The sequence below is a fragment of a genome, unplaced genomic scaffold, assembly GCF_019419815.1.
Source record: "Pyrus x bretschneideri cultivar Hongxiangsu unplaced genomic scaffold, Pyrus_bretschneideri_v1 Contig5, whole genome shotgun sequence".
NCBI lineage: Eukaryota > Viridiplantae > Streptophyta > Magnoliopsida > Rosales > Rosaceae > Pyrus > Pyrus x bretschneideri.
In genome coordinates this window covers 6898284-6969328 of record NW_025999787.1, presented here as the reverse complement: position 1 = coordinate 6969328, position 71045 = coordinate 6898284, and the positions used below count along the sequence as shown (strand labels likewise).

The following is a 71045-nucleotide window of genomic DNA, read 5'->3' as shown; positions in this document are numbered from 1 at the left end:
TAAACAACTATAAGATAAAACAGTTAAGTGTTTGGTAATTTTTTTTGTAAAAGTGTTTTTAACAAAAAAAATCAATGTTCAAGTGTTTGGTAAACTTTTATATAAAACTGCTGTGACCATGTTAAATGACTAAAAATGATATGGTATTAAATATAATATAATAATTTATTTTAATTTTAGTTATAATTTTTTTTTTTTTTTTTATAATCTCCCTCTTTAGGGTTTTTATTTCTCTCTTTCAATATTCAGCCACCCTATATTCATCTTCATACCAAACAACTACCGTCTTCTCCTGTAAAACCCATATCCCCTCGCTTTTCAATCCCATTTTCTTTTTCCTCAAAGCTTTTCATGGAGAAGGAGAAGTAAAGAAGTGGATCTGCAATCTAATGTGCTTTTCAATGAGTGAATCTGCAGTTTGAAGAGGGGTTCTGGCAGACTAGTTCGGCAAGAAGAAGACGACAAGAATCAGATGAGTCACCTGGGCTTTCCTAAATATGTAGACGAAGAAGCAAAGCATTTTACGAGGACCCATATGGCCTAAGCTTCGAACTTGCAGCGGAATCGGATGTGTGACTCTCTGATTCAAGCCCTGCGATCTTCAACCCAGCGAAGGAGATGTGAATTTCAACCCAGACAACGAAGAAACTGGGAGGTTATTTTTGAGATGGCTTCACACCTGAAGTATTTTTCTGAAACAGAATATTATCCAGAAGGGGAGTGAGAGTGAGAGAGAAAAAGTCTCGAAATTTGGATTTTTTGGATCCAACTGATTGAAGGGTGGGTTCTGAGAAAAATGGGGAAGACATCGTGAGAAAGGAGAGGGTAGGATTGGAAAATTGAAAAGTTCATTAACTTGTTACTGTTCATCCATGTTTTGCTGAAATAAGCTAATTTTTGGAAGCTGCTCTTTCCATCTTTGGACTTTTAGGGGGCGTTTGTTTGCCCTCACTAAGTTGGACTGGACTGGACTGGACTGGACTAGCTATTAGTCCAATACTGTGTTTGTTCCATGCTGGGACTAACATTAATGAGACTAAAGGGGACTAGCATGGACAAAACCCTTCACTAAGAGGTCTTAGCGAGACCCCCCAATAACCATGGGATTAGCTAAGACTATTCTCTCTTTCTCATCCTCATCATGCTCAAGACCACTCCCGACAGACTCCTCGTCATCTCCGGTCACCGAGATCAATCATTAACTTTCCGACTCTCTTTTAGATCCATTTCACAACCAACTTTCATATAAAATATACCAAATTGAAGCTGGGAGTGACAAGATTACGATTTTACCTGAATCAAGGCCAAAATATGGTCGGAAAATGGCCTGGAAGTCTCGGCCTGTTTGGGCTTCTTCAAATCCATGACAGATTCGAGCATTCAAAGCTAAGATCTCGGTCCAGGGATGGTGATGAATTTTTTGGCGATGCTAACTTCATCCAATTTAACTAGGGTTGGCCGGAAAACACATCGGGAAACCTGCAACTCGTCGAGAAAATTGGAGCCGTGAGGTTCCATTCGAACAACGCATAGCTAGAGAGGGAGGGAGGACAGAGAAATAAAGACTAGAATCAATAAGGAGTTTGACCAGGAATGAAAAAGAGACATGAATTGAGAGGTCTAAGAGGAAAAAAAGAGGGAGAGGTTGGGACAATGAGAGAAGAGGAAAAGAGTGGGACGGAAATGGTAGGAAAAGATGAAGAAAATGATAAGATCATAATAAAATATTAATAATTTATATATTAAATAATATAATATTAGAATTTGTTATTATCCAGCTTCTTAGTCCAATACTGCACCAAACGCTTCACTAAGTTAGTCCAGTTTAGTCTAGTCTAAGCCAGTCCAGTTTAGTCCTTGAAGCTAATCCAGTCCGAGATAGTCCGGTGCAACAAACGCCCCCTTAGTTTTTTTTCATTCATAACTTTGAAAAGAAGCTGATTTGAAACGTTTACCAAATATGTAAAATGTCCCAACTTTTTTTCATGCCCATTTTTTTAAAAAGTTAAGCTAAGGCAAACTGGGGCTGGCCGCCTTAAACGGTTGCCGTCAAGACGACTTCCATAACTTGCGATGCAAATTAGTAGTGAAAAAGCATTTTAAGCTTACAAAAGTATTTTGGCCATGAATTATTAATTTATGTATCCATTTGTTGATTAATGAAACAAATTATCAGACAATAATTACTTGATTTAATTAGCAGGGTGGATTCGTTTTTTTGGTTTTAATTACAGTCTAGTGATATTCTTCTTCATTCGTAAATGAGATGTTTTAAATTCGAATTTCGTAGATGGTGAATTCGATACCAAATTAACTTGCTCATTATGTTATGTGACTTAGCCGAACTCTCATTCTATTTAGTGTAAGATATCATTGCACTTAAAAAAAAAAAAAAATCTGTAAACACTCTTGGTGATTTTAATTTGTTTTTTAACACGTTCCTTTAACATTTCATTTGGCTTATTTTTCTTTTTTTTTAACACATTCGCTGAATATAAGAAAAATATTCAGAAAACGGATAAGACCCCGTTGCGACGTTTTCTTCTTCCCTACGGCTCAAATATTTCATTTTCTTTGGTTTAAAATAAGTTTTAATTAAGAAATCGTTGCTACATAACTAATGTTATATTTTAAAAGAAAAAAATGTCTTTTCACATGTGTAGGAACGAGATTAACATTTTATAATATTAGTTAGTAATAAAGTATGATTTACCATATAAATAAATAAAATTGATTGTCCCACCGCATGGATAGCATTTTTACCAAATGAGATATACTGTAGGTTTGCATTTGATTAAATTACAAAACAGACCGTGGTTACGCTAACAAATATGATTAAATTTTGAAACTTAATTAACACCATTTGCTTACAAATCACTGTTTCTGAACATCTTCTACACTACTTAATACTTGCTCCAATTTGAGCCAGATCGGACTATAGGGTGTCATAAATTACCGATTAGGTCTTCACTTTTGTAGATGAAGAGAATGGCGACAACATCAAACACATCTGAATGACAAGATATGCAAGGATTTACAAGATTTATAATCGATGAAAACCCTGAATAGTTCAAATGACAATGTTTTTAGATCATAGATCCTTGCATATCTTGTTATTCAGATGTGTTTGATGTTGTCACCATTCTCTTCATCTACAAAATAGAAGACCTAATCGGTAATTTATGATACACTATAGTACGCACGATTTGAAAAAACAAGGGCCTTACTCCTGTGGTTTGTGGTATGAGTAAGATCATTAACCACTCTTGGCTCCTCCCGTATCTGTAGATAATAATTTTATTAGTTATGGCTTGACTCTAAATGATCGCAAAATATTGAAATACTTAGGGTTGCCAATAGTTACATACCTCTGGTAAATCAACAATTTGATAAGTTATGGCTTCAACGAATAAGTTATGCGCTCCAGTAGTAGAATCATCTTCTCCTTCATCTTGGTATTCAGAAGCCTTTGGTAAATTCACCATACTCTTTCTTCATCGAATCCAAGGCCTAACCAGTAATTAGAAAGATGGTGGCACGTTTGTGCACATACCAACTCTTGGGTATTTGTGTGGTTTTTGTAACGAAGTCGAGGGTTCTGTATATATAGGTTTGGTTTGGAAGGCCATTAAAAACATACCATAAATATATATGGTAAGCATACTATATCAAAATCCCCTATATTATTCCATATTTGCCTTTTTTTTTTCTTTTTTTTAATGTCATACCATGTATATCGGATTTAGTTATCGTTTTGTGTTTATCAAAGTAATAAAAATTTCAAATATGGTAAGCAAAATCTCATATAATTTAAGATTTTTATCACAAATGGTTCCTGACATTGACCAAACTCATCATTTTGGTCTCTCACTTTCAAAATCAATTAATGTCGTCCCTGACATTCACTACCACACATCAATTTGGTCTTTCCGTTTAGATTTTGTCAATTATTCAGTTAGTTTGTACGTGGGATCCATAAATCCAATAAAATGGTGACATGTGGATTATACAAAATAAGGGTTTTTATCACAAATGGTCCTTGACATTGATCAAACTCCTCATTCTGGTCCCTGAGTTTCAAAAATCAATAAATTTAGTCATTGACTTTCACCATCGCACATCAATAAATCCTTCCATTAAAATTTTGTCAATATTTTTTGTTAGTGTGCTGATGTGGTCCCATTAGTCTAATCATATGGCGTCAAGTGGATTAACTATAAGAAACTAATTTTTTTTAGAGTAAACCAACTAGCGAGTATTTCACGTTGACATTTCTCTCGCATCCCACAATCCCGATTGGAAAATAAGATTCAATCTAAATTCGATAAAATCAAATCAAAATTCAATTCAAATTTGATAGGATTATAACCAACTAGAGAGAATGAGAAGTGAGTTCACGGAGGACAAGAGTTTTAGTGGTATCATGGTGCGTTCCTTTTCTTTTTTAGCATACCTAGATGAAGATGGTGATGTCTATTTTTTTTTCTTTTAGTTTTTCTTTTTAATTTCTTATAGTATTTTAGTTTTAAATCTTATATTTTTATTTTTATTTTTATTTTTATTTTCTTATAATTAATCTATGTGGCTCCATATGATTGGACTAGTGGGACCATATTATCACACTAACAAAAATATATTGATGAAATTTTAACGGAATGACTAAATTGATATGTAGTAGTGAAAGTTAGGGACCAAATTTATTGATTTTTGAAAATCAGGGACCAAAATGAGGAGTTCGATCAATATCAGTGACCATTTGTGATAAAAAATTATTCTTTTGTGTAATCCACGTATTATCATTTTATTGGATTTGTGGGCCCCACATGCAAACTAACAAAAATAGTTGATGAAATCTAAACGGAAGGACCAAATTGATGTGCGGTGGTAAATGTCAGGGACGACATTGATTGATTTTGAAAGTGAGGGACCAAAATGATGAGTTTGGTTAATCTCAGGAACCACTGATGATAAAAACCCTACAATTTATTATATGTGCTCAAACTTTCTTCCATACCTATGCAAAAAATATTCCTTCTATGCCAGATATTTTTTTTTCTTAAATTTGTATTTATGCCATATACTTTACCAAATTAATAAAAAGTTCCATGTTTATTTATGCCATGGATTTTTTCATTATTTAAAACATATGATAAGCATAGAAACTTTTTGTAGTTTTGGTAGAAGTATATATGAAATATATATAAATTCAAGAAGAAAATCTGGTATTGAAGGAATTAGAACTAGACATAATATTATGGACCGTTATGTGTATGATATTACGAGGCTACATGCAATGTGCAAAGTATAACGACATTCATAGACAAATAATGTAATATATGCACACAAACAGATAAATTATGTCACATCCTAGATCGGCTCTGCCGTAGCATAATATTGTCCGCATTGAGCTTACCATTCCTTCATGGTTTTGTTGCTCGGAACTCACGAGCAACTTTCCAGTGAGTCACCCATCATAGGATTGCTCTCACCCAAACTCGCTTAACTTCAGAGTTCCGATCCGATGGAATCCGAAGCTAGTGAGTTCCCAAAAGGCCTCGTGCTATATGGAGAGAGCATGTACATATAAGGCACATCACCCCATCTCCGTTAGTCGATATGAGATCTTACAATCCACCCCACTTAAGGGGAACCCGGCGTCCTCGTCGGCACATCTGCACCAAACGGTAGAGTGGCTCTGATACCATTCTGTCACATCCTATACCCGACTCCGCCGTAGCACGATATTATCCACTTTGGGCTTACCATTCCCTCACAGATTTGTTTTTGGAAACTCAGACGAGAACTTCTCAGTGGGTCACCCATCCTAGGATTGCTTTCGCCCAAACTCGCTTAACTTCGGAGTTTCGATAGAATCCGAAGCTAGTGAATTCCCAAAAGGCCTCGTGCTATAAGGAGTGGAGCATGTACATATAAGTCACATCACCCACTCTCCGTTGGTCGATGTGAGATGTTACAATCTACCCCCCTTAGGGGGCTCGACGTCATCGTCGGCACACTCGCACCACACGACAAAGTGGCTCTGATACCATTATGTCACATCCCAGACCGGCTCCGCCGATATTGTCCGTTTTGGGCTTACCATTCCCTCACTGTTTTATTTTTGGGAACTCATGAGCAACTTCCCAGTGGGTCGCCCAACCTGGGATTGCTCTCGTCCGAACTTACTTAACTTCAGAGTTCCGATGGAATCCAAAGCTAGTGAGTTCCCAAAAGGCCTCGTGCTATAGGGAGGGGAGCATGTACATATAAGGCACATCACCCCCTCTTCGTTGGTCGATATGGGATCTTACAATACTCTGAAGTTAAGCGAGTTCCCAAAAGGCCTCGTGCTATAGGGAGGGGGGTATGTATATATAAGGCACATCACCCCCTCTCCGTTGGTCGATGTGGGATGTTACAAATTAGGTCCATTAAAAACACCACTAAGAGTTACAAAATGATGACAATAATATTGTGGCATTTCGTGTTTTAAATGAAAATAAGTGAGAGGTCAATATTTGAATTACATTATTGCTAGTCTATTGTGAGGTTAAGTCCACTCCTTCTCCTTTAATGTAGATATATAAATCGTTTGTTAAAAAAAAATTTCAAACCTCAAGATAATTATAGATATTGTAGAATTTAATTTAATAAAATTGCATTATCAACCGATAAAAACTAATAAACAAAACCCAACTTAAACAAAATTCAAGTAAAACTCAATATTTTTCTTTTCCTTTTTAATCAAAATTCAAGGAAAAATCAATATTTTTCTTTTCTTTTTGCAAAAATTGAAGGCAAAAAAAATGGTTACAACAAATAAAATCTAGGGTTATGATAACTATACCTACGGTAGATACTTTCACTTCTTGGCCTTCAGATAATGCTAAAGTTTACATACCCTTTGATGTTACCCTTTTTCTTACGAGGAGAGAGATAAGGAGTAAAAAGGTGCACATCAAGGGGTATGCAAATTTTCCATCATTCTCCCCCGATCTCTGGCAGTCAATACATGCACAGTAATTAAAGAGACCATATTCAAAGATCCGCCGCCTGTAGATATGTTTGGTGGTTTTCTTCACCAATGACGGTTTGCATGCACAATGCAACAAAGTTTTTATGATTTATAAATTTATAGATGAAGTCGATAAATCTAGAAAGACGGTTTTGAAATGATAGGGGGCTCCACTTTATATCCGATTTTAGGTTTTTTGGTAATTAAATTTAACGGTGGTTTTCACCACTAAGATCCAATCTAGACGTTACTTACCACTTTAGCTTCGTCCTTATCAACATGTGATTATGATGGCGATAAACACGGTCCTATTTGACTGTTTGTGCTTAACCCGATTTAAATCAGGACAAATTTTTAGTTATGATGGAAACACCGATGGTACATAACTTGTTTTTATGCAAGTGGTGAAATTTTTTAATTTTTAAGTTATTAACGTTTTAACACACATAACCCACCATTTATATAAAGAAACGTGGTATAACATCTCGTTTGACAGTCACATTGAAAAATCTCTCCTAAATCGAAGCGTTTTGACTACTATTATAATTACATGTTGACAAGGATGGGAATTAAAGTGGTAAGTAACGTCCAAATTGAATCTTGGTGGAAACCACCGCTATGCAAATTAACCAAAAAATGGACAACCGGAGTCCGATTTGATTTGGTACAAGCATGCACTGTTAACCAAAAACGACTATGCTGGTAATGGTTTTCTCAAACAACAACAACCAAATAAGATATATCTGGTTGGTTGGTTTCGTTTCGTATTCCTCTTCAAATTTATTACTGTTTTCATTTCCCAAATTAGTAAGCCGAACAATTCGTCGTGGATGTAGATATAACTCTAACACATTGTATCTTAGCACGAGATGCTGCCGATGGTGGTGTACCCATACCACAAAGTTCTTTTCCTATATTGACGTATCATATAGGGGGACAAGAAATTAGAAAACAAGTAGAAAAACAAGCAAAAGAGATTAATCTTAGCTTAGTGATTGCCTTCTTTTGCTTACATCTGGAAACTAGGTCAGTGATTAGCCAACATAAGAAAAAGGTTATCGGATCTACTAAACTATAGCTACCAAGTGGAACAAACACCTTAAACTGCATGTGAGTTTAGTCATTGGCACTTTCTTGAACTGAAGAGTACAAACAATATTAGGAGATTGTTAGCACCAATCGTGCGTAAGTGCATGATGCAGTTCGAACTATTGATCATCCTCGTCAGCATGCAATTGATACTAGCACAACTCGTAGTACATATACATGAGTTGCATTGTTTCCACCTAGTAATCACACGATAGCGTAAGAGTATTATGAGTGGAAGGGGGATGAGTTCACTCTATGTTATTTAACAACTAAGCAAAATCAATACTGACTATAGGACCCCCGACGCACAAGGCCTGCGATAGTCATGGTTGAAACAAATCTTTTAGGACCGCACCAAACGGTGCACCATAGGTCGCTCTTATTTACGCATGAATGATTGGAATGACTACAAGTCAACCTATATAATAACTACATAAATTATTGACACCACTATATAGCATACAGCGATCAAATATATGATCACATGTACCAAAATAAAGGACGGTCGAATGTGCTCTTGATAATTGATGATCCAATAAACAAAAATTCAATGGCCAAGAATCTCAATGCATCATATATATGTAAAAAAGAGAAAGAAATAAGGAATTAGATGGAGAAATTTTTTGATGGATCTTTTTCTTTTAAAGAAAAACTAATAAAAAAAACTTGAAAACTTTCAGTTTTAACGATAAGAACAAAATAAAGAGTAAAGTGAATAGTATCAGGATTGACTTTTTAGTGTAAAAATATAGTTTTTCGTTAAACTGAATAGTACCGAGAGCTTTTTGTTAAAGTTTCCTTCTTTTTAAGCACATGATGAGAGAAACACATATAATTGTATGTAACCAATGGTGGGTAGTATTTCTCGTCTCTGGCATGGATTATGTTGTGTAATATGTTGCCATACCTCAGCTGTAGTAGCCCCTGCCCCATATAGTGGCCAACAATGCTGATGAGGTTTGAAAACAATGGCTTCTACATTCTTTCAGAACACACTCATTAAGCGAGCAAATATATGTATATGTATATATATTTTGTTATTATTAAGGGGAGGAGGTGTTCAAAACTTTATAATAATTTAGAGAAAAGAAAAGTTTATGAGATACATGAGTGTAAACTCAACATCTTATTTACTAGGATATTGAGCTTACAATTTAATAAAGAAATATTTATAGAAAATAAGAAAGATGAAAGGGTTGAAGATTTGAAGAGAAAGGAGAGGAAAAAGGAGAAACAAGAAAGAAATTGGATTAAATTTTATATCAGATATAAATTTCTTTAATTAGACTTCAAAGAAAGAACCAATCGCATATCAGTTCAGGAAAAAAAAAATAAAAATAAAAGGCTTATTTTAAACTACAGTCATTCTGTAACTCTATTTTGATTTCACTTTATCCTTATAACTTAAAAGTTGTCATTTTATTCTCTGAAACTCAAAATTAGTTATACTTTGACTTATAGACTTTCTCTTCCTTGAAACTTATAGGTTGCATCTTGAAACATACGTGAGACCCAACACCCAATAAGACTATGTCACGTGTGCAATAAATTTGATTATAAAACTCCATTATGCGTTAATCAACAATTATAGAATATTAAGTTTAAAAGAAATTGAAGAGATGAAAATAGCGATATGCAAATTTGTGGAAATATCGATCGATATATCAATATTGATCGCTTTTGATGGAAATGATGAAAATTTAAAATGAAACCTTAGGAATGTCAAACACTGATCTAGACGAACTATAAGAGTTTCTCTGAGATTTAACGGATATGTCGAAAATATCGACGGAATTTGTAGATTTTAGCCCAAATTTAAGAGTTTCTCCGATATGTAGTGAACTTTAGACTTCACCCCTCTTTCATATCTTCTTCTGATTTTTCAGATATTTCAGATATCGAAGAAATTTCAAACACTATCTAAAAACATAAAATTCTATTGGGCCGATAAGCCTCGGCTGAAACTTGACATGAAGCCCAGCCCAACATTCAACATGCAGGCCTTGAGGCCCGCTGTTCATTTTTGGTCCAATTATGCTAAAAATTTAGGTACAATTAAAGGTGGCAATCAACCCATTAAGATCTATTTGGTTTGATTTCACTTTACGTGCTATTACTACTACCAACCGCACCTATATAATATAGTGACATCAAATTAAACGGGTCTTAACGAATATCTATTAACAGTTCAATAGGTTGATTGATCATCTCTATGTATTATGGTAATATCAAATTAAACGGGTCTTAACGAATATTTATTAACACTTCAATAGGTTTGATTTCACCTTACATACTATCACTACTACCAACCGCACCTGACCCGGCCCAGCCCAACACCACCTACCCCTGTCTTATAAAACATATACAAACAGTCAAACCGGTCCTATTCATTTCTCAGCCCAGCACACAGACACATACCGCCCGATGTCAGTCCCCGAAGCATCGTGTCGGAATATGAACGCGGATCGACGCCCAAGCTTTTCCGACCACCGCGCCGGAACCCTACACTCCGATTCACCCCATGATCCTCTCCTCCGGCCGGGCTCCTTCATCGACGCCACCACCACCGCAACAACCTCCAATGGCCGAACCCCAATCCAAACCAAAAATCCCCATAAAGCGCCGCAGCAATCGAACCGTTCGGAGCCCGGAGCCGGCGCGGAGAGCACGGAGGGAGGGGCGGGGCGTGCCAAGCGAAAAGGGGTATCGGAGCCGCTGGAGAACTGGTTGCCACCGGGTTGGTCCGTGCAGGAGAAAGTTCGGAGCTCTGGTTTAACGGCTGGATCTACAGATAGGGTAAGTTTCTTTCTTTCAAAAATTCTTTTTCTTTATTCAATGAGCTCAAGCAATGGAAACTTTTAATTTTGATATTTTATTTGAATTCAATTATGCGTTGGTTTGTTGTTGATTAATGCTGGTTGGAAAATGACTCTGTGAAAGAAAATGGAGAAAGAGAAGGGATATTTAGATTCGATTAGATTCTCTGTATATTATTTCGAATGGAAATTAGATTCTGTGTTTTAAACCCATTAAAAAAAAATCAAGAATTTAATACTTGGTGTTGGGCAAAGAATTTAAACAAGTAAAAGGGCTTCAGTTTCGGTGTAAGATTGGTAATTATGGTTGAGATATTGTGTTTATAGGAGTTGGGATTTAAGGTTTGTATTAGATAATTAATTAGTTTTGAGTTCATGCTGTCTTGCTACCCCAGATGTTATAAAGGTATTCTTAAAAGCGTCTGTTTGTCGAATCCGCTTCAGTGTACACACGGCGTATTTTGAATCTTTAATTGGCGTTGGGAAGGAAATTATTTGTAGCGGTTTTCTTCGCTGTCATTCTCTAAGTGGAGGTTGTATTATCCTTTATTCGAAGTCGTTATGTGATGTTTGCACTTTGCACTTCCAAGAATGTTTCTTCCATGTTTCCGATTGTTTGGTGGTTTGCTTTCCAGAAATGTGAATGTATTGGATAGATTCTTTGCTTTGAAATTCAACCAGGTTGTATAATAGCCGTTATGGCTTAGACGTCTGTTATTAAGTTGGTTAGAGGTAGAATAGTTAGAACTTATTGATTCAAGCTATTGCTTACCGTTTGTAGCACAATCAGAGCTTTCAAAACATGATTTCTGGGCTATTCACGTGGTCTTTGGTAATCAGTCCCCGTGGCTTTGTATGGTAACGTAATAAAAGAAAAGAAAAATTTATACAATGATGTATAGTAGGGTGCATACATTCTATTTAACACATTATTCTACTAGTTAATTACTCTTTCTATGGAATTTGGTTTGAATTTTTTTGTGTATCATTAGGATCACGTCTTAGTCATAATTAGCGGACATTATCAATTGATTAGTGGTTTTTCCCCAACGTGTTCTGTTGCCGTTTGAATCACTGATAGGTATATCCATTAACCACTACCCTGAAACAAATATATATTAGTAAAACGAGGGAAGATCATTTGACGCTAGTGTAACAGAAAGAGAACACCACTTATTAACTGTTTTAGGATTTTGTTTCCCGATCCAACCACTAGATTTTTAATGTTCTTATCATGCACAAAATGTTTACTTAATTTCTTGTCGGTTCAAGTTGGGGAACTGTCCCATTAAGAAGATATAAATATGCATAAGAAAAATGCATAATATGATAGTGTAGATGTAATAGTTGAAGATATTCCATTCACTGGAAATCACTTTTTGGATACATGGGAGAGTTTACTTGAAATTTGACTACATGGTGGCCACTCAACGGTTGGATCAGGAAACTAAAGTCTAACAAAATTTGTTACTTGGCGGGGAACTAACTAGTGTTAAAAAATTGTAACTGGCTGGTCCTGCTCCTAAGTTTTTGTCCCTGCAGTTCAAATTTTTCTAAGTTGGCTCATGAACATAAACGAGCATCCAACTGTCGCTTGTACAGTTTTTTTTTTTCCCAAGAAAAGCATCAATATCTAAGTGAGCTACATGATAGATTTACCAGGAAACACAAAACAGATGGAAACCAAAAAGGAAGAGGACTTGTGGCCCGTAGGTTAATACCTCATAGTAAAGTTTATTCCAAGGCCTAAATGGAAAGAAATTGTTTACTTGCAGATGACATAAGTGGATTGTCCTTGTTGTTGCTTGTGTTCTTTAATTCCTTTGACGGTTCCATATTAGATAAATTAAATGCTACATAAATATAAAAATATCAAAGATTGCTTTCCGGAAATCAAGTCTGAGCAAGGTGTAAATCATCTGTTGCAGTATTACTTTGATCCAGTCTCAGGTCGCCGGTTTCGGTCAAAGATAGAAGTTCTCCGCTTTCTTGAAACGGGAACAGCTAAAAAGGCAAAGACAGAGAATGCTAGTGCTGACAAAACAGTGAGTCAGAATTGATTTTGCTGAAGGTGGTAACTTTTCCATTTTATTCTTCTTAATCCTAATTTCCATTTTCCGGCTACCTTATTTCTGGCAGTCTGTCGAGGGTTCTGGAAGCCAAAAACAAAAGAAGTCTAGCACGAAGCCAAAGAATTCTGCGTTGAACTTTGATTATACTGATGTGCCCGAGAAGGTGGAATGGGCTCTTACAGACTCTTCCGGACAGTCCTGGACACCCTTTATTGATAACAAAAAGGTCCCTGAATCTACATCAAAAGAATGGGCTGCTGCATTTGCATTAGTCCCATACAAAAAATAGTGTCCACCCTCATTGGAAACATTTTGAACCCTCCTGCTGTATCACTAAGTTTGCGCTGCAGAAAACCGTCATTCTTTTTGCCAACAGACGTACACTGACCAATACTAGATCCTGTATCTCCATATTCCATCCCTACTGATCTTTTTTGGTATCTTTTGGATCCAAAGAATTCATATCGTGGACAGCGAAGCTCATCGACATTGTTTTTTGGCATTTGGCCTATTTTGGGTATAGGTATATTCAAAAACTCTTATATTTACCGTTGTAGTTTTTTGTTTCTCTCCAAGTGATGTTAGACTAACTGTAATGTTGTTGCTCGTTTTCGGGTTTATGGAGTTGTAAGCGTATTTTGGATACATATACAGTTGTCTCTTAAATATACATGTAAGTCGTGTCTGGTTTTATCTGTTTCCTTCTGGAGTTTGTGTCAGGACGGTTTATTTAGGAACACTACTTCGCTGCCGAAAGAATAGCAGTAGGTACTGCTGAACCCTAAATCACAGATGGACGTGATTGGAGTTCAGCAGCTGTTGCTATTGGATATGTGAATTTTTTGTTTTGAAGAAAAACAAAAGAACGATTTTCCAACAATCTGATTGACGATAACTGTTGATATAATCCAACGGTTATTGTTTATTGTTCATAACGCAATTGATTTTATTCATGAATATTTGTTTCCACTAAACTTTTGAAGTTATTTATGGCTAGTGAAAATTTTAAGCGTTTTGTAATATCTTTCGCATATTGTTTGCGATCTCATTCTATCCGCTGAGTTTTCTATTCAAAACAAGCCATGTGCAAGACACATGACTTATTTGTAAGGCTATTTGAGATATTTTAACTCTTTTTCTTAATCAACATGATTGATCACATTGAATTCAATAAACTTGTAATTTGCTTAAACTTCATGTTAATAAGCTTGATATACTTCTTTTAGTAGTTCACCATAAGTTTATAAAATGAATGTGGCCCTTTTTTTTCATGCCAAAAAATAAGCAGAGAACTTGCAAAATAATGAAGTTGAAAACCATATCAGCCACCACTAGCTTACATTTATCTTTGTATAAAAATATTAAGTAAATAAATGAATAAACTTGTGAAAAATGAGGTTAAAATAACCTTCTTTTGGATGGTAAATTTTACAGAGTTAAAGTGAAATAACAAATTAATGAGTTCATATTAATTTTATATGAAATATTACTTAAAAAATAGAGAACTTTAATGAAAAGCTTCCGGTACTATTCATTTTAACGAAAAACCACATTTTTACACTAAAAAGTCAATTATGGTACTATTCACTTTACCTTTTATTTTGTCCTTATCATTAAAACTCAAAATTTTTAAAACCTTTTCATTAGTTTTCCTTAAAAACTATGCATAAGTTCATGTGAAATTTTAAGAACTTTCCTTCCCTTTATTAATTTGTTTCCAAGCCGCTTTCAAATCATAAAAGGAAATCAAAGAAATAGTTTGAACTGATTTCTGACACACCCCGATCAGAATCGAACCCGAAGGTGACTAACCAAAAGTGTGAGTGATGTAAAATTGTGAATAAATTAAAATCGAAACTAAAAGTTATTTAACTAATAAAGTTAGTGCGCAGTAGTGGGTAGAATCTATAGAATACAAATATTCAGAGCATAGGTAACAAAAAAGTGCAATCAGAACTAATTATAGTGCTTAATACACAACCGGAAAAAGACCCAACATTTATTTAGATATATCAGAATCCGTCGGAGTTTCCTTGTATGCCATAGAGAATTTAGCTATCTAAGACTTGGAGGGGCGAAAAACGAAAGGGTGAGTGGGCACAAAAACAAAGGTTTATAAAACACTTTTATTTTCCGAACATACTAATCCCTCGCTATAAAACATGTTTAGTTTCCATAAAATCATACTACGTATAAGTATGAAAACAACTGTAAATAACAATAATGCTAGAAATACGCCAAACTACAATATCTCATCAATAGCATAATGAAAACAGGTTGCTCACCAATCTACGCTAGCACACGAGTTCGTGCAAATAGTTTCTGACATGAACATGACTGTGGTGTAATGTATAAGTACGCTCTAGTGCTACAATCATGTGAAGACTATTAATAATCGTGGTCACCTATGAGTTGGAGTTGCCTAATGTAACATGTATGACAGGACTGGCACCTACTTGGATCCAAGGTGAGTGTGCGGTGCAGAGGTGAACATACACGTGAAATACTAGCCATGGCCCTAAGCGAGCACTAGCACTGGGGTGCATTAATGATGAGTAGACTACATGCATAAATATAAACATGCCATAACCATTCACTGATTCTAACCAACATAATAACGTACCTATGCATCCCGTAAGAATATTTCAACATTTCACAGCAATATAACATTTCTTATAACACGTTTAATCATGGCATAATATCAATCTAAAAACAATAGTGGCATGATATGCATAAATCAATTCAAAAGCATTTGTGGAAACTATGAGGTTTACACACACACACACACACACACACACACACACACACACACATGAAAACAATATGCCCACTCACATGGTCGGATCATAGCCTCCTAGCCTTGCTTGACCTCGTACGTCCTCAGGATAATTTTCACCTATATGTGAAATAACTAAACTAATAAATTAAATAGGACATTTTCAAAAGGGCTAGGTAAATCTCCCATACTTTGCTCAAACGGAAGATTTGAATATACAAAAATGATCTACACGAACTCACGGACCCGTATGTGTCAAGCACTCGCTGCCTAGCCCACGGCCACACGCGCCCCTACGTGTAGGTCAGTGACTAACAAACGTCAGGAATATTCCGTTAAACAATTAACAGAGCTTAACGGTGTTAGTTGACGCCGTTAGAATATTCCTTTAACTTTGACGGAATATTCTTCGTCTTCCTAGATGAGCCTCACCGTCTGCCGCTGTCCACCGCTGTTTGGTTCGTCGGTTTTTGGGAAAATTTCAAAATCATATATCTTCTTCATTTCTCAACCATTTTCGATGCACTTTATATGGAAATGAAGCTTATGAAGAGTAGAACAAGATTCTACCTTTAAAAGTCCAAAAATGGATAGGAAATGGCCTGAAAATGACTTGAAAATCTCAGCCTTAAACTCGACTTCTCGAACTCGCTTGTTTCGACGTCAACTCGACTCCAAACTTAGTCTAAGGACCCTAGGGAGTTGTGTAGAAGCTTCTCCACGTCCTAAAACCTTATAACTCGGCCTGAAACTCGTCGGAGGAAAACTCACCGAGTCTGACCTTCCGAGTTAATGATTTAAACTCGATCATTTCACCATCGGCTGGTACGGCTGGGTTCATGGGTTCAAGAAGAGTACAATGGTTATGTTTTTGGGTTTGATCTGCGAGTGTTGATGAAGGTCCTTGTTGTTGTAGAGAGGAGAGAGTTACGAAATGGAGAGAGAAGAAGAAGAAGATGAGAGAGAGATGGATAGCTTTTTATGATTGACTGAAAAGAAAAGAGAAAGGGATGTTGTCTGATTGAATGAGAGATTTGAGGATGAGATTTGATTGGTGGGTGAGTGAAATGAGGGAAAAGGATTGGTTGTGAGGGTTTTAGGGCACACGGGACATATTTTTAAAGAGGAAAAAGAGCTAGGGTTGTACAATGGAAATCCACAAAATCTTACGTACCCTATCAAAAACAGTAGTTTTCCAGTACTGAAAATTAACACACACATGTAACACTTTACCCATTGGTAACGTACTTTAGTTGTGCGTAACTTTTTCGTTACGGCTCCTATTCGGGTCTAATTCGCGCTCACGAGATCGTAACGACGGGTACTATTTAATTACGTTACTAGGAAAAATAAAATAAACACTGAATACTACATCCACGTCACATTGCCAACCAAGGCAGAAATGTCAATTTACACACTCGTGAAGAAATTACATAGAAAATTAGGGACGGGTTGTCACATTTCCTTACCCAATAAGGACATTGTATATTTTCACTGAAACCCTGGCCTGTTTTGGAAACGTGTTGCCCAAGGAATCCTTCGAATTTGGATTCGAATTTGGAAATAGAAGTTATAAATTTTTATAAATAGGTTGCACAGTAGTACTATAGCCTCTCCAAATTAAAACTTTTAACCTAGCTGACAAGCTCTTCCACTCTCTCTCTCCCGTTCTCTTCCTCATCCAAGTGAATTTTAGGCGAATTGATTCAAAATTTTAGGGAGATAGACATAGTTTGCTAAAGCCGATTATTATTTTTTTTTTTTTTTTTGCGCTTGTTGAAATCATTTAAAAATAAGTCTTGATTAAATGCACTTCGAGTTTTAAGTTTTATAGATTTCTTTATAATCTTAATTGAATACATCCAAAATTTTTTTATCTCATAAACTTTTTAAAATTTTTTTACTGGATGCCCCTGAAAAATTCTCATACATCAATCGTAATTGAGTACCTAAAAAGAAGAATGTGGTGGCGGTGGCTGAGGTTTGATCTCAAAGCAGAGAGAAATCGACAGAGTTCAGATGTCCCTCCCTTAAGTTGATTACTATTTGCTCCGCTTCCAGAAGTTCCTGGAGCGCGGCCTGTAGAAATATTTGTGGCGCAACAGGCTCTAGAAAAACTGGGGCCGCCGCCGCATTCTCAATTGTATTCACGTGTGTTAGCGATTCAGCTAGTTAGCTTGAGTAGTGTATCTTCGGTATAAGTTCGAATTCTCAGCTGCCTGCTTTGTGCATTACTTTATAATTGCCTTTTGGTTTTGGGGAGTATGTTTGTGGCTCAGCATATATTCATATGTCCAAATACTATAAGCTATATCAATGTCCAAATACTATAAGCCATAACTGGTAGGATCAAGCTATTAGGTAGGAGACGTTTTCGTCCAGGATAAACCCTCGAAGACTAACCGTGTGTGTTTATATATATATATATATATATATATTGGACGAATCTCAACGGTATAAGGAAATTATTCATATCAAATCAAAAAGCAATTTTATATGGATAAATTTTTAAAAGAATTTTTCTATATGCAACAGTAGTGGAGGATGAATACTCCAATATTCAAAAGAGAGGCAAAGGTGTAGTGGCGCATAGGCTTGCTGGTTATGGCTTGACGCGCAGGACACAGTGTCACAAGACTTTCAGGTATGGTTTAGGGTTGAGGTGATTTTAATACAAAGCTAGTATAAAAAAAAAGCTGGAGGCATTTTTGTGTTTGGTAAACTTCAAACTTCAGTTTTTTTTTCACAGTTTTGGGTGAAAAAAACCAACAAACAGAAGCAGCAAAAGGCAGCTTTAAAAAACTGGCTTTCCAGCTTCTGCGCAAACCTATAAAACACTGGTGAACAGTGACCCTTTAATGAAAGTTTCTGGCAATCCTACGCTCCCTTCATCTCTATCATCCCCTTTCTGCTCCTGTCAGCTTCATCTCTACCAAAGATCACCCCCACTATGAATCTACCTCGTCCCTCCTCGTGAAGATCCGAATCGTCACCACTAGAGACCCACAAGGGTCACCAGGAGGAGAGCCCTAGACCACTATCATCACAAATTAACCAAAGTTGTTATACTCAAATGTGCTTGAAACTAAATCAGAATTAGCAGAGGAAGATTGCGTGTTCTGAGAAACCACGAATTCCCAGAGGAAGATCGCGGTGAAGAATCAAAGACGTGCATCATCCTCCACAACAAGATTGTGGCGGGGAGGTCTTTGTGCTTGGAGCAAAGTGAGGGAGGAGTGGAATTGGGTTTCTGGGTTTTCTTCTTCCTGATCTTCTTTGGGGTCCCATGGATAAGCTTGGTTTGGGGGAACGAAGAAAAGGAAATATGACAAAGAAGCAGCAGAGGAAATGAAGCTTCGTTTCACACCATCACAGTTGTTTTGCATAAAAGTTTACCAAACACTATCATGCTTTTTTTTTTTTTTTTTTTTTCCCAAAAGTACTTTTACAAAAAAGTTTATCAAATACTCTGCTGCTTTATTTCACAGCTGTTTATTCTCATAGCACAACAGAAGCAGCTTTTTTCAAAGCATATCAATACCAAACCAGCCCTTACATTGGTTCGATGAACCTTCCGACTTGATTGTTGATCTCCTTATACAGGATAGCCATTTTGTGCAAGATTCTTTTTTCCTCTTGCCCGGCTGAAATCTTTATGGCAAAGTTGTTACTGAGACCCATACGTGAAGGAACCCTATCCTCTATTTGTATTTATTCTTCCGTAATATACTAAATTACTAACGCTGATTATCCATCTATAAATAAAATGAACGAGTATGTAGGCTATCTGGCCGGAGATATTTTCGTTCTCGATCAACTCTCGAAGACTGAACTAGTGTGTATCCAATGGTAGGAAGGATTACAAATGCTAGTCTTTTCTATTCAATTCTCCTCTCTCTCTCTCTCTCTCTCTCTCTCTCCCCCTCTTTTCAGAAAATCATGAATTTTTCTTCTGCAAGTCCTCCTTCAATGATAAGTATTCATCCTTCATCGCCACCACGATCATCACCTCCTAGTTGTGTCTATCAAAACAATCTTTTCTTTGATCTATCCCCATACTTATTTCTAATATTCCCCGCCACAGTAGTCGTGTACCATATAATGTGCAAAATATTTGGATACCCGACGACCAAGCCCCTTGATCTCGAAGCACAAAGAAATCAACAGCGGTCACGTATTGATCGTCGACCTCCTGCTAATAGTTTCAATCATCCTGCTAGAAATAATAATGAAAATTCCAATCACCATGGTAGAAATATTGATAATGTTCTTCGTCTTGGTCTTCCTGCTGGTCTTATTGAGCTTCCTGCACTACCGGCTGCAAAAAGGCCACCACCACCGCAGTCTTCAACCATCTTTAGGTGTACTACTACTAGTGCTAGCGATGCTACTGATGAGTGTGCAATTTGCTTCGATGATTTTGTGGACGGGCAAGTGTGCCGGTTGCTTGGTAACTGTCAACATTCGTTTCACAAGCTATGCATTGATCAATGGCTAGCCACTGGGGAAACCTATTGTCCCGTTTGTCGTGCTCCTGTTTAACTTTAGTACATCTTAGTCAACTTCTCCTAGTTTCGATATATCTTCGCTAAGTTTCTTGATTATGTGGGTTTCTGCTGTATAATTTTTTGGTTGATACACTAAATGTGGCAATTTCTTAGGAAAATATTGGCTTTTAGCTTTGGGAAGTATGTTTCTGATGATTTAATTTATGTTCATTTATGTAAATATACTAGCTATTTGAATGTGAAAAATTAGTTTATGTATTCTGAATTGTCTAAATGCATTTCCCTAGCCATGGTTTCTAACTGTGTCAAGTTTTCAAGTACGTAAATACATATGTACATATATATGATGTAACTGTAGTGAGTTAGATTATGCAGTATTCGAGTGAGGATCATATGAACACAGTCAGAATTCTTCAATACTTCAAGTCGGCTCCAGGAAATTAAGGGAATTAAGTATTCAAAGAACGACAATTTGAAGATAGATGGATACAATTTATGCATATTGTCAAGCAATATCACTAACAGATGATCAACCTCTGATTAATTTACCTTTCTTGGAGGAAATTTGGGTACATGGTGAAGTAATAAGCAAAAGCGGTTGTTGCATAAGCTGACTGTACAGAAATGGCTAAGGGACATTGTGAACTTTCTGGATAAGGAGGTTGCTGAGAGAACCTAGGTTTTATCTTGAGTTTTTGATGAATTTATATTGTGAAAATAAGGTTGTGATTGACATTGATTATAATCCAATTCAACATACATGTTGAGATGGATAGACATCTCATCAAGGAGAAGTTGGAAGGACAGATTTTCAAGTTTTCATTTGTGAAATTAGATTAGTGGGCAGATATCTTGACAAAGGTTGTTGAGCATGGGCGATGTCTGTGCACCGTAATTGTATACAAAAATCACACAAAAGTGTGTACCAAATATCAATAAGTGTACACAAAAATCATAAACACCACAATAGTATGTCCTAAAGACAGAATTTCGTCCATTGTGCTTATAGTTCGTTAGTCGTCGGATTTTCAGAGTTAGACAATCTATAATTCAAAGTAAGGTTCTAAAAATATTAGGCACTAGTTAGGCGGCGAGCTGAGGCCTAGCCCCTAGATTGATAGGGCCTGGGCAGACTAGACTGATTTATGTAAATTTATTGTGTAGTGTATAAATAAGTGCATATTTATACTTATAAAACATATAAGTGTATTGGCATACATAAATTGCAAAATAAAATGGCATATAAATTATAAAGTATTAGAACATATGAAAACATGGGGAATAATCATATAATGAGTGTCTTGGATTCAACAAGTTTCTTACATTTTATTGAGAAAATAAAATGCAAAAAGAAAATTATTGATTTTCTGTCTAACCTAGGCTGACTAGGCAAACTAGGCAGACACCCAAGCGAGTCTAGAGACACTTTCTTAATTTTCCAATGCTTAGGGAATAATCGGGGCAGTGACTAGCTGTCTAGCACCTAGGAGGATCCTAGGCGGTGCTAGGTGAAATTTTTATAACAGTGTTTCGAAGTCGAAGCACTACAATCTTCGGATTCTGACAAACTTTATATATTTCGTACTCTCAAGACATGACTCAAAATTTGACTAACAAATAATAAAAAGATAATAGAAAAAACTCTTCTATTAATCCCTTTATACGGGTGGGATGCTTGAGTTTATATAGAACTCAAGCCACCTCTTTTGAAACATTGTATAGTTGCCTAAAGTTCCAACAAACATATACAACTCATGCGATTGAATTGGAATTAAAACACTACTATTATTTGTTCATTCACATGTAAAGTAAATATTATAAAATTATAAATTAATATTATAAACATATAATTTCCAATATGAAATTGGAGAATAGAGAATCCTACTCCGAAGAAAATACTATCTAGTCAAATACTTTGTTTAACGATCATGAATTCGTGATCCTTATTTCTAGGTGCAATGCTCTAATCCTTCGTCATTTTTCAGTTTTATTTGCTTCTGTTTTCTTCTTCTTCTTCACGTCCTCCTTCCATGCCAACTCGTCCTTCATCATCATCACCTACTAATTATGACGACGAAACGGCTTTCCGTGTAGTTGGATGGGTTATATTCGTATTATTCTTCTCATGTGTCGTATCTATTTCATGTCGATGTAAGTGTAGCGCCTGCGCCTTTATGCCGAAGCACAACTTCACCGCAGCCACATATCGATCATCAACCTCCTGCTAATTCCAGTAACCCTGCAAGAAATAACAATGTTCTTCATCTTAACCAGCCTCCTGCTCCCAATTTGCATGGTCTTATTGATCTTCCTCCACGACCGCCCACAAACCGTACACCGCCACAGCAGGCCTCGATTGTCTTCACTGTTAAAGTCCCACATCGGTGGGCGCAAGAAAACCAAAACAGTTTAAATATGTTTACCCCACTTTAACTAATACCGAAGCTTTTGTAATAAAATCTCACACTTGACGGATTGGGTAGGTGGTAAAGTTGTGGACAATATCGGTGTCATTAGAGTGGGTTGGGGTTCGGGTCCGTGCCCTACGGACGATTTGAACTCTTAACATAGAGATGACTGCTGAGTTCGATTGAAAACAAGTGGGCCCAACGGAAGCCGACCTTTGAGTTTCAAGGTTAAGGTATCTAACGGGATGGGCCCGGCGATCCAGCGATCCAGAAATCCAACATTCATGCGTAGTACTACTGGGACTATTACTAACGCTGCTACTGCTACTGATGAGTGTGTAATTTGCTTGGATGATTTTGTGGACGGACAAGTGTGCCGGTTGCTTAGTAACTGGCAGCATTCTTTTCCCAAGCTATGCATCGATCAATGACTAGCCACCGGGAAACCCTACTGTCCCGTTTGTTGTGCTTCTATTAAACTTAGTACCATATCTTACTCAAATGGTTCTGTAGTTTAGTTATTTTCCTACTTTTATGTTGTAGAGTTTCTTAATTAAATGGTTTTCTGTAATTTAGTTCTGTCCCATTTGTAGCTAATTTTGATGTTGAAAGGCGAGTCTTGGCGCAAAAGGACGGTTGCTCTTTGTGGCTGATTGATCACGTGGTCTAGTCATGTAAATAGTCTCTTTGCAAAAAAAAAAAAAAAAAAAAAAAACCCAACAAGAGTACCGTGTCTTTTGAACGAGACATATGAACCTTTCTTATGGACAGTTCTGGAAATTGGGATTGCATTCAAACGTTCATAACTTCACCAATGTCTTATTAAATTTCACTCGAGATATTAAATTATACAAGGAAACTGGTGGTTTTAAACCTGACTCTGTCATGTCCTTGAGCAGCATTTCAGCCTCCTCCCACTTCCCATCATTACAGAGAACTCCAATGGTCGAACTGTAGCTGGCCACATTCGGAATCATTCCGTTCCTTCTCATCTCTTTGAGCAGCCTCAGTGCCCTGTAAGAGCTACCTTCTCTGTAGTAACCATGAATCATCATATTGAATATGACATCATTTGGATTCAAATGCTTGTCACTCATTGATTTGAACAGCTTCGATGCTTCCTTCATATCACCTTTTGTGCATGACCCATGAATCAAGACACCGTAGGTGTAAACATCGGGCACCACTCCGGCCTTCTCCATGGAAGAGAATATCTGAAATGCTCTTTCTGTGTCACCAGATCGAACCAAGCCATCGATCAAGATTGTGTATGTCACTTTTGAAGGAGAAACGCCTCTGTCGCTCATCTCTCTCACCAAATTGGAAACTCTTGCAGAATTTTGTGCTCTAGCAAAGCCTTGAATCAAAACATTGTAAGTCACCAAAGTTGGAGACTGTCCACTTGACTTCAACTGATTAAATAAACTCGAAGCCCTGCCCAACTCTCCGACGTTGCAAAACCCCTCAATCAGCGCATTGTACGTAACTACATTCGGACTAATACCCTCCCTCTTCATCCGATTCACAAAGTTATCAGCTTCCCAAATCCTCATTTCCTTGCACAACCCACCGATCACGGTGTTGTACGCTACCACATTGCGAGCCACCCCTCTTTCACGCATTTCATCGAACAGTTTCAGGGCTCTCTTCACTTCCCCATTACTGCAACACTCATTGATCAAACAAGTATAAGTACACACATTCGGAACAACCCCATTACTTTTCATCTTCTCGTAGAGCTCGAACCCATCTTTTTTATACCCTTTCTTGAAAAACCCATGAATCAAAACAGTGTAAGTATACTGGTTAGCAACCAAACCAACCTCCTCTATTTTACAAAACATCTTCTTGGCACGCTCCAAATAGCCATTTTTGCAGCATCCATCGATCAATGTAGTGTACAAAACAACATTCGGCGCCCAACCCAATCCCTCTAATTCAATCAAAAGCTCAAATCCCCTATCCAAATTGCCGGCCTCGCAGCAACTTTTCATCACTATCCCAAAACTATACACATCCAATTCAACTTTGCCCTTAAACTCATCGAAAACCCGCCACGCTTTTCCGTGATCTTTCGCCTTCACGAGAAACCCCAACAGATTATTGAAAGTGTTCGATCTCGGAACGAGGCCCTGCTCAACCATCTGCTTCAAAAAGTAAAGGGCTTGCTCCGGAGACTGAGATTGAACATGGGCATTGACTATTGCTTCGTATAGATGGCCGCAGACGGAGGTTGGATTCAGATTGGGCTGAGTTAAGTGCCCGAGGAGGGAGCAGGGAGTGAAGAACGGTGAGGAAAGGCGGCCGGAGAGGACTTGGAGGAAGAGGGACTGGGCGTGGGAGATCAAGTTGGAGGCGAGGAGCTGGTGGAGAATGAAGGAAATGGATTGATGGGTGTGATGGAAGCCGCGGAGGATGGAGGAGTTGAAGATTGAGAAGGCTTTTAGTGGCGGGCTTTTAACCATTTTTTGAATCAGGAGCTGAGCTTCCCTCGTTAGCGACATTTTCCGGCAACGTCGTTATTTGATCTGCCTTCTTCCGATCAGGAACTTGGATTTGGTAGTTATTGCATGGCCATCGCAAAGTGAGCCGCGTCAAACCCGCTTACAAAACGGCTTATGGTGACTATAGCCCAACGATTCGGGTAAGAGAAATGCTCTGGAGAATATTTTGATAGTGGGACTCCCAGTGAATTTTTTGATATCTTCTAATTTTGATATAGTGTTTTTATAATATTATCAAGAAAATTAATGTTACATTATGCATAAAAAAAAATCTTAAACTTTAATATAATACTCATATTTTATGATAAATATTTATTTGTAATCATTCATGTATTTTTTTATTACAATAAAAAAAATCGCCCATGTTTTATAATAAATACTTATTATAACCATTATATGCTAAAGTTTTTGTCATGTTTTGCTTTCAATAAATTGTAGTACTTTATAATATATGCATTCTTCTATTTTGTATTTTAATATTCTCAAATTTTCAATACAAGTATTGTTCTTTTAAAAGGTAAATAGACACTTAGTTATATGATATATAATAAATTTATTAAATCCGTCTAATCCTCCTAGACCCACCTTCTTGGTGTTAAGTTCTAGCCTGCCGCCCGATTAGCCCTTTAGCAAAAACATGGACCACATATTTTTTTCACGTCATCATTTAACAATCGTACTGGAAAGCCTCTCAAGTTTTGTCAGTACTGCATATTAGACAACAGTATTTAGTTTAAAATTTTAAGTTGTTATAGAGGCAAACCGTATGTATATGTATACCTTGTCTTCCTTTTTCTTCGTGATCAAACGAATGAAATTCTGACTTAAACAATGCAAATCAAGCTAATATATTTACACACACACACACTAACCACACATAATTTTATTTTTCACGTATAAATTCTACTTTTTTGGTAACAAAATAAGATGTACTTTCTCCTCAATAATAAAGAAGGCGTTGTGGACGAAGAACTAACACAATTAAACAAAATTCTCGAGCAATTAATTTTGGAACTACAAAATATCAACAAAGAACAGAATTACAACAAATCGGACATTTGCTGGCCGTAGCAAGCCACTTCTCGATGCATTCTTGGTGAAACGTATGCTTACACTTAAGAACCCGGCACTTGTCTCCTTCGTCGAACTCCTCCATGCAAATTACACATTCATCGCCGCAAATTCCTATTTTTTTGTCCAGTCGGTAAAAGAAAGGTATACCGAAACACATTTGCCGCAACGGCTTAATTCGGACTCGTCTTCTTCCTCCTGGGTTTAGTACTTGGGTTAATGTTCCGGATTCGATGTCGTGCGTTTGATTAGCTCGTTGGTCGACATTGGTCTTGACGATCAAAAATATAAGTATGGCTACTAATGGGATGAGTATGGCGAGTAGGAGCAGTGGCTGAACTTGTGCTGCTGGTGGCAGTAAAGGTGGTGGAGAAGGAGGAAGCGTCGGAGCAGCCGACACCATGGCGAGGTTATGTGAGTGAAAACGTATGCCACTGTAGTTGATCTGTATACCTTTCAAGTTAGGAGTCGTTGCTGTTTTGCGTACAAGGATCAAGGATTGCTACAAATTATATAGTACTTCAGGAAATTGTATTGGTAAGTCCTAAAGGAATAAGGAAAAGAAAAGAAGAAAGGGAAAGTTTCTAATCTAGGGTTTTGAAGCTACAGGGTACACCGTTGGAGGGGTGCGTGTGTGGGTAAGTTAACATATTAGCAATCCGAATAACGTAAGGATAATACCTATATGTGATGGGATGTGATTTATGTATACACTCATGCCTCTTCTGCACCCTTTACAGATAGAAATAAAAACACAATGTACATTTCATGAACTCCATTATTTTTTAATTATTTCGAGAAGAGACAAAAATACAGAACCAAACAAACTTAGCCCAAAAGCAATCAAACTAAAATTTTAGAATTTGAGCCGTGGCCACAATAGGATTGTTAACTAAGCCAAAACTATAAACCGACACAATCGATAAAACTTCGAAGTAATTTTAGATTCGTAAAAGTTAATTTTAGTACTTTTATAAAATCAGTTTCACAATTCAGGCACTTCTATGCTAGATAAGTTACAAAATTTTATGCACTTTTATATGATCAATTTTACACTCTATGCACTTTTACATGATCAATTTCACAATCTATGCACCTTTGCAAAATTAGTTTCAAAATCCCAACAATCCTGCAAGATCATATTCAAAATTCCAGCAATTATGCAAAATCAGTTTCAAAATTTGAGCACCTCTACAAAATTAGTTTTAAAATTCTAGCATTTTTGCAAGATCAGTTTCAAAATTCTAGCAGTTCTGCAAGATTTGTTTCAAAATTCAAACACTTTTGTAAGATGTGTTTGAAAATTAGCACTTATGCATATCAATTTTGAAATCCCACCATTTGTGAAAAATTAGTTTAAAAAATCTCGTACTTTTGCAAGAGTAATTTCAAACTGCAAACTCAGTTTCAAAATTTTCAGCACTTCTGCAAGATCAACTTTAAAATTCCAATATTTTACAAGACCAGTTTCAAAATTCCAGCACTTCTGCAATATCAATTTCAAAATCTAAGCACTTCTCCAAGATTAGTTTCAAAATTTTCATCATTAATTCAAGATCAGTTTCAAAGTTCCAGCATTTCTGCAAAACCATTATCACAGCACCAGCACCACACCATCGTTATCTTGTTTCCACCTCCAATCTCCCTTGGAACTTCCTTTAGTAGCAAAACGCGTCAATCAACCAACCCAAAATCCCAGAATCCAATTCCATTTTCTCAATCTTGTCCATAAGCTATGTACCTCTAGATTTTGTACTACTGCAACAAGTCACTTGCACTTGTAGCAACCATCAAGCAATGAAGGTCGGGGTAATTAAAAAGAAAAACAAATTAAAAAGTTAATTAAAACTGTGATGACGCTCGTAATCTCCACAACCATTCAAATTCAATGGAAATTGAAATTTAAGCCCCAAACGAGAAGTGACTTGCCCCAGGGGAGAGGAGCACTCCTCTTGCCCTTCCTTCACTAACACAACTTTGTTGTGCTCCTCCTGATCCTTTGTGCTTTAGGCCGTGGTGGTCGGTGTAGAAGCCGAGAAGAGAGAGATGAAACGGAACATAGAAATGGAGACGAAGAGAGACGATGGGGGAGAAATGGGGTAGGGGTTTAAAAGTCTTTTTCTAAAATTATAAACATGTTATTAATACTTTTGAGATTTTTATTAAAATATGGATAGGAAAATAGGACAATGGGGTGAGATTATCAGGACTCTTTAACAAATTGTTTATGAAGATAAAACCAACGATAACTAAACTGATCACCAACTAACAGGTTTTGGTCACTTATGCTATTAGTTTGAGGCTTAGATGTTGTATCATTGTTGGTTCAGTGTATAGTTTGGGACCAAACTGCACCGTGCTGACTCCTAGCTCCCCTTTGCATGAAATGTATACCACGCAAACTAGACAATCCTTTTTTCTAAAAAAACAAATTATTATTGTTATTGAGGGGATGAGAGGGTTCTAGACAATTACAATAATTTTTGTTAAGTCTTGCCTGCAGTGCAGAACCAACACCAACAGCAGGACCCATGGCCCTCCTTCTTGCCTCAGATCTCTCAACAGCAACATCAGACCTTGTGTTGATCAACCTTCTGATCTGCTTACTAAAGCTCTTCATCAGCCTTGTCATGGTGTTCTTTGCTCCAAACTCATCCAATCAGGCTTGTTTGGTTTGTGGCAGGGAGTGTGTGAAAATAAATTTAATTAATTCAGAATCTTTTCTTTAACTATAAGAATGTAATTTCATATTGTAATTATATCGTAAACATTATATGAGGTTAATACAAGGAGTCATAATTCTATAGTTTTTAGCTCTTTAGATGCCAAAAGATCCTTAAAAATCATTACAAGATGCACCAATTGTGCATTTTTATTTCAAAAGCCTCAATGAACCCTCCACAACTTGCCAATTATTGTGGTACTTCTTGTATGTGAGATATATTATGCTTACCAACATGTCCATGTCCATGACTTGCATTGAACCGTGCAATGACCCTTCACTGTATTAGTGGAAACAATTATATGAGTATGCACCCTAATGTGGATTTGATCCCTACGATCCTCTTCTCTTAACAACAAACAATTTAATCTACTAATATTATCGCTTGTGAAAAAAATTTATTTGCATCGAACCAAAGTTACCAAACAACCTCATCAACAGCAACAAAAATTTATCTCAATCATCATTGGACTTACCAAAACAAAAATATAATATTAATGTAATTACCACAATATAGAAACTCAATTAAGACTAATGATATTGCGCAAAACCCTTGAAGAAACTACAGAACTAATACCATACTTGGTTGGTGCGTCTTTGATTCTTTGGATATTGACTAGCCACAATTCCGAGTACACGCACCGCAAACAGAAGCACGACAAAGGGGACAGTGCCTATTCCTTGGCAGCCATTCGTCGATGCATTTCTGGTGATACATGTGGTTACACGTGGTCAGCCGGCATACGTCCCCATCCTTAAACTCCTCGAAGCAAATTGAACAATACTCCTGATCTTGATCACTACAAGTACAGCCTTCACTTCTTCGGCAACTATTCCTTGTATATGTGAAAACCGTCGAGGCTTGTTCTGGTGTTTGTGCTTCAAGATCTTGGGTTTGTTCATCAGTTGGGCTATTTTGCCTTTTACAGTACAGTAGAAAGACATAGATGATGCTTAAGGGCAAGGTTACTCGCAATATTATGTGTACTAATTCTGATGCTATTGATGATGGAGGAGGAGGAGGAGGAGGAGGAAGAGGAGGAGGAAGCGGAGGAGGAGCCGCGGATAACATGGGTGGATACTCGTTTACAAGAGGATTTCAAGTTATGAAGCTGTCAATTGGGAGACTAAAGTAAAAGGCGAGAAAAATATAAGAAAAGTAAAGCTTTTTTTTTTTAAAAAAAAAAAAAACAAGAAAAGGGGCCAGAAAAATATTAGAAAGGTAAAGCTTTTTTATTTTATTTTATTTTATTTTTTATTTTTTATTTTTTATATGAAAAACAAAAGGAAAAAAAAACAAGAAAAAAGGTAAAGCTTTAAAGTTGGGGTTGGTAGCCACCATATAGTGGACGTTTGACCAAACTAAGTAAGCTTGCAAGAATCTATCACTACGTGGATTATTTGGTTTACCCTTGCAAAAATGTAATGAACAAACTTTCATAAGCTAGGATTCTAATTCGGAGTTTACTACATATCACACTCTACGGTTAGGTTAGTGGCTTAAATTCAGAAATTAAACTAATTGTAAGAGATGATTTATATAGTAATACAAAAAACATACATTTGAACGGTTTGTAAAAATGTGCTAGTGTGCATTTTCTAGAACAACCAAATTTGAAAGAAAATGTTTCGGCGTAATGAATGAAAAATTGACATTTTCAAGAATAGAAGTGGAAATTAAAGAATAAAAATAAAGAAAACATTGTCGTTTGATAAAACTTTACTACCAAACACGTTTCCATATTATTTTTAATATATTTTCTTTCTTAGACAATCATTCTTGAATTAGACTGACAAATTCATTCTCAAATCATAAAAATTAAAATATCTATTTGTTGTTATTGTTTTCCACAATAGTTATGGAAAAAAATTGTAAAGGGTTACCAGATGGCGATAGTGTTTTAAAGCTTAACAGAATAAAATCAAAATCTCATATTTACAATGGGAATTATTATTGGCATTCTAAAATTCTCATTTTTCTCTCCAAACTTTATATATTTATAAATAAAAATACACTTATGAGGAGTGCAAAATGAGATTTTTAAAGTGCAAGTAACAATTCTTTTTACTATAAGCCTTAAATAAGATTAATGGACAATTTTAATATTTAAAACATACATTAAGAGAAATATTACAAGTACAATAATATAGACCATATAAATCTCCCAGTCTAGATGATGATCTGTAATAGTAAGGACACCTGGACACTTACCTGGCGATCGAGCCATATATCAATGCATTGTTTCCTGAACCTGCTCGTTCCTTGTTTTGGTTAGAATTCGGATCATCTTGATCTTCATAAGCTAGTGACGATCCTAGACCAGGGAGAATGAGAGGTAGCTAGGATCCAGAGCCAAGAGAGAACATGCACAGCGGTATACGCAGAAGAAGATTAACAACGATGAAATTGATGTATAACGGCGAAGAGGCACGGACATAGTGTGTGAGAAAGAGAATTTATTTGAGAATAGGGTCTCACGTAGGAAAGTTTTTGAAAGTTTTTAGTTATATGGAATGGTTCCACTCCTAATTGTATCAAGATCTTTTGTGAGGAAACCCAGCACGTGGCTAGATATGCAAATGATTAAGTTGGGACAACTTCATGGTTAATTAGTAGTGAATCATTTAGTCATTGACCGAACTCTCGATAAGAATTTGATTTGGTTTGTGTTCTTTTAATTGAATTTTAATGTATGCGCTTTCCATTCCTTTTAATAGTAAATTAGAAAGAACACCCTAACAACCATAAATTTTATAAAAGAGCACGTCAATAGCTCAAAAATAATAAAATAATAAATAATAAAAACTCCTCAATTATCCAGTTGTCATGTTCTAATTGATTATTTGTTGTTGTGTGCTATTCTTCCAATTGCAAAGCAAGAAGGTTACTTTCCTAAACAAATTTACAAATGAATTTGAAGAATATAAAGATTGTAAATGGAAAGCGTACATGTGACACGCATTTTGGAGCATAATAATTCTATTCCTAACAAATGATACTTTATGCTGTTTAATACAATATTCTAATAATATTTCTCTTTACCAGTAAATAATTTTATGTTTGAATCTCGTAACAAGTTTGAGATCAAATTATTCCGTCCACCTTTTAATGTAAATATATTGTTTTATAAAAAAAAAAAAAAAAGACAAATAATACTTTATGTATAGAATTAAGTTACACCATAAAGTTTCCGTTTTAACGAAGGGGAGTCATCTATAAAGTTTCCATTTTAACGAAAGGGAGTCATCCTCAAGGGAATTATTTTAAATTAAGAACTATATTTATTTGTTAAAAACATAGTTTTAAGGTAATCAACTACTCAAATGTCTAAATTCAGAGGGGCAAAGATCTTAAACTTTTATTAGAAAAATTATTAACAAAAATACTGTATTTGATTAACTTCTTTTATCTACTTTCGTAATACATATAGTTTTTGTCATCAAAATATTCAATGTTTGATTTTTCAGAGTCAGTCAAACATATATTATTTCATTTTGAATAACAAACGTGTAAATGAATTTCTGTAAAACCTTTTGTATTAATTTTGGGACATTAATGTATAACTTAGTTTGCGTTTTGTATTCATTGAACGTGAACCTTAATTATTTGACATATTTGGGAAAATGCATCTCAAAAGATAAGCAGCTCATGGTACATATTCACTTTTGTATACAAATAATTACATAAAAGGTTATAAATCTATGAATTACTTAAATGGATTAGTTGTCCAATTATGGCCTATCCCAAAAGGATGTCTTTGTGCAATGTTCAAAAACGAAATTATAATTTGAAGGATTTCTTTATTGTTTCAGCTGAGGATCGGTACATTGTTGTGTGACACTCTTTTTCCCTTCGACTGAGTTGAAATTCCCGGCAAGATTTTTATCGAGACTCATTATGCACTCTATCCTTAGGTTGTACGTATTCTTCGTTATTTAATGAATATCGTACCGTTTCTCAAAAAAAAAAAAAAATTGAATATAAAGATAGCAAAATTGGGTTTTTCCTATATCAGTACACCAAAGACAAAGTGAATCATACAACAAACCCAACTTCAATTTTCTTTTGTCTTCGATCGATCACAAGCTTCAGAATGTTTTACGTGAATTTCTTTGCAGCAGTTTTTGTTTTCACCTTTATGTGTCATGGTAGTAGGCACGCGAGTGGTACTAGAGATGTGCCCTTTCAACTAACTACAAAGTTTCATATAGCCCAGATCATACACAGCTTCTTAACCAAAACGATGAAATTGTGCTTTCGATAGACGAACATTCAGATTCTTCTTCCTAACTGTCTTAGAATACATGTGTGTGTGTGATTTCATGTCCCCCATGCAAAAAATTCACGTACCTTTTTAAACAAAAACAAAAAAGCTGTGTGTGTAGCTTTGTTTGCAGTTTATCTTGTACTTAATTGACGGTCTAACATTTTTTTTACATATTGCAGGCACTGGATTTAGATCCATAGAAAGATATGGTCCTGGATTCTTTGGTATTAAATTGAAGATTCCAGCTAAGAAGACCACTGGAATCATCACAACCTTCTACGTAAGAACTCCATACCCGTCTTCTTTTCAATTCACATTTTCTAGCCATTACTACCTCAAGTTTTGACTTGTTTTTATGGCAGTTAATTTCGCAACCGAATGATGATGAGCAACGACATGAGGTGGATTTTGAGTTCTTAGGTTCTGATACACAGCATTATCTGCTAAGCACAAATGTGATTTCCAATGGCAACTTACATAGAGAGCAGCAGTTTGCTTTATGGTTTGATTCTGCTGCAGATTTCCATTTTTACCAAATTCTGTGGAATCGACACCAATTAGTGTAAGCTTTCTTTTCATTATTTTCTTTCAGTATCATATTCGGGTTAAGTTTGCGATATTTTTTCAATCAAGTATGTGACAGATTCTCATTAATTTACGCTTTCTAAAATTTATTTTTCAGGTTATTTGTGGATGGCACCCCTATAAGAGTGTTGAAGTATGGCCCAAGTATTGAAGGGATTTTTCCAACAAAACCCATGGAAATACAAGGCACTATATGGAATGCAACATGGGGATCCCAAGGAAAAGCAGTTAACTGGGGTGTAGGACCTTTCCATGCCTACTATCAAGGATTTGGCGTTGATGGGTGTTCTGCGAAGTTGAATAATCCTCGAGAATGCTATAGTCTCCGTTATGAGTGGAACAGAAAAGAGTTCTGGGAATTAAACCAGCATCAGCAAAATGCATATGAACATGTTAGAAGGAAGTACTTAACATATGACTGCTACACGAAAACCAGCAGTCCAACCCCAGAATGCAAGATCAACTACTAGAAGTCTAGAACACATTATATCACGTTTTATCTTGTCAAACATTGCGTGATTATAAATTGATGATTATAATTAAGTAAAGGTTTTATCTGCACCAAAATGTGTACATTTCCTGAATTGAACAAAGATCCAAAGCAGAGTTTGACTATTTCTACTTTGTTTAGGGAGGTTTAAATTCTTTTATATTTCGATCATTAATTGGAATTTGTATAAAAGACAAATTACATGAAATGTTTGACAAAAAAAAAAAAAAAAAAATTACATGAAATGGATTCGTCTTTGAAAAATGAAATGTATAATGAAATCGAATAGTATATTAGTTGAGAACAAACGTCTGACGGATAAATTCTCACGTTTAGTTAAATTTGTCATTAACGCAATTTGAATCTAAAACTTCTAAGTAAAAAAATTATGTAAGACTTTGAGTCCTAAATTTAATTTTCTAAATCAATTGAGTTATAAAAACTTTGTGATAGCACTGCTAAAAATCAAACTCAACAACTCGGTAGGTCCAAATCCAATCAAAACAATTGGCCCAATAATGCATCATACTATACCTTGCAACCAAACGGCAACGTTTCTTAGCATACAAAAGACGATTGACAATTGGTGTTCAATGTCGGCCAAAAAAATTGAAATAAAAACGGATATGATATTGGATATATTCAGTCAGCTTCACAAATTCCTTTCGCTCTTTGGCAAGTTTCGTTCCGTTTCGTTTCGCCTCTCCGATTCAAAGGTAAAGCTTCAGTCTTTCCATCTCAATTTTCGCTCTCCCTTGATTCTCCTTTGTCAATTGCAACGTAGAACAAACCCTAAAACTTAAATCCCATAGCACGGACAATTTTCGATTCTCTGTTTCAAAAAGCTCGAAATTGTTATGTAATTTGTTGTAATCGCGACTCGATTCTATTGCATTAATTTCTGCTCTCTGGTTGTAATTAGACATTTTATTAGGAGTTCTAAAAACCCTAGAATTTGAATTACATTGTTGAGTTATCGAACCCCTTTTAAGTTTAATAACAGTAGGGTTTTGTATTGATCGAAAATTCGATTTATTTCAAGTAATTTGTGTGTTATTGTTTTGTGGGTGTCGTAGTTTCTGAGAGTTTTGATTTAGTTTGTCTCTTTAGGGTTTGATCTTGGAATTTCAAGATGCCTGCTACAGCGGGAAGGGTTCGCATGCCCGCGAACAATCGGGTACACAGTAGTGCCGCCCTTCAGACCCACGGTATATGGCAGAGTGCAATTGGGTATGACCCCTATGCACCCAACAAAGATGACACCAAGAGCACTGCGCAACCCAATGTGTCGAACGATGAACCGGATGGTGAGAATGCATATGCTAGCTTCCAGGGCCTCCTTGCGCTTGCCCGTATAACTGGGTCCAGCGCTGACGAGACTCGTGGGTCTTGCAGCAGGTGCGGCCGTGTTGGGCACCTCAAGTTTCAGTGCAGGAACTTTCTGAGTGTTACGGAAGATAAGGAGAGAGAGCCTGAAGGGATTCAGGGTGATGTTGCATCAGAATTGGCTAGGTTGAAGAGGAAGATTGGTAGGACCAGTGGTAAAAATGTCGAAGAGAGTGAGGAGAGTGAGGATGAGGATGAAGACAGTGAGAGCGAGGATTCGGATTATGATTCAGAGATTGAGAAGATCATTGCTCAAAAAAATGGGTTAAAGGTTGGTAAAAAGGAGAAGTCGAAAAAGAAGAATGATGATTCAGATGATGATGGGTCAGATTCAGATTCTGGGAAGAGGAAGAAGAGAGGAAGGTCGAAGAAGAGGAGGAGCAGCAAGAGGAAATATGCTGATGATTCAGATGATTCAGATGAAGGTAGGAAGAGAAAAAGGAAGGAGAAGCGTAGGAAGAGGGATGAGTCCTCGGATGAGGATGGTGAGCGTCGGCGGCAGCATAGGAAAAGTAGGAAGGAGAAGAGGAGGAGGAGAAGTCATCGGCATTCAGATGATTCTGAATCTGATTCGTCTGATGATTCTCGTAGACACCGCAGTCGGAGGAGCAGGAAGGCAGCAACACCATCTGATTCTGATGATGATTCACGGGTAGGTAGGGGCAGGAAGCGGTCTGAGAAGAAAAGCAGCAAACGCCTTCACAAGGATGATGAGTAAATCTATCTAGGAATGGATTTGAACTGTGTACACCAGCACGTCATTGAATTCTATGTAGTATATGCTTTTGCAACCTTTGTATTGCTTCTGTTAATTTGCTCGGACAAGCTTCTGTTGCGTTTGGATCTTTTGCCTTCTGGGATGAAACTGTCACTTTGCTGATTCAGAAGTTGGAATTTATCTGGTAATGTGTATTTAATCTTGTGCGATTTCTGTTAAAAGTGTCTACACTTCATACCGTGTGATCATGTATGCATCTTTTTCTCATTACCTATCGTTTATCAGTTGTGATTGTTTCGATGTGTTTTTCTATGATTGCGTATTTAGTTTAGAAGGTTCTCTATTTTTATCTTTGTTGAATTAGGGTTTGTTTTGAAGGTTCTGTATTTTAATCTTTGTCAAATTAGGGTTCTTTGTCGCTCTAGATTGTTTCTGACAATCTTCTAGTTTATATGCAAGCATACAACATTGTTTTTAGCACTTCAAAATTATACATTTGTGAAGATATTTTGCATCATCTTATGTAGAATTGTTATCTTATTGCCATTTTTCTCAGCTCTAAATGTCATGTAAAATCCAGGCACGCTGCATTCGTCGACATTCATCACCTTGTGCGTGTGTTAGTTCCATTGTATTAAAATACTCACCTCGGGGCGCGCCTAGGCGGCCTCGGAGGCTGGACGTGTGGGTTGCCGCCTCAGTTTTGCAAGAGTGGACGGAAGGTGTCGCCGGAGTGCACCCACGCGGCGGCGGCACACCTTAAGGCGTCATAGGCGTTTTTTTCCCCTATTTTGGGCCCAATTTTTTGAAAAATAAAATACCCAAACTAACCCCCTTGTACCCCTTCCCACCGTCATCGTCTCTCTGCGTTTTTTCCCGATTTACCCTCTCTCGCGCGCGACAGGCGACAACCGCTACACCAGCCTTCGGCAGCACCTGCCGCCAGCCTTCAACAGCATCGTCGCCACACGCCAGCGACAGCACCGCAACACCCAAATGCCCAATTTTAACGATTTGGGTTTCTGAATCCTGATTTTGATATTTTTTTTATATAATATGCGTGTGATGTGTTTTCTTGTGTATTATAAATTTATAATTAGTATTGCCATGCATTATAATTATATAATATATAGTTCCATTGATTAATGAATTTGGATGATATTATCTTTTGAATGTCAATAGATTTGGTTAATAGTACATTTTGAATGGTAAATTGATAATAGATGTTTGTTTTACAAAGTATTATTTTTGGGAATTGATATTAGCATTCTAAAAATCTTATTTTGCACTCCAAACTTACTATAATTAGAAAGAAAAATACACTTGTAAAGAGTGTAAAATGAAATTTGTGAAGTGCTAATAACAGTTCATATATATAATATAAAACATATATATTAGAAATTTAAGGCGCCTCACGTCTAGGCAGGACTATCCATGGGACGTCTCGCCTTTTAGTACATTGGTTAGTTCACATTTCATATGACCTGTTCGGAAGCTTTAATGGAAGAGCATTGAGATTAAACCTTTTGGCCGGGATTTCGTCTCCAAATTATACATTTTTCTTTGAATTGAAGGGAACTAAATTAAGTAAATCTATGCTCCAATTATCAAAAGAAAGCAATTTATTGATCACATTAAGGAAGTCAAGGATTGCTATGCGGCTTGGATTAGTAACAGTAAAAACTATAATCTGACGGCAACTTACAGATCCCGTGTTTCTGCATAATACAAATTTTCTGTTTTCCCTTGGATAAGAAACACGAAATCATGAAAAATGGGTACGACTACCACTTGCCATTTTTTATGTAAGAAGGGGGAGATTCTCCAAGAAAAAAAAGGCACCAACAGGCTAAGACGGGATTGAAGGCGCGCTCTCTACCTCTTGCCGATTTGATGACTAATCTTGTGTTGCAGCTCCCTGGTTGAGCTCTGCAAACCTCATGCCAACACGCATGGAATGCTTTAGGAACTTCTCGGCACATCGCCTGACACAGGTTTCCTCTTGCTTCTGCAGCGATTTGTGCTTAAAGGTGTCGACACAATCATTGAAGCATCTCTCAACAAGTGAGTTATACATCCTCAAACTGCAAGCAAACACATACTGTAAGCGGGTTGGTCCTGTCCTTTACAATCACAATGGCATCAGAAAAGCTCATTCAAACAAATCCTATGCAGAAACTAGGCAAAACACTATCTCAAGACTACGGGAACAGTTCTTTTTCTTACAAATAAGCATCCAACTTAGAAGCCAGGTACCAAGAAAGAATACCTTTATTACGAAAAAACAAGTAAACATAAAATGGAACAGAACAAGCTGTACAAAGTCCGAAAGGAATCACACAATTTGTTGTAGAAATGCCTAAATGAAAAAACGGAGAAAGAACAAGCCGTACACGCTTATGACAGAAGGTACAAGATAATTTCTTACGGTTAAAAGCAACAAGGTTCAGGTTAACCAGTATCTCAACTAATTTTCTTTTTATTAATTGGGTAAAACTCATTCACTCGGGAATTCACACCATTTGCATCAACACAACTAATGTAGTTCCCAAAACGTCCAGAAGCAACACACATAAGTTGCACTGGTTTTAAGGAGAACTTCTATGTGGCTTCACAATAAGAGTGTTCACAAAATTAAACCAAGTGACCCACATCGTACAAAAAGGAATTGTGAAGCAACAAATCTGAGTCGATCAAATGCCTTGACATTCCATGCTCTTCACAAAGATACTAAGGCCTCGTTTAGTGCCTAGGACTCGAATGGGTTGGACAACTCACAAGATTCATAACACGTAATAATGTAGTTCCCAAAACGTCCAGAAGCAACACACAGTTTGTTGCACTGGTTTTAAGGAGAACTTATATATGGCTTCACAAAAAGAGTTTTCACAAAATTAAACCAAGTGAACCACATCCTACAGAAAGGAATTGTGAAGCAACAAATCTGAGTCAATCCAATGCCTTGATATTTCATACTCCTAACAAAGATACTAAGGCCACGTTTAGTGCATTGGACTTGAATGGATTGGACAACTCACTTATTGAGGGAATTTGAAGGAGTCAATGGAGACCGACTTCAAAATTTTATTCAGGTAGAAGATGGATGCATTAGGAGGGAAATTGTTCCCTTCCAATCCCGACAAAATGGTTGTAAGTTAATTCCCTTATGGTATGCTTAGACTTTAGATTCAATTGTTAAAAATGCACTACAAGAACACTACCAATAAACTACACAAGCACTACAAAAGCTACTACTAAAACACAAGAAATGCACTACAAAGGGACTAAACAAAGGAATCTCAAACAACACCTCTCATTTCAAGTTCTTAAAAATGTATTGCATCTAGTCGTTTTCAAGTCCCTCTATCTAAATTATCCAAGCAGCCCCAATTATAAACTAAACGTGGCCTAAAAAACAAACATTTCAGTAGGAATCTAACCCCAACCGAAAACACGAGGCATTGCGTTACAGAGAACAGATTGAAGCAGGCCAAAGAATTGCCAACTGACCTACCATCCAATATATTAAAAATGCAAAAACAAAAGCCAACCAAGATCTAAGACATCAATCGTGCACTACCAAAAATTCTACTGTAAACCCACAAACCCTCATCTCATAAATTGGAAAAATTTGCAAACTTTGATGGCTATATTTTTACTACGAAGAACCAAATTTCGAATTTTTCATCATATTATTGACCTGAAATTCACATAATTTAATAACCCGATGAGAAATTTTACGAATTCGAAGTGGAAATTAAGCCAATGAATCAGAGAGAGAGAGAGAGAGAGAGATGACCTGTCGCGGATCTGGAGCTGGTCGATCATGGTGGCCATTCTCATCTTATCTTCCTCTGGAAGTGAATCCAGATCTCCTATCATGCTCTTGTCCATCCCGGATTGTATCGAATTTCTAAGATTTCAGCTTAATTGCCTCACTCTCTGGGGAAAATGAGGAAGTTAGGTTAGGGTTTATGGAACAGAGTTCGCGCAGTAGATCTCTGTCTTTATAGGGAGGTAAAACCCTAGACTCCTTCTTGTCCATCCCAGAAACGTGTAACGGCACCGTTTAGCCACTTCGTCTTCTTAGCCGTTGGATTTTTAGGATGCTATGGGGAATTTAGAAATTGGGTGCCTCACAATTTTTGTTGTGATTAAAGTGGATATTTTGTATTTATCCTATGTATTTAAACTATTTATGAAAAAAAAAGTGGCCATTGAACCGGAAAATGGGGCCGGTCCGACTTGGAGAAAACTCAAAAATGCAAGAACTTGTCTTTGATTAGACCCGTTTGGTTCCCGGTTTTTTACTTTAAAATATAGTCGGACCGGTTATATATATAGTTAATTTTTTTTAACGTACCTTAATTTACATATGTTATTGTTGAAAACTTACATAAAATTGGTTTACTCCCACGTAGTGTCTCAATCTAATGATACAATAAGTGTTGAAAACTTTACATATCTTATTAGTTTTATTGAAACGGGACACCTTAGTGACAGTGAACTCGTTCAATGTAAATTATTCTCTTGTCACTATACAGCCTGCACAAATTGTAGAACTAGTTGCACAAAAGCTCCTTCATTCTCTCTCTTCACCACTTTTTTTTTTTTTTGAACAAACGATATTATCTACACAAAGATGAGGAGGTGGCCTCACAATGAGCTAGCAATATTGTAGTTCAAATTCATCTTTGGTAGGAATCGAACCTAAGACCTCTCACTTACAAATAAAGAGAAATACTGCTAGACTATAGTATTAAGTGGCTTCACCACTTAAAAACATAGGTATGAAAATAAATGAGTGATGAGAAGGAATGGGTATGGTATGAATGACCTCGCTATATTAACGAGATACCTTAATTTTCCTAGTATATGCCATACCCAAAAAATATGAGACCCGCCTATTCTTTGGTTGTTAGTTAACACATGTTTCTGAATGATACTCATATTCCTTCTAACTCTTTGTAAGTAAACATCCACTAGGGTTTTGTCCAATTTAAGCTAGGGATCCATAATATTTTATATTTTGAGTAAACATGCCCTTAAGGGTGTGTTGGTTACACCAGATTATCTTGGACTAGATTAGCTTTAGGGACTAAGTTAGACTGATTTAAAATAAACTAAGCTCGACTAACTTAGTAAAGCGTTTGAAGTAGTGCTAGACAAAGAATGAAGATAATCAAAACTCTAATGTTATATTGTTTTGATTCATACGTATTGGCAAGTATAAACGGGGCCCAATATAGGGTTTCGTTGTTTAGAACGTCTCTAGAGCGTCTGACATGAATTATAAGACATTTCTCACCACGTTTTGAACATAACTAATATTTATTATTCATTTTCTTTTTCTTCTAATGAAATACAAGTTGGGTTGGGATCTAAAACTAACAAGGCAAATTCTAAATCAAAAATTGCAATCAACAAGTAACGATGTAGCAATTAGAAAGTCCAAACCTTAACGTTCTCCCTAAGTTAAGCTGACACATTGATTAAGCAACAGTTACAACTTCAATTCACTCATTTAATTCTCACTTGCAATCAAAGCAAATACCACTTTTAGCGTTGACACGTTCACATGCACACCATTGAACTTGATCCACGGGCACCACCTGATGCAATTGATGCTGCGTTGCATCTTCCGTGATAGGAGTTTTAACAAAATACTTTGATATGGTTTATTTTAATAAAAAATAATATTTTAATTCTAAAAAATCAATCATAATATTATTAACTTACAATATTTTTTTATTTTTTTAATTAAAATTTCAAATCATTTTTATTAATTTTCATTTTCGTAAATCCATCTATCTCCATAAAATAAAATATCACAATATCATCCAAAACCCCACCAATTTGTGATTTGTCACCATTTTGTTAGTCACACTGCAAACACGGAGCAGAGAGAGGAGAGAGAGAGGAGAAGAAAATGCCGAGAAGCAGTTTCGCAGGGTCGTTAACAGGGCCGAAGGTCGACGTGATGATCGACTTGGGCAACCCCTTCTTCAACCACACCGTCGACGGCTTCTTGAAGATCGGAACCGTACGCTCCTTTTTTTTTTCAAATTTATTTTTATTTACCGTCAACATTTTTTTTTTTTTTTTTTTTTTAAAGTTCTGGGTTTTGTTTGATCTTTGGAATGGAAGCTTTGGAATCAAACGGGGTCGTTTTGGTTGGTTTGGTTTCAGGTCGCTGCTACCAGAGTTGTTGCAGAGGATGCTTTCTCGGCGGCCAAGAAAGGTACCGCTATCTATCATTATTGCAGTCCAACTGTTTGGTTCCCGAGAAACGCTGAGAAAATGCGAGTGGGAAAGTATTAACTTTCATATGCTCATCATATTGTGATGTACTCTGTACTCTGATGGTGATGACTGTATTTATTGCGGTTGTTGAATGAGAATTTTGGTTCTTGGTGATTTTTGCAGGGAGAATTTCAAGTCACGATTTTGAGCACACTGTGAGTAACCAGACCAATCCCTTGTTTAATTAAGTCCCGTTTTCAATTTTGTTGGTTCCTTGAATGATCTAGGATTTGTTGCTACTCTTAATCGACGTTGAGCTTGAAAATTTCCTGTTTTGAAACTCATCCCCCTTCGATTGTAAGTGTTGTGCTCGATAATCTTGCTCGTTTCGATAGGATGAGCGCTGTTTATATAAGCGCTGAGGTCTAGTTAACTTTGTTTGGTATGGTTGTGCTCGGACTTTGGGCCCCTTGTAACCGGAAAAAATATTAGTAGCTACTTTCAGTTAGTTCAGCATCTTCAGTTGTTGCTCAATTGATTTTGTTTAGTAAGATCTATCGATTTGTTTAAGAGTTGATCGGTTGTTTGTTCATAGAAGAAAGCTGGGGTATAACACAATTTACTAATCCTGCTAATTGAGAGTACGGTCTTTGCAGTTGAAGAAGATGTGTAAAGAAGGTGCATATTGGGGTAAGTTGTGTTGTTTTTCATTGTGAGTTAGATGTATGTACGTCTGGATGAGATTATGCTCAGCTTCCGGGAGAATTGCTTCGGCTTCCCTACTTTTGAAAATGGAGGACTGCAGCAACAATTTCTTCTTGTTACACTGACAGGAACCATTGCTGGAGTGTACGTGGGAGCAGAGTATGGTATTGAGAGGGTCCGTGGACACAGAGACTGGGTATGTTTGTTCTACTTCTAGTCTCTAGATAGGTAGTTCTACTCTATGAGCTGTTTAGGAAAGGGCTAAATAATTTGGTTTTCGGCTGAAAAATTCGAACATCTATGTTCCACAGAAACCTGTTGAGCGTAAGTTTTCATGCTCATTCATCTTAGTTTGCACATGGAGCTTCTAGATTTGGGAAATTGTTTCAGATTGTCTACTTGCTAATCTAAAAACTCTGAACCTCTATGTTCCCTAGATCCTCCTTTTTCCATAATTTGGGTAATTGTTCGTTTTCAGTATGCGCAAGTAGCTTCTAAAGTTACCTTTAGGATGTTGTGCTTAGTATTTTTCTTGTGAAAGGAGCTCAGGTCGAACCAAATGCATTCCAATTCAAGTATTCAATGACTTATTTATCCCAGGACTAAGTTCGAATCGTTGAAACATGATTTTGGAACTGTCAAAGAGTTCTTGTTTCCTACTCGACTCTGTTAATTGTCAGTTTGTCACAAAGCTTCAAGCATGCCATTCCAAGCTCATTTTTATTTAATTTTGGATTTCAACTGGAACTTCTGCATCTGCCAACTCCTGTTTTGATATCCTGCAGAAGAATGCCATGCTCGGTGGTGCATTGACAGGGGCTCTAGTATCTGCAGCCAGCCACAAGAACACGGATAAAGTTCTGGTGGATGCAATTACAGGAGGTGCCATTGCAACCGCTGTGGAATTCATTAACTATCTCACCTGAACATGGACGTGATATTCTACCGGATCTCTCTGTAGATCCCGAAGAACTATGTAGTAAGGTTCTTGTGTCATCTTCCTTATGAATAAGTAGCATTGTATAAAGAATGTTCAAGGGTTCTTCATGTAAACTACTGAAGGTTTTGATACAATGGATTATGAATCTTCTAATTTTATCATTCTTGAGCAATATGTTGTATTCACCGAAGAACAAATTGAAATTATCTGTGCATAACGACCGGAAAAGCATTCAAACTTCAAGATCATCAAATTCAATGAGTAACCGATGCCCTGTTCATCTTATTATTTTCCATTTACAAAATTGATAAACATGTTGTGCAAGAATGAATATAAATGCATCAGAACACCTTAGAAGTTACAACTATGTTACAAATCGGAATCAGGTTTGAAACCGCTCGGCAAGTTTCATCAGACTATAGGTTTCTGCAACCGGCCTGGCTCCTCCGAGAATCCTCTTCAAAGGTTTGAAACATAAACTTTGGCTTTCACATAAGCCTTAATCAAAGTGTTGTATACAAAAGTATGTCTTGAATACTTGGCTTTTGCAAGTTCATCGAACAACTTCTCAGCATTCCCTACATCACCCTTCTCAGCAAAACCCTCGATTATCGAAAGAGTGGTCTCCAACCATGGGGCAGAATTCCTCACCACGTTGCTCATCATCGAACTCATCCGCAACTCTAGAGTCTTAATGGCTTCCTCTACCAGTCCTGCTTTTAAGCAACCCAAAGCAAGATGCCGGAAAGTTATGGCATTTGGTTGGCACCCAACCGTCTTTATCTCCCTGAAAAACGTTGGATGCTTTATCGATTAGGCCATGCTTGGCATAGACAGATATCATAGAATTGAACTGCTCAGTGGTTTTCAGCCCTTTTACTGACTTCATCTCCAACCAAAGTTCTTCAGCTCGGTTGAGTTGTCCGATTCTACCAAACGCTTCAACTGCCAGCACGTAACTTTTAGACCTAGCATGGGGGAGTTCTTTCAGTAAGCCCCAAGTTTTCTCTAACTGCTTCTCCTTCCCTAAATACCCATACAACATAATCAAAACATCTAATGTTGACCAGTTATCACTCGTAACTGACTTCTCCAAGGCATCAACATACACTTCAGCGGCCGCATACAACCTTGCCACTGCATGGGCAGTAGCTATGATGCAGTAAGATATCAGAGTATACCATCATCAATCCCTCTATTGAGTATTGAGTATTGGAGGAGCTTCTTCTTGCCTTGCTCCTTGACTATTGGAGGAGCATTAAAACACAGGTGTGTGTGTGTGTTTTGTTAACGTAAGAGATAAACGACATAAGAACATCCGTCTTTCTATTTTTTTGGGCTTTTTCTAACCCATCAATTTCTTTTGAGTCAACCAAATAGTAGTCCCGGCTTGCAACTTATGTTGTGAGGTATTGTTGTCTGAAAAATTAAGTACGCATGTATATTTTATGTGTGTGCGCGTGCACACCTCCGCATGATGTTAATATCTGTGGATCATCTATATATATATATACGTAGATGTATGTGTGTGTGTGTCTGTTGTTATCTGCGACATACCATTTCTATGCAGGTTCTGAAAGTTATTCATGAGCTTTATAAGCACATTTCATAATTTAAGCTGTCTGTTTTTGGTTCTTTTTCATTAGGTCATTAGCTACTGAATGATGGAGAAACGAGGACCATGCCACTGATTTTGGGGTTTTGCAGGGAGTGCTGATGTACTGATTTTCTGGGATTTTTTTTGTCCTTGCAGGATTTTTGGTCTTTGAAATGGTACGTGCTGTTTTTAACGTTTTCGTTCCCACGTGTTCCGTTCTTCGTTGTTTTGATTCTCATTTTTCAGTGTTCGGTAAGGGAAATTTTTAAAAATAGTTGTAGTTTTTTGAGAAAGTTGGCATTTTTAGTTATATTCTCTGTTTAATCCCAAATGTAAGACTGGAAAATAATTGAAATGATGTTTTTTTTTTTTTAAACTCCTTTTAATTTTTTTTTTTCTGGGATTTAAAACCATCTTTTCCCGATTGGTTATAAGGGTTATGTTCTCTATAATTGGTTCCCCTAATTTTGATTAGTTTTAAGTTTTGTCTTCTGTGCTGTAATGAGAGATTTCTGTTGGCCTTCGGATTTCGGCATGGGAAAGTTCACTTGTTTGGCTAATTAGATTACGTATGACTACGATTCTTTATTTAATTGTTTTGTTTGCATTCGGGTGTGATGATCTAAATTTTATATGTTTGGAATTATTCACTTAAAGCACCAATTTGTTACATTCAAGTCTCCACCCCACATTTCACAAGTTCAAATTCCATGGAAGTCGGTTCTGCAGATTGTGTCTGCAATTAGATTAGAGATCAACCGCTCTTTTATTATCATGCGAAAGATTGCTTTTGGGAAGGATCTGAAGCAGTTCCTCTCCGTATGTTTACTCTCTGTATGTTTATTGCCATGTAGCTCTATCTTTTCTAATTGATGGTGTTCATGTTACATTGCGATTCATGATGATGAATTAATTGTTTCTCGATTTGTAATTGTTTGTAAATAATGTGGCATATTTGAATTGCAATCTGTGTTTGTATGAAAGGGATGGCATATCATGTTGCTGACTTAATTGTTTATGTTTTTCATATTTGTGATGGTGTTATGAGCGATTAAGTGATTGTTGACCTGTGACTTTGTTTGGAGCTCAAATTTTGTGAACATTTACATTGGATTGTATTGCATTTGGTTTGATGTTGTTTTGGTCGACAATGCAGGTATAGGAGAAACAAAGAGGATGACACTTACAAGTGCCCCTCCCCCATCAACCTTCTTCAAATTTGGATCACAAGAAGGGAGCAACATAGGTACTGATCATGGTGTTCATAGGTACTGATCATGGTGTTTTCCTTCTTCATTTGGACATGGTTAATGTAAATAATTGGACAAAAGAGCCAAAATCACTGATAATATATATATATATATATATATATATATATGTATGTATGTATGTATGTATATGTATGTATGTATGCATGTATGGGTTACACAGATGCTCAGACATGCCACCCAAGCCTAAGCATTAGGAAAAGTTTGTTCCCCTTGGTGATAGAATTTGACATCTTTCAATACACGATGTAGGTATATTGTCAATAACAAAGTTGGGATTGTTTTTATTTTTTTATTTTTAAACAAATGATATTATCTTCTTTCGGTCTACAATGGATGTACATTCCATTGGCAACTCCCGTTCTTACATCTTAATTTCCATGTAATTTTTTTTTTTCGATTTAATTGGGTTCGCAAAATTTGGAATTTCGGTGTTGATTTTGGTGTTTATGTCAATCTGGGTTTGAAATTTGAGTTCTTGGCAATCGGAATTTTAGCAAATTTTGTAGAATCTGTTAAAGGGGTTTATGTTTAAGACGAGAGTAGTGCGGGCTCTTTCTTGTAGTGAAATATGTATCTGTGAATGTGGTTTTGTGGGATTTTCTGAGCATTAATTCATTGCCAGGTGCTGTTATCCAGATTGTATCTTTTTTTGTGGAAATGATTTATAGCTCATGCGGCTTATGGTTTGAAAACCTGTAGCGGAGTGCGGGCACTTTTGCTGGTTTGATCTAAATTAATAGGTGAATATTTTTGTCCTGCAACTTTTCGTTTCAGTTCGATTGAACAATTAGTTCGCAACATGCTGTCGTGTGTTGTCTATCCTCTGGTATGAAGTTGAAAATTGCAGTGTCTTTATCCCTTTGATTCACCCACTGTAAGCCTACTTAGCTCCAGCTGAAGCCATTCAAGTCAAACTGTCTGTAGATTGAAGTTTACTTTTATTTTTAGAAATGTTCGTTAATTTTTAAAAATTTCAGCATAAATCAATTGAAACGAACTACAATTTGATGATTGAATGCAGGAAAAATGCAGTGGAGAGCCTTTTCTCGCTCTCAAATCCAACGAATCGCGCTGGACCACCAGTCCATCCGCACCACCAACGTTCCTCCGCTTTACTAAAGGTAAGCGATCCATCCTCCACTAAATTTCAAATATTTGGGGGGTTTTGTTTCCTTTTCAATACCAATCAGGTAATCAATCTGCATGAATGGGTTTGATAGAGTGAAGCCCTGTGGACCGGATTGGAGTGGCCTATGCGAGCATGGAGATTGTTTCTCTGCTCATTAGAGGTTGGCCGTTATTGACCCTGCTTCTGGTGATCAATCTCTCTACAGTGAAGACAAATCAATTGTTGTCGCGGTAGGGTCGCGTCATACATTTTTTTATTTTATGTGGTTTAATTTATTGAATATTTGAAAAAATAGATAAAGTTTAAATTTTTAATTATTGATATGATGCATATGTTGATTGGTGATTTTGTTGGATTCACTCAGCTCAAATATATGTTATCTGAATTGCTACATTTCAAAATGTGATTCCGTTTCCTACCACCATTTTCCCCACTTTCTATGGAAATTATTCATGCTCACAACAGATGCATTCAACCTCCGTAGCGAAGTGTGAGCACATTTTCTAATTAAACAAAAAACACAATGCTTAAAATTTAGTCAAAAAATTTCACTTTCTTCTTTTTATCAATTTTCTCAGTAGTAAATTATAGCAATGATCTCTTAACTTTAACTCAATTGGAGTTATGGTCCCTCAACTCTAATCCAACTGGAGAAATGGTCCCGCAACTGTAACCCAATTGGAGAAATGGTTCCTCAATTTTAATCTAATTGTAGCAATGCTCATTCCAACATAACTCATTTTGACAAAATTCTGACAAAGTTGACGAAAAGAACCATAGTTATACGTTTGGATGAGTTGAGGGATCCTAATTTTAGCAATGATCATTCTAACTTAACTCATTTTGACAAAATTCTGACGAAGTTGACAAAAAAAACCATAGCTACACATTTTGATGAGTTGAGGGATCACTGATAATGGATTTTGAGTTGAAGGACTATTGCTCTAATTTAATTAAAATTAAAAGACTATTGCTACAATTTACTCATTTTCTCAGCAACTAAAAGACTACTAATTTATACAATATGCAACCAAATAAATCTACCCATTAGAAAAAGAGAATTTTAACGAAAAACTCTCGGTAGTGTTCACTTTACGAAAAATCATATTTTTACACTAAAAAACCAATCATAGTACTATTTATTTTACATTTTATTTTACCCATATCGTTAAACCTCAAAGTTTTCAAATCATTTTCATTACTTTTCTTTTAGAAAAATGAACGTAGAAAAAAATTAATTTTATCCTTATTCTTAAAACTCAAAGTTTTCAAACATTTTTTATTAGTTTTTTTTTAGAAAAATGAATGCAAAAGAGAGAGAGATAAAGAGAGAGAGAGAGAGAGAGACCTCAAGAGCGCGTTTATTGAGCTTCAGCTTCCTGAGGCGGTTGATGGCGTGAAAGACGTCACCGCTGTGAATAGGAAAGCCATCACCCATCCAGCTCTGGAAAGCAGACCCAACTGGCTCTTTGTTCTGCAGCTTCTCAATCCTGTAAGATAAGCACGAACTGGGTTCTGCTTGTTTGGACTCGATGATTGTCTCGGGAAAATCATTTTCTGTTTGGGTGCAGAGAAAATATCTGAAGCCAGATGAAATTATGGGCAGAAAAATGTGGGACATAAACTGTTCGACGATTTGCCTGAATGAGAGTGCTCTGTATCACAAGGTGCAGAGTTTTTATACTTTCATTGAGAAAGTAAATGCATCGGGTGCCTGGTAATGCTAAAATTTCCGGCTCATGTACTTAAGGGCGGCCTGGCCTCCAATGAGAAGCCCAAAAGAAATAAATAGGTTTGTTTTTCAGGTGAATGAGAAAACGTTTGAGTCGCTTGATTGTGTGACTTGACGTTTCACTTTTTACGTACAAAATAGGTTTTCATTTTTTATTCAATTAATTATATAAAACAATGAAATCTTACAAATATTGGCTTTAACTGTTAACCTTAATGGGTTCTCGTATTTAGACAAAGACTCAACTTGTGTAAACTTTTTATTTAGACACACACAAAGTTTGTAATAATAATAATAATAATAATCATAATCATAAATTGAGGGCCCCTTCGGAGTGGGAGGCTCTAGGTAGCCCGCATACTTCGACTATCCTTAAGGCTGGCCTACACAAGTAATTCCATAGTCTTCGTTCGTTTGCAACTTTGTTAAAGCATCTCCAAGAAATGTAGCAATTGAGTAGCACCATTCATTTGCTATGCCACTCTTTTTTCTTTTTTTTGGAAAAGATTTGCTATGCCACTTAGGAGAAACGCATTTTGAACGGATGGCAACCCAAAAATGCATCAAATTCCAACCCTAAAGAAAGCAGAACAACAAACGCATATATTTAAGAAAACTTGCAACATACAAAGGCAGCCACAAAGCAAATCAGAAAAACCTAGCTAGCTCTCTCTCTCTAGCTAGAAGATCATCGATTTGCAGAACAAATGGCAGTCCTATTATTTTACAATAAACTCTAAACCCCAAACTGGACACTTCAACTTTTACAGGTTTACAGATCAAATGGCAGTCCTATTATTCCAATTCTGGTTACCTCAGAAAAAGTCAGAAGATAGGAACAAGACCATTACTAATTTACTACTGCCCTAATAGTTAGTGGCTTGTTACTTGTTAAATAATGGAGCAAGGGTCTAACTCAAAAGGCGATATAGTGTTACAATATAATATCGTTTTTTTTATTTGTAAGTGAGAGGTTTTAGGTTGGATTATCGTCAAAGGTAAATTTGAATCACATTATTGATAGCCCAGTATAAGGTTAGCCCACCCCCTCACTTTAGTATAAATAATATCGTTTGTTTAAAAAATAAATAAAAAAAAGAAAAAAAAGTCAACTCAAAGGAGCTCTCAATCGTTCATGTCCACTACAATTTCATTTATCATTTCCTAACCCAAACACACAACAAAGTAAAACCCACAAGAAATTGAGGTAAACAAACACATAAATTAAGAAAGATGTAACATAAAAATAATTAAGGTTGCCACAGGACACAAAGCAAATCCCATGGCTAATCTTATTTTACAGTAAGTTCTAAAACCAAGCTTTTGCAGTCTTCTTCTTATTTATTATAGAGACCATCACAGCTTTCTTCTTTGAGTCTGGATATTGGCTTGCTTCGATCATTTGTGGCAGCCACATGAGCTGCAGCTGCAGCTTGAGCCACACTTGCAGTCATTCTCTGCTCCATATCTCATCTCAGACCCCTCAGAGAACCTGCAATAATAATAGTAATAACAATAATATAGTCATTTTTGTTCCTTAATTAGAGAGAGATTATTAGCACTCCTGAAAAATCATTTTGCAATCTTTGGAGAGTATTTTTACCTTGTATTTTTATATTTAATTAACCAAGGTTAAAACAACAATTGCCTTATAAAAACTTACATCTTCACAGGTGCAACTCCGGCAATGATAGTTTCAGTGGAAGTGGTCTCTGAGTAGCTCATATCAGGGTGCATGCCACACCTACACGTATATACATATATATAGAGAACATTATTATTAGGAAAAATATCTAAGCAAAGTAATCAGTTCATAGTTAAGAATATAATTAGGAATTATGGAGAATGATTATATATATATATACTGGTCAGGGGAATAGAAGAATTACTTGCAGCCACTGCCGCACTTGCAGTCACTGCCACAGCTACAATTGCAAGACATTTTCTTTAAAAGATGGTATAAGGATAAGGAGAAGATTGCTGTAGTTCTGGGAATTGAATTCACTCAAAGCCTGGGATGAGTTTTCTTGTGAGGGTCTCAACTGCTATTTATAGTGCAAGTGAAGGCTGAAGCGGTTGAAATCCACCGTACACGTGGATCAATCCTGGATATCTAAGCAAAATTATTAAAGTTCATAGAGATTACTTGCCATCACCAATAATCCACAATACTTTAAACTTTTCTTAAACACTGAGATTTAGTGTTACTAATATTTAAATGGTAACATGTTTGTGTCTATAAATGTCACAATTTAATTAATTATCAAACACAATCTAAACTTAATTTTTTGATAAATGATTATTTGTTTTAGTGATACTCAATTTCTATATTATATTTAAAGAGGAAATTGAGTTTAGTTGTTGAATCAAACAAGCAAAGCTTAAAAGTTAAACAAAAGTACAGTATCAATGTTTAAAATAGAAAGTTAAGGATCTTATTTCTTATCATTCATGTGCACCACTCAAATTCAATTCCATCAACTTATTTTTTTTGGGGAGGAATTCTTTCATTTTATTGATAGTATATAGTCCGGTCGTTCAATCAAAAAGTTTCTTTGCAAAAAATGGGGAGGAATTCTTTCATTTTATTGATAGTATATAGTCCGGTCGTTCAATCAAAAAGTTTCTTTGCAAAAAAAGGCAATGGGCATCCACCAAGTTGTTTCCGTATAAAAGTGTGTAGGTAAAAACCTTTTGTATTGAACTAGAAACTAGGAGTCCCTTTGAAGTTTCAATTACCAATTGATTTTTAGTTTTTACATTTTGTGCTTGAAATATAGGAAACTTTAGGGAGGAAGGGGCAGATGCAGAAGATTGGTGTGACAGAAGATAGGAAATTAAAGAACAATCAATGAAACCAAATCTTGAAAATGAAAACAACTTAAAAGTCAATTTTAGTTTTCTTTTTGTATTTCTTTCCTTGAATTCTTATGTATTTCTTCAGCGTTATCTTCCTTCTTCCACTCTTCCATGTCCCTCCCTTCTTCTTTGCATTCCCCCTCTATCACTAACAAAAAAGAAAAACTTAAGTACATAACATAATAATTATCAAAACAACCCTAAGTTGTTTGATTACATGGCTTATTTGATATCCTGAAGTTCTCTTCAAGTCAACTGATAGGGATTTTTACCACCTGCAAAAGTAGGGATAAAAACACTTAAAAATATTTGCAAGAGTACAAGGTTGTCGTAGTATAGCAGCTCAAGTAAGATCGTTTCCACATGGATTGAATGAATAATTTGTATTTAAAACCAACTCTTAATTAATTATTTAAAACAAAATTTGAAAAATGTTGATTTTAGAATTTAAAATAATAAAAACGAATATAAATTAAAAACAATTAAATTAATCAACTAGAAACCAATTTAAAGAAAATCAATTTGTAAAAGCCCTAGGGTTCAGCTGTCACCTTAACAATCCAACGTAATTCTTCCAATTACTGGAACCTCCAACATAGAACGTATATCTAACATGCAAACCGTCCGGACGTTCGGATCAAATATGAACATGAGGGACTCATTAAGTTTTATGAAAACCCTTCGAAAAACCATGCAACCCTTAAGACGTGATGTTCATCTTAAGTGAAATTACAATTATTAATCACAAGAACCCAGCGCCAATTTTAGGGAACCTTCCGACCAAAATTGCATCAAATTACTTTTATAAATATCCTAATGGTGATTAGGCATTAAGATAGTTAGACAGTTTAAAACAGTGATCAATAATTCAAAACATGCATGCATAATATCATAAGTAAATTGAAAAGAAACTACATATTCTTGCTAAGGCTCAAGGCTTCGTCCTAGCAAAAGAAATTAGTTACGAACAATCATAAAACAAAATATTATTGAGAATAAGAATAGAAAACACCTAAACTTGAATTGTCAAAGGATTGTGCGTCTCCTCCTCTCCTCTCTAAAACCCTAATGGCTAAATATCTTTATTTATACTACTATAAAATAAAACCCTAAAAGGTCTTAGAATAAAACAAGGAAACATAATAAAATAATAAAACAGGAAACAAAAGGTTTCATATTTGAACTAAAATTCGGACTTCTCAGAAAATCAGATTTTTGACCAACTAAATCAGCCCCGATTTGGTCCCAAAATGTCTCTTTTGAAAGCTTAAGTCGTCCCCTACAAATCCTTGGAAGGAATCTTCCTCAAAATTTACCATTTTAACCTCCAAAATATCCAAAACGTCCAAAAATGTCAATTTGAGAAAGCTGCGCGTTGGGCCTTTATCTCATTGCCACAGTCAAACGGCTTGGTAGAAAAATCTGGAATTTTGATACAATCATCTTGAAATACTCAAAAATATTCTCCAATTGGAATCACTCCAAAATTCATCCATTTGATCACTCTGTGCTCCAGAGGAAGTTGAATGTCCTACATTAAAAATATATAACAAAGAATCAAAATTTTACCAAAATAATCAATAAACTATAACTAAGAAGAGGGTAAAATATATGGTATAATATGGACTCATCATCAACTAACCTAGTCCTAGTTGTAGTAATTAAGTAATAATTGATAAGATATGGCCAAAGAGTGACATAAAGAATCCATAGAAATATCAGTCCCTTATTCCTGGGATAGATCGCCACCAAAACATACACGAATAATTGACAAAGTGGTCATTTTCTGTTGGTGAATTCCTAAGAGCAATATAATGTAATTTTTGTCAGTGGATAAACTAACAATTGTCAATTGTAAATAATGGTAATTGTCCACAAGTTTCTTTTGGTTAATTGTCCTAAGTTTGGTTCATGGCATCTTATTAAGAAGGGATGAAGTCTGCTGCTTAATTAACAGACAAATCAAACGTGCACATCCAAGTGAAGAAAAAAACACATTTGAAATGTTCTTGTCTGGGTCCCTAATTCATTAGTGTCTAATAGTTTCTTACAGAAAAATAAATTTGGCCCCTTTGGAATCTATCCCTCCATGATCTCGTAAAGTGTCACTAGTAGAAAAAATAGCTTGTTCGACGATATTTTGCGCGATGAACAATATTTCGTCGTGCAAGACGTACTTGAGCGACAAAAAATCAACTTTGTCACTCAAAATTGAGTGACGAATAATCTCTGGCGTCGCATAAAGTGAGCAAAAACTTGCACGACGAAATGGAGAATTTGCGGGACCAATAATTCGTCATGCAAGTTCCTATCAGTTTTGACCATTTACTACAGGTTAGTCCGAGGAATTAATACCGCATTTAATACAGGTGTTTGCGCGACAAAGGATTCATCGCGCAAAGGTCCTAACCCACCTATAAATATTCGTTTCTGCTGTCCTAATTCTTCACAATTCTATTATCCTTATTCTTCAAAATTTTGTTCGTGCTAGGATGGCGGATAAGAACAAGAGTGAGACTGTACGTGATGTCAACCCGCATGATTTAAGAGATCATTTTCAGTTTGCGCATGCGATCACTATAGCCATGGGGAATAATTGTCCCACTACTGAGTGGCGTTCTTGGGAAGATGTACCTGGGAATGTGAAGAAGGCTGTGATGGATGAAGTATTAGTGAGTATATTATTCTTGATGGATTAATAATTAAGCTTGTGAAATTCTTAGTTATATGTTGAAATTAATTATATGCATATATGTGTAACAGTGTAAGTATACTCTTGATGATGATACGAACGAACATTTGATGAAGTTGACGGATAATGCGTTAGAGGGAGGTTACAACCGATGGCGTTATGAAGTGTTGTGGAATGGACCAGGATCATCCAAATACTAGTTTTAAATTTATGTTTTGGATGACAATATTTAAATTTAAGGTGTTTTTTTATGTTACGTATTCAGACTTAATTATGTTTCAATTCATGTTGGTTTTTTTATTGAAACCTAATGTGAGCACCCTATCCTCGGTTTATATGTGTTTACAATCTTCAATGAATATTGTACGTATACTAAGAATAATTGTCACATCCCAGCCCGGGGCGGATCACTTCCCGGGCCCGCTCCACCACCGTAGCACGATATTGTCCGCTTTGGGCTTACCATTCCCTCACGGTTTTGTTTTTGGGAACTCACAAGCAACTTCCCAGTGGGTCACCCATCATGGGATTGCTCTAGCCTCATTCTCGCTTAACTTCGGAGTTCCTACGGAACCCGAAGCTAGTGAGCTTCCAAAAGGCCTCGTGCTAGGTAGAGATGGGAATATACATATAAGGATTACTCCCCTGGGCGATGTGGGATGTCACAATCCACCCCCTTAGGGGCTCGACGTCCTCGTCGGCACACACGCGACCAGGGTTAGGCTCTGATACCAAATTATCACATCTCGGCCCGGGGCGGATCACTTTCCGGGCCGCTCCACCATCGTAGCACGATATTGTCCACTTTGGGCTTACCATTCCCTCGCGGTTTTGTTTTTGGGAACTCACGAGCAACTTCCCAGTGGGTCACCCATCATGGGATTGCTCTAGCCTCTTTCTCGCTTAACTTCGGAGTTTCTACGGAACCCGAAGCCAGTGAGCTCCCAAAAGGCCTCGTGCTAGGTAGGGATTGGAATATACATTTGAGGATCACTCCCCTGGGCGATGTGGGATGTCACAATCCACCCCCTTTAGGGGCCCGACGTCCTCGTCGACACACCACGACCAGGGTTAGGCTCTGATACCAAATTATCACATCCCGGCCCGGGGCGGATCACACGATATTGTCCGCTTTGGGCTTACCATTCCCTCACGGTTTTGTTTTTGGGAACTCACGAGCAACTTCCTAGTGGGTCACCCATCATGGGATTGCTCTAGCCTCCTTCTCGCTTAACTTCGGAGTTCCTACGGAACCCGAAGCCAGTGAGCTCCCAAAAGGCCTCGTGCTAGGTAGGGATTGGAATATACATTTAAGGATCACTCCCCTGGGCGATGTGGGATGTCACAATAATTGTATGGATTAAGTAATTAGTTATATATAGACTAAATATTTAAGGCATTAATTATTTATAGAATAATATTTCAGGTATTAATTATTTATAGAATAAATATTTAAGGTATTATATTTAATACCTTAAATATTTATTCTAAAAATAATTAATATTTTATTCGTCGTGCAAAAATTTGGATGAGGCATACACCGAATTTAAGTATGACATTGGGAATTTGGTGCGAAGGGATTGTTCTGCCGAGTTTGAGTCTTGGAAAAAAGTCCATGAGGAGTTGAAGAAGTCCATGCTGGGAGAGTAATCGATAGGTTTGGTAAATAATGAACAATTATTTTTGTTAAAACATAATATTTTTTAAATTACTAATTTGTTGTTACTGGCATTAATGTAGGTTCATTGGGATGTTGATGAAACCAATGAGAAGGAATGGATTTATGTGGATGGGCTTTTCAAGCAGAGTTTTCGGCAGTGGAAGTTTGATGTGTTGCGGGCGGAGGATTAAAGTTGATGAGGGGTGTCGTTTTTTTTTTATTTTTTTTTATAGGATTTTGTGGACTTTATATTTAATTTAATGAATAAATATATGTAATGTGGATGAGTATTAATATTTACATTAATTATAATTTCTATTTGGGATAGTAAATTAGTTTTGTTAATTAATTTAATGTTTAATTAGGTTTGAGTTTTTTATTTATAATAAAATAAAATTTTACAATATATACAAATAAAAAAATAGAAAAAAATTACAAAAATATGCATTGCGCGATGATACATTCATTCGTCGCGCAATGTGTTGAAAAGAATAAATTGTAAAGTAAAGGACATAAAATAAATAAATGGTAAACTTGAGTGACGAATACTTCTTTGTTCATCGCGCAAAATCATTCTTCCAAAGTGAACTTTTTAATCTGGATTCAGCCATGTGCAGAGGCAAACTGCAAAAAAAATTGCAGATTGTGCCTATGCACTCATCCCTTCGATTTTGCTCAATCCGTCATCCGTCATTTTCATTTTCTCTCAATTTCATCATCTAATACTCCCTCTATTTTCTTCTTTTGGTTGATCGAGCTATCTCGATGTGTCTGGTAAGCCTTTTTTGTCGTTACGGTAAAAGTATTAATGTAAATTCATACTAACGCCATTAATTTCATTGTCTATAGGGATATTATGTGTGATTAGCGATTGGTGGAGAATGATTGAGAAGGTATTTTCTTCGTTTTATTTTTTAAACATATAAAACTAATTAAATTATGTTGAACTTAATTTGTATTGTTTATATTGTGTTGCGAAATTATATTTATATTACGTTGTTAAATTTGTACGTGACGTACAAATATATGTTGTGATGTACGGAGTTAATTGAAAATAACTTCGTACTTGTTTTTTATTTTAGTAAAACTTAGTTTCCCGTTCGAGGATTAGTTGGATTTCGCGCATGGATGCGAAAGCATGAATACGGTCTAATTAATTCTTGAATTGTCCCATATTTGGACAGTTTGTGAATGCACAATTATGACGTGTAGTTTATGTTTGAAGGATTAGATTTCAATTATCGAGATTTCGGTGTCATCTATGTATGTTCTTTGGTTATACACTTGAAGAACTGTATCGAGATGCTGCCAAAATTCATCAACGTCGAAATCTAATATGATGTAGCTGTGAATTACGTGACATGATTATGCATTCCCGAATGGGATAGGGCCCTTATCGAAGGGATAAGGTGACATTATCATTTTGTATGAAGTTGTTGTGATTGTTGTATTATTATTGTGGTTCTAGGAATTATGGACAGGACGTGGATACTGAACCCGAATAGATGCGCGGACGAATACTTGGATGGACTCAAGGATTTTATTGACTTTGCACGTACACACAACCCGGGTACAACTAGAATCCGGTGTCCTTGTAGGAGGTGTAACAACACGTTAAGGGAGACAATTGAAAATGTTCGATTTCATTTAGAAATGGAATGATTGAGACGTATAATACTTGGAACCATTGGATAATGTTGAACCTATTGTGGATCCTAATGAACAAGTCATGGATATTATAAATGATGCTTTTCCATTTGCATCGACAAACACCAATCAGGAAGGAGAAGATGAGGTGCCTACACCAATGGACAATGCAGAGTCCGAACAATATGAAAAACTATTAAAAAATGCCAACTAAGAGTTATACCTAGGGTGCAAGACTTTTCCGTTCTCACGGCCATTGTGGAACTAATGCATGGAAAAATAAAGCATCGTATGTCAAACCAGTGTTTCGATTACTTTTTGGGGGTTTTCAAGAATGCTTCTAAAGGACAATTGTTTGTCGAAAGACCATAGACACGTGCAAAAGGTGTTGAATGGTCTTGGATTGGGTTATGAAAAAATTCACGCTTGCAAAAACAATTGTATTTTATTCTACAAAAAGAATAAAGCATTGGATAAATGCCTTGTATGCAATGAGTCGAGATTCAAAATGACATCTCAGAATAGAATGACTAAGATCCCACAAAAAGTTAAGCGTTATCTGCCCCTGAAACTTAGGTTATAGCGATTGTATATGTCGACGCATACTGCCACATACATGAGATGACATAAGGAAAAACGGGTAGACGACAATGTGATGCGGCATCCTGTAGATGGGGAGGCATGGAAAAAGTTTAATCGAACGTTCCCCGAGTTTGTTTTTTATTCTCGTAACGTTAGATTGGGACTTGCCACTAACGGATTTAATCCGTTTGGGGTTTTAAACCAACACTACAGTACTTCGCTGATTTTCGTATAATTTTCCGCCATGGAAGTGTATGAAAAAAAATACATGATGATGACTCTATTGATAACTGAAGATCCTGGTAAGTCAATCGATGTATACTTACCGCCGTTGGCAGATAAGCTAAAAGATTTATGGACACACAGTGTGCGCATATACGATAAATGTACTAGCATAACATTCACTTTGCGGGCTGCAGTGATGTGGACTGTGAACGATTTCCCTGCATATGCAATGGTTTCTGGGTGGAGCACTAGGGGTTATATGGCATGCCCTGTATGTAAGGAAGACGTAACATCTAGTTGGCACGCCGAAAAAGTTTGTTACCTTGGTCATCGAAAATGGTCGCCTTGGGACCACGAGTGGCGAGAGAAGGATAACGAGTTTGACAAGGAGAAAGAGCATCGCCTCAGACCCAGAGAATGGTTTGGTGCTCAGATTTTGGAACTGAATGCACAAATTTATGTTTTTTGAGCTCCCGTATTGGTCCAAACTAAAATTGAGACACAACCTCGATGTTATGCATGTTGAGAAAAATGTATTTGACACATTGGTCGGCACAATTCTAGATATTAAGGGCAAGACAAAAGACACGATCAAAACTCGTCTTGATTTGGAACGAATGGGAATATGACGAGGTTTAAGGATGAATAGGGACAATGATAAAGTCAGAAGGGATCTTGCATTTTTTTTTTCAATGAAACTGAATGACAAGAAAGAATTTTTAAAGTTTTTATCGTCTATAAAGTTTCCCAATGGGTATGCTTCAAATATTGCTCGTTGCATGAACGTTGACGAGGGTAAATTAGCTGGCCTAAAGAGTCATGGCTGCCGTGTGGTTCTGCAACACCTACTTCATGTGGGAATTCAACATCTCTTGCTAGCCGATATAGTGAAACCAATCATGTTGTTGTCCAGTTTTTTTTTTTGCAATTGACTTCAAGACCGTTGCAAAAAAACGGACGTTAATCAGTTGCACCATGACATTGTGCAAGTTCTATGCAAGTTTGAGATGATATTTCCTCCAACTTTCTTCACAAGTATGATACACATGATGGTTCACTTACCAAAGGAGGCATTACTTAATAGACCAATCAACTTTCGATGGATGTATCCAATAGAAAGGTATATATTCCTCGTCTTTTTTATTAATCAAATAAATATATTACGATTAGTAATATGTGTATCGTATTGTTTTCTTTTGGCAGACTTCTTGAAGACTTGAGGAAAAGTGTACAAAACAAAGCGAAGCTCGAATGATCCATTATACAAGCTTGGGTGGCATATGAGGCACTTACATTTTGTGGAATGTATTTAAAAGATGTTGAGATAACTTTCAATCGTCCTCCTCGCCATAATAACAGGGGTGTGAGAAAGGAGAAACTTTCAGTTTTTGCCCAAATCGCTCGACCATTCGGAGATCTAATTTGTGGCGAGTCGTTTTCCAAGAAGGACTTGGAGGTAGCACATTGGTTCATACTCAACAATTGTGATGAGACACTGTCATACCTAGACGAGCATGAAAATAAGATAAAGCAGGCACATCCTTCGCATTTGTATGCCAAGAAACACCATGAATTGTTTCTGCAGTGGTTTGTCGAATATGTAAGTTTGAAGTGTTTTGTATTTGACATATATAATGTACCAATTAAGTTGCTCGAACTAACAAATTTAAATTTTTGTCTAATATTAGGTGAATCAACTGAAAGCATCGAATTCCCCCACTTACACTGAAGAGTTATATAACTTGGCGTTCGGACCAATTCGCATTGAATTGTACTCGGGTTTGTTGGAAATGTGCCCTAAAACCAATCATATGATGATACTTTATGGACATTTCACATGTTAAACTAATCTAGTTTAATATTAAGGGCAAACATTATTGTTTGAGCCGTCTCATATAAATGTTATATGCTTAAACGATAAGTCCAAGGAATATGTGATTGGAAGAATACGATCTAAAGAAGTTAGATTCATGAGACCATTCTTTCGTTGACACATCCTAAACGTTCCTGATCATAGGATTGTCAATTGGGCATTGACAGTCCGTTAAGATCAGTACGTGCTATGTCTTCTCTCAGGGAGAGTGACTAGTCTCGAGTCATTGGTGTGTGTGACATCAAGACAAGTACGTAGGTGCTCAATAGAGAATGAGTTCACTGAACACGATCAACGAAGAGTTCTCATATTCATGTCACATGAGAACTCATGGTTGGGATAATGCAAATTAGTCTTTTGACCTGAGGCATCACAGTTGTCTTGTGGTTAGGTCCTTAATCTTTGATTATGTCAAAGTCACTCCATCAGGAGGGTGTCCAAGGCATCGTTGGGGTTAAGCCACTTAGCCATGGAGGCAAGTGAATGCGCAACAAGGGATCTCTAACCTTCAAACTGTTTGAGGGAGAATACTCTATGATATGATTTTGAATCTTTGGCCAAAGTATGAATGAGATTTAGGAATGTGTTCCAAATCACATTCAAGGTAATCATATAAGCACAAGACTCACATTGGATAGTAGACATGAATAAACTATCAAACCAAACAATGTGGTCAAGAGTATTGTATTAGAGAAAGACCGTATTGCATTTGTAATCCTAAAACTGAATAGGTTCTCCACCTCTTCTGATTAGCTTGGGTAACCATGACATGCTGCTAGGCGTCAACCATGGTTTGTGGAAGCCCTAAAAGTGTATTATCACTAACGAGAGAATTGAAAGTAAGTTTCAATTCACAATCGATTAGAAAGAGTTTTAATCGCCCACTGCCTCGCTAAAAGGAACCTAATGGATCGTTCACCGAGTAAGGTAGAGTTTGAAGAAACAACGGAGATGAGTAAGAATAATTAAATGGTTTAATTGTTTATCTAAGGCTAGGATTAATTAATATGTTAATTAATCAAACGAATAAGTTCGTTAAAGACCTCGGGTTAGTTTTGGGCCGCAAGGCCCAATGGGATTTGAATGTCAAGCCCATTAACTCAAGTTGTATGACAACTTGAATAAACAAAGGGCTTGAAAGCCCAATAAACCCTATAGGCTTGCCATGTTAGAAGAATAGGGCTTTTGGTCCATTAGGTCACTTATTTGAAGGGACTATATAAAGGACTTTATAGCCTAAAATTTACATATGGTAATTTTTGGGGAAAGGATGAGAACACAAGCTCTCCTTTCTCTCTAAAATTTAGGCCACCTTGGAGGGATCATCTAGCAATCAAACTCCTCCAAGGTCACTCATTTCTTCTTCATTATGCCTTGGTGATGAATAATTAGAGGTTCTCAATTTTGGGAACTTGGAGAAACCTTTTCATCCATCCAAATCCATGGATCTAAGATGCAAGGAATGAAGGCCCTCTCTTTGGGTGATTAGCCTTTGCTTATGCAAAGAGGAATCTACAAAGGTATTGATTTCTCAACTCACTTTGTTTTGAGTTGAGTCTTGGTTCACCTATCTACTAGGCTTTGAATTTCATGGGTAAATGTTTTGTTTTAAGTGCATACAAGCATGATTCCGCCTTTAATTGTTAATTGCATGCTATTGATGTTGCTTAAATGAACATGTTTTTAACAAATATTCCTTCAGGGTTGCCATGTCAACGACATCAAGTTCTTAGTAGGTGCACGAGATGACAAGTTATGTATGCAAAACAGCAATGTTCATGTCCCCGGGGGAGGCGAAGGTACATATATTGAATTCTACGGTAAACTAACAAGTGTCGTGCAATTGCTTTACAAAGACTGGTGACGTACTTACCGATGATGAGGAATGGGTGTCACATCCCGGCTTGGGCCCCCACCACATCCGGGCTCGACTCCACCGTAGCACGATATTGTCCGTTTTGGGCCCCGACCACGCCCTCACGGTTTTGTTTCTGGGAACTCATGAGCAACTTCCCAGTGGGTCACCCATCTTGGGATTGCTCTAACCCAATCTCACTTAACTTCGGAGTTCCTATGAACTCCGAAGCCAATGAGCTCCCAAAAGGCCTCGTGCTAGAAAGAGATGCGAATATACACTGAAAATTGGACGCGAAGTTAGCTTCGGAGTTTATTATTATAATTGTACACTGAAAATGTCATCACACAAACTAAATATTATCTAATCAATACTTGAAAAATATAAATAAAATTTAGCACAAATTACTTTTCTCACTTACAAATTTAGGCAAATTTAACGGAGATATGCATTCTACAAAACTAGTTTCAATGATCGAACCGTCAAACTTGTTTGTAGATACTACAAGATCGCATATGTAAAAAATCATAAAAAACAAACATTCAAAGATTACGTAACGAAACAAAAGTTTTTTACGGTTATAAACAAAAAATCACAATTTAACGGTTATTTTAGCTCCAATTTTAATGATTTTTTACATCTACACACCTCGACCCTATAAGAATGCAATGAATAAATTTGATCTTCAATTTAAAATATTTACACTAATGAATACCACAAGTCTTACTTTATAATTGATGGAAGTATAATATTAACTCTAAGTGTTTGTTTAATTTACCGTTTTGACGTGATATACATTCTATGAAACTTTTTTCAACGATCCAACCGTCCAAAATTATTTGTACACACTTTGAAATTGCATACATAAAAAATTGTAAAAAACAAACATTCAGAGATTACGTAACGGAACAAAAGTTTTCGACAGTTATAAACAAAAAATCACAATTTAATGGTTATTTGAACTCCGATTTTAATGATTTTTTACAGCTACACTCCTCGACCCTATAAGAATGCAATGAATAAATTTGATTTTCAATTTAAAATATTTACACTAGTGGATACCACAAAAATCTTACTTTATACATGATGGAAGTATAATATTAACTCTTAAGTGTTTGTTTAATCTACCGTTTTGACGCGATATGCATTCTACGAAACTTTTTTCAATAATCCAACCATAAAACTTATTTGTACACACTTCAAGATTGCATACGTAAAAAATTGTAAAAAACAAACATTCAGAGATTACGTAACGGAACAAAAGTTTTCGACGGTTATAAATGAAAAATCACAATTTAACAGTTATTTTAGCTCCAATTTTAATGATTTTTTACAGCTACACTCCTCGACCCTATAAGAATGCAATGAATGAATTTGATCTTCAATTTAAAATATTTACACTAGTGGATACCACAAAATCTTATTTTATACTTAATGGAAGTATAACATTAACTCTTAAATGTTTATTTAATCTACCGTTTTGACACAATACACATTCTACGAAACTTTTTTCAATGATCTAACCGTCAAACTTGTTTGTACACACTCCGAGCATCGCATACGTAAAAAATCACAAAAAACAAACATTCAGAAATTAAGTAACAGAACAAAAGTTTTCGACGGTTATAAACGAAAAATCACAAAATAACGATTATTTTAGCTTCGATTTTGATAATTTTTAACAGCTACACTCCTCGACCCTATAAGAATGTAATGAATAAATTCAATCTTCAATTTAAAATATTTACACTAGTGGATAAATCTTATTTTATACTTATTGAAAGTATAACATTAACTCTTTAAGTGTTTGTTAAATCTATCAATTTGATAGGATATGTATTATACGAAATTAGTTTCAACGATCCAACCATCAGATATGTTTGTATATACTCCTGTTGGAAATGTGCCCTAAAACCAATCATATGATGATACTTTACAGACATTTCAAACTAATGTAGTTTAAATGTAAAGGGCAAACATTATTGTTTGAGCCGTCTCGTATAAATGTTATATGCTTAAACGATAAGTCCAAGGAATATGTGATTGGAAGAATGCGATCTAAAGAAGTTAGATTCATGAGACCATTCTTTCGTTGACACATCCTAAACGTTCCTGATCATAAGATTGTCAATTGGGCATTAACAGTCCGTTAAGATCAGTACGTGCTATGTCTTCTCTCAGGGAGAGTGACTAGTCTCGAGTCATTGGTGTGTGTGACATCAAGACAAGTACGTAGGTGCTCAATAGAGAATGAGTTCACTGAACACGATCAACGAAGAGTTCTCATATTCATGTCACATGAGAACTCATGGTTGGGATAATGCAAATTAGTCTTTTGACCTGAGGCATCACAGTTGTCTTGTGGTTAGGTCCTTAATCTTTGATTATGTCAAAGTCACTCTATCAGGGTGTCCACGGCATCGTCGGGGTTAAGCCACTTAGCCATGGAGGCAAGTGAATGCGCAACAAGGGATCTCTAACCTTCAAACTGTTTGAGGGAGAATACTCTATGATATGATTTAGAATCTCTGGCCAGAGTATGAATGAGATGTTGGAATGCGTTCCAGATCACATTCAAGGTAATCATATAAGTACAAGATTCACATTGGATAGTAGACATGAATAAACTATCAAACCAAACAATGTGGTCAAGAGTATTGTATTAGAGAAAGACCGTATTGCATTTGTAATCCTAAAACTGAATAGGTTCTCCACCTCTTCTAATTAGCTTGGGTAACCATGACATGCTGCTAGGCGTCAACCATGGTTTGTGGAAGCCCTAAAAGTGTATTATCACTAACGGGAGAATTGAAAGTAAGTTTCAATTCACAATCGATTTGAAAGAGTTTGAATCGCCCACTGCCTCGCTAAAAGGAACCTAATGGATCGTACACCGTGTAAGGTAGAGTTTGTAGATTCAACGGAGATGAGTAAGAATAATTAAATGGTTTAATTATTTATGGCAAGGATTAATTAATATGATTATTAATCAAACGAATAAGTTCGTTGAAGACCTCGGGATAGTTTTGGACCTTAAGGCCCAATGGGCTTCGAACGTCAAGTCCATTGACTTAAGTTGTATGACAACTTAATGAATAATGATTCACAAAGGCCCAAATAGCCCAATAAATCCCTAAGGCCGGCCATGTTAGAGAAAGAGTGGGTTTTGACTTATTTACAAGTTTGCCACTCAAATGAATTAAGGTATAAGTGTGACTTAATAGCCAAAATTCATTAAGAGTTGTTTTTGGGGAAATTGGAGAAACACAAAACTCTCCTTTCTCTCTAGAAATGGCCGGCCACCTTGAGGATAACATCTAGCAATCTTACTTCCTCAAGGTCACTCATTTCTTCTTCAATATACCTTGGTGTGGAGACTTAGAGGTTCTCAATTTTGGGAACTTGGAGAAACCTTTTCATCCATCCAAATCCATGGATCTAAGATGCAAGGAATGAAGGCCCTCTCTTTGGGTGATTAGCCTTTGCTTATGCAAAGAGGAATCTACAAAGGTATTGATTTCTCAACTCACTTTGTTTTGAGTTGAGTCTTGATTCACCTATCTACTAGGCTTTGAATTTCATGGGTAAATGTTTTGTTTTAAGTGCATACAAGCATGATTCCGCCTTTAATTGTTAATTGCATGCTATTGATGTTGCTTAAATGAACATGTTTTTCACAAATTTTCCTTCAACTCCGAGATAGCATGTGTAAAAAATCGCATAAAAAAAAATTCAGAGATTATTCTGGCGGTCGTCCAAAATCTTGCTTTGTTCGTGTTAGTTATATCCGACATGACCATGAATGAAAAAAAAAAAAGTTTAAAACATGTGTTTATTTATTTATTTTTAATCAATATAACATTTTAAAATAATAAAATCAGACATGATAGAGTACACCAGATGTTCATTTGTGTTTATGTGCCAGACAATGTGACACACCCCAACCGAGATCAGGGCATGCTGGCCGTCACGTGGAAGTGACGTAGCCATGTGCACAGTGTGGAAGCTAAAAACAGTAATGTAAAAGTACGAATAATTTAAAACTAGCAAATATAATGTGATAAAGTATGTGCTAGCGAAAGTAAGACGCTGAATTCAGAGCTTTAAGCCTACAGCAGTACAAAAGAAACGATACAACAATAGTGCACCCGAAGGTGACCCTACGTAGGTGAGTGTCTGTCAGAATGCCGGGACGTCCTCCGGGAAAACCACCAAACCCGCTAAGCTACTAGAACCTGGAGGGGCGCAAAACAAAAGCGTGAGTGGGCAAAAACAAATTCTTTGGAAACCAATTCATAAAATACATTCTAACCCCTCGCCGTAAAACCTGTATACTTCCCAGAAAATAAACACATATACGTAGATATGCCAAGTCATGCTCAAGGGTATGCCAATCATGCTCACAGGTATGCCATCACAAAACCTCATAATATCATGCATGTGCTCAGGTATAAATCACATCAATAGCATAATAAACTGGCAGCCGGAGTCCCCTAAGTGACCTGTACGGCTGAATCTAGAGCTCAAATCTCAACTAAATCACTAAACCTGCCCACGAGTCGGAACCACCTATAGTGGTCTGTACGACAAGCCTGGGTGTAATACATATGAACGCTCTAGTGCTACGATCACGTGAAGGCTGTGCGAATAATCGCGGGTCACCTACGAGTCGGAACCACCGATAGTGGTCTGTACGACAGGACTGTGCACCTAACTTGGATTCAAGCTGAGCGTGTGGTACGGGAGGTGAACAACACGTGAAGGACTGTGCCCTACTCTGGGCAGGAGCACTAACACCGAGGGTGCAGGTTATGAGCTCTCTAAGCATCTCTAACCACTATTTAATGCAATCGTTAAATAACGCTTACCTGGCACTTACCTATGCCTCCACAGCACCAACAAATATATATATGACATATGCATAATCGAATATATAATTAAACGTATATGCCACTAATCATGCATAACCATCAATCATATAAAAAGAATGGCATAAAACGAAGCATTTATACTAATTTCCGGGAAATAATATGTATATAGGTATATACGAAAAACAAAAGCCCACTCACTGGTATGTAGAAGGGTCGTAGCCCCCCTGCCTCGAGTGTGCACGCTCGTCCTCGGGATACGTGTCACCTATATGCGAATTAACTATAAAAACGTTAACTTTAAAGCACATAACCGTCCGTTCAAAATAACTTCTCATACATTGCTCAAAATGGACAAATGAATATACCAACGTGATCTACACAACCTCACGATCACATCCATATTTTTAAAATAATTTTTGGACCTCCCACGCGCCAAAACAGGCATGGACCCACGCGCCCCCACGCGCGGCCACGTGCCAGGCACACTGACGGCATCAAGTGACGCCGTCAGGAATATTCCGTTGAACTGACGGAATATTCCGTTAACCCTAAACTGACGCCGTCAACATCCGTTAGGAATATTCTGTTAAACTCAACGGAATATTCCCCTTTCTTCTCCGGCCAGTCCCCCTCGTCGGCGCCGTCGCCGGAAAACCTGCAACTCGCCATAACTCGCTCGTTTTTCCACCTTTTTTTCACGTTTCTTGCACCAAAATCAACCTTAGAGCTAGTAGAACACGATCCTACAAGTTTTAAGGCCTAAAACTACAAGATTATACCTGTCCAAAACTCCAAAACTCGGCCAACTTCGAACCAAGCTTTCCCGACGTCCAAATTTGTCCAACGAAGCACTCCCAAGCTCCTGGGAACCTCACAAACACAACTATAAGCTTCAAATGTCCAAAAACTCACTAAATTAATCTTGCATGAACAGTAGCTAAAACGGACATGGCGATTTCGACGTGAAAACGTCGAAGTTCTTACCTGAAAATGGCACCACTGGACTCCTCTCAGCCTCACAAGCGCGATGGTGGTCTTGGATCCCTCGATCTGTGATGTTTTAGGGTAGTTGTGTGTGTGTCCGTACACTTTCAAAAGGAAGAGGAAGGATAGAGACTTGGGAGAGAGAGAAAGGGACAGGGAAAGAGACTGAGAAAGGGATAGGGACAAGGTGTGTGTGTGTGTGGTCCAACTCTGGCCAACACCACACAAAACAACCAAAACATAACAAAACAAACTAGGGGTAAAATGGTAATTTCACACGTACGTTTCAATAATTCCGGGACGGGATGTCACACAATGTGCTTTGTGACGCATTGAAAAAAATTGTTTGAATTTCTTTGTATCTTGTTGCTTGCTTGTGAGGGAGCATAATCCTTATTACAAAAATGATAGAGCTTCAGATTGTAGTCTGTTGTTATTATTCTCTCAGAAAATTTATGGCTCGTGGGAATTGGGTTCATTAGACTTTAGGGTCATGAGTGAAAAAAATAATTTTAAATATGTGTTTATTTATTTATTTTTAATCAATATAACATATTAGAATAATAAAATTTTCATTTATATCGGTTATAACCGCCAGAATACTAAAATAATAACCACTAGAATTTAAAATAATAAAATAATCAATTTCTGTCGGTTATAAACACCACAATTAACTTCAAAACCGCCAGAATTTTCAAAAATATATAAATATCACAGGATTTTTTTTATATTCGCCATTAAATATCTGCCAGGACTTTATGTCGGATATAACCGACAAGATTTTTCTAATATCCACCACCATCATCCACCACCTAAAGCTAATATTGTAGTAGTGTGGGCCTTCATTACTACCAGGCAACTACGATGGCAAGGAGGCAGATTTGTCTGCCCTCCTGTTTGGATGCCATTCTTATTCCCTATTATTTTGTACGGTCACAGTTAAGCCACGTTAATATTTTATATTGATTTTTTTTATGAGGATAATAAGACAAAAAACAATAAGAATATAAAATGTTGATATGATTTAATTGTGACCGTATAAATAAGAGAGAATAGAAAGGGCACCAAAGAGGGCAGTGAATCTGCCTCCCAATGGCAATGACATCCCCCTTTTCCTCTGTCTCTCTCTCAAATGGAAGGGGATGATCAAGACTTTCCTCTATCTCTCTCAAATGGAAGGGGATGATCAAGACATGGCATAATGTAAGCCAAAGGCAACCAAAATATGCAGCATCACCTATATATATATATATATATTTCTACCACTTTGCATTTATTACTTCTTTCTTGAGGAATGGGCCTTCGTTACTACCACGCAACTGCAATGGCAATGGCATCTCCTTTTCCTCTGCCTCTCTCTCAAAGGGAAGGGGATGATCAACACGCGGCAAGATTTAAACCAAAAGCAACCAGAAAATGCTTTAAATACTGGACTTGAGAGTGATAGGAGGAAGAAGCACGAATAATGGATAGGTAGATATAAGAAACAGTGAGAGAGAAATAAAATAATAACATGCATAGAAAAGAAAACCCACTTTCAGAGAGAGAAGTTGCAACAGCAAGCGAGAGAGTTCATGAGAAAAACAATTATATATATAATAAACAAAACAATCACCAATTGTTTTACCCGGTAGATAAACACATTGGTTTTTGGACAAAAAAATGATAAACAAATAGACTGCAGGACAAAACAAATGATTATAGTTGTCGGGAGTTAAATCCAGCCACATAGTTTGTGGCGCAAAAAAGGAA

At 36.6% G+C, this 71045-nt stretch overlaps 8 protein-coding genes and 1 pseudogene across 9 annotated transcripts; 5 read left to right on the top strand and 4 right to left on the bottom strand.

Moving 5' to 3' along the window:
- The first annotated feature begins 10485 nt into the window (after window positions 1–10485).
- LOC103954306 (methyl-CpG-binding domain-containing protein 5-like) lies at window positions 10486–13687 on the top strand. The gene is made up of 3 exons (XM_009366121.3): window positions 10486–10900; window positions 12849–12965; window positions 13060–13687. The coding sequence occupies exons 1-3, from the start codon at window positions 10529–10531 to the stop codon at window positions 13279–13281; spliced, it is 711 nt and encodes a 236-aa protein (XP_009364396.2). The 5' UTR covers window positions 10486–10528; the 3' UTR covers window positions 13282–13687.
- Window positions 13688–19869: 6182 nt separating this feature from the next.
- Window positions 19870–20310, top strand: LOC125470363 (uncharacterized RING finger protein C4G3.12c-like). Its single transcript, XM_048569325.1, has one exon. It carries the CDS (start codon window positions 19870–19872, stop codon window positions 20308–20310), a length of 441 nt encoding a protein of 146 aa, XP_048425282.1.
- Window positions 20311–23417: 3107 nt separating this feature from the next.
- On the bottom strand, window positions 23418–25367 carry LOC103954307 (pentatricopeptide repeat-containing protein At4g11690). The gene has a single exon (XM_009366122.3). It carries the CDS (start codon window positions 25186–25188, stop codon window positions 23485–23487), a length of 1704 nt encoding a protein of 567 aa, XP_009364397.2. The 5' UTR covers window positions 25189–25367; the 3' UTR covers window positions 23418–23484.
- Window positions 25368–29928: 4561 nt separating this feature from the next.
- LOC103933457 (putative xyloglucan endotransglucosylase/hydrolase protein 1) lies at window positions 29929–34304 on the top strand. The gene is made up of 4 exons (XM_048569324.1): window positions 29929–30055; window positions 33429–33529; window positions 33612–33811; window positions 33932–34304. The coding sequence occupies exons 1-4, from the start codon at window positions 29929–29931 to the stop codon at window positions 34302–34304; spliced, it is 801 nt and encodes a 266-aa protein (XP_048425281.1).
- Window positions 34305–34882: 578 nt separating this feature from the next.
- LOC103933436 (CAX-interacting protein 4) lies at window positions 34883–36627 on the top strand. Of its 2 annotated transcripts, none has more exons than XM_009343133.3 (2): window positions 34883–35040; window positions 35435–36627. In XM_009343133.3, the coding sequence occupies exon 2, from the start codon at window positions 35457–35459 to the stop codon at window positions 36426–36428; it is 972 nt and encodes a 323-aa protein (XP_009341408.1). In that variant the 5' UTR covers window positions 34883–35040; window positions 35435–35456; the 3' UTR covers window positions 36429–36627. The 2 variants fall into 2 exon arrangements, with proteins under 2 accessions (XP_009341408.1, XP_009341409.1); XM_009343134.3 differs by having other exon boundaries at window positions 34891–35040; window positions 35422–36627.
- A 1405-nt stretch (window positions 36628–38032) lies between these two features.
- On the bottom strand, window positions 38033–40440 carry LOC103933433 (mitochondrial import inner membrane translocase subunit Tim9). The gene is made up of 2 exons (XM_009343132.3): window positions 40228–40440; window positions 38033–38512 (listed from the first exon to the last, which is right to left on the bottom strand). Exons 1-2 carry the CDS (start codon window positions 40320–40322, stop codon window positions 38326–38328), a joined length of 282 nt encoding a protein of 93 aa, XP_009341407.1. The 5' UTR covers window positions 40323–40440; the 3' UTR covers window positions 38033–38325.
- A 1849-nt stretch (window positions 40441–42289) lies between these two features.
- On the top strand, window positions 42290–44477 carry LOC103933432 (outer envelope pore protein 16, chloroplastic-like). The gene is made up of 6 exons (XM_009343131.3): window positions 42290–42471; window positions 42618–42669; window positions 42855–42886; window positions 43328–43361; window positions 43505–43572; window positions 44162–44477. The coding sequence occupies exons 1-6, from the start codon at window positions 42358–42360 to the stop codon at window positions 44300–44302; spliced, it is 441 nt and encodes a 146-aa protein (XP_009341406.1). The 5' UTR covers window positions 42290–42357; the 3' UTR covers window positions 44303–44477.
- Window positions 44478–44602: 125 nt separating this feature from the next.
- LOC103954353 lies at window positions 44603–49934 on the bottom strand (annotated as a pseudogene).
- A 1230-nt stretch (window positions 49935–51164) lies between these two features.
- On the bottom strand, window positions 51165–52075 carry LOC103933430 (metallothionein-like protein type 2). The gene is made up of 3 exons (XM_009343130.3): window positions 51935–52075; window positions 51709–51789; window positions 51165–51537 (listed from the first exon to the last, which is right to left on the bottom strand). Exons 1-3 carry the CDS (start codon window positions 51985–51987, stop codon window positions 51444–51446), a joined length of 228 nt encoding a protein of 75 aa, XP_009341405.1. The 5' UTR covers window positions 51988–52075; the 3' UTR covers window positions 51165–51443.
- Window positions 52076–71045: the final 18970 nt, after the last annotated feature.

Bases quoted from the DNA above. Each gene is read 5' to 3' on its own strand.
- LOC103933457 (XM_048569324.1), top strand. From the start codon at position 29,929: ATGATGCTTAAGGGCAAGGTTACTCGCAATATTATGTGTACTAATTCT. The intron at 30,056-33,428 runs GTGGATACTCGT...TACATATTGCAG, and splicing joins AGGAGCCGCGGATAACATGG to GCACTGGATTTAGATCCATA. The intron at 33,812-33,931 runs GTAAGCTTTCTT...TTTATTTTTCAG, and splicing joins TGGAATCGACACCAATTAGT to GTTATTTGTGGATGGCACCC.
- LOC103933436 (XM_009343133.3), top strand. From the start codon at position 35,457: ATGCCTGCTACAGCGGGAAGGGTTCGCATGCCCGCGAACAATCGGGTA.
- LOC103933433 (XM_009343132.3), bottom strand. From the start codon at position 40,322: ATGGACAAGAGCATGATAGGAGATCTGGATTCACTTCCAGAGGAAGAT. The intron at 38,513-40,227 runs GTCATCTCTCTC...GTTTGCTTGCAG, and splicing joins CAGCTCCAGATCCGCGACAG to TTTGAGGATGTATAACTCAC.
- LOC103954307 (XM_009366122.3), bottom strand. From the start codon at position 25,188: ATGTCGCTAACGAGGGAAGCTCAGCTCCTGATTCAAAAAATGGTTAAA.
- LOC103933432 (XM_009343131.3), top strand. From the start codon at position 42,358: ATGCCGAGAAGCAGTTTCGCAGGGTCGTTAACAGGGCCGAAGGTCGAC. The intron at 43,362-43,504 runs GTAAGTTGTGTT...TTACACTGACAG, and splicing joins TAAAGAAGGTGCATATTGGG to GAACCATTGCTGGAGTGTAC. The intron at 43,573-44,161 runs GTATGTTTGTTC...GATATCCTGCAG, and splicing joins TCCGTGGACACAGAGACTGG to AAGAATGCCATGCTCGGTGG.
- LOC125470363 (XM_048569325.1), top strand. From the start codon at position 19,870: ATGTGCAAAATATTTGGATACCCGACGACCAAGCCCCTTGATCTCGAA.
- LOC103954306 (XM_009366121.3), top strand. From the start codon at position 10,529: ATGTCAGTCCCCGAAGCATCGTGTCGGAATATGAACGCGGATCGACGC. The intron at 10,901-12,848 runs GTAAGTTTCTTT...CATCTGTTGCAG, and splicing joins CGGCTGGATCTACAGATAGG to TATTACTTTGATCCAGTCTC. The intron at 12,966-13,059 runs GTGAGTCAGAAT...TATTTCTGGCAG, and splicing joins ATGCTAGTGCTGACAAAACA to TCTGTCGAGGGTTCTGGAAG.
- LOC103933430 (XM_009343130.3), bottom strand. From the start codon at position 51,987: ATGTCTTGCAATTGTAGCTGTGGCAGTGACTGCAAGTGCGGCAGTGGC. The intron at 51,790-51,934 runs GTAATTCTTCTA...ATATACGTGTAG, and splicing joins AAGTGCGGCAGTGGCTGCAA to GTGTGGCATGCACCCTGATA. The intron at 51,538-51,708 runs GTAAGTTTTTAT...TTATTATTGCAG, and splicing joins GGAGTTGCACCTGTGAAGAT to GTTCTCTGAGGGGTCTGAGA.